This window comes from Schistocerca serialis, chromosome 7 (assembly GCF_023864345.2).
Source record: "Schistocerca serialis cubense isolate TAMUIC-IGC-003099 chromosome 7, iqSchSeri2.2, whole genome shotgun sequence".
NCBI classification, from domain to species: Eukaryota; Metazoa; Arthropoda; class Insecta; order Orthoptera; family Acrididae; genus Schistocerca; species Schistocerca serialis.
In genome coordinates, this window is record NC_064644.1 from 183970657 (window position 1) to 184042745 (window position 72089).

Sequence of the window (72089 nt, forward strand, 5' to 3'; positions counted from 1 at the left end):
CATCATCTGCAAAAAGTCTGAAGTTAGTATAAATATTGTCGGCAAGGTTATTTATACAGGGTTAAAAGTATTTAAACCGACAAACTCTGGGAGGTTGTAGGGGACATCAAAACAAATATTTTTCCCTAATGTCATTTTTTCCTATGAGGATTATTTAAACCGGTTGAGGCCGTATTACGCTCGTCAATTGTTAGAGGCCGTATTACGATCTTCAGTTGTTTTAGGGAGTATTACGCTCTTCAGTTGTAGGCAACTGCTGTCCACCAGTGTAGTAGTGCACTGTCTCTGTTTACTAATGGAGCGATACACCTGGAGTGAGTACACTGATATGGCTGGTGCGTACTACGTAGCGTACCACAACTGACGAGCTGAACAGCGGGTTTATCAACAACAATATCCTAATCGCCGTATCCCGCATCATACGACCTTTGCTGCTGTGTACTAACGTCTGCGTGAGACCGGGTTATTTAGCAGATTATCTGGACAGGGACGCTGTCGCACGGTAAGAACGCTGCAATTTGAGGAAGCTGTCTTGCAGCATGTGGAGCGGGATCCTTCAATCAGTGCAGTTCTTCGTTAATGTGTGGGTCGGTGTTGTTGGGGACTGTTTAATTGGGCCGTATCTGCTACCTAGGCCATTAAATGGCAGGCACTATTACAATTTTCTCGCCAGAGCATTGCCAAAATTGCTGGAAGACGTCCCGCTCTCTACAAGGCAACGTATGTGGTTCCAACATGACGGGGCGCCAGCACATTTCGGTCGTCGTGTGCGTCGATTCCTGGACCGACGGTTCCCAGAAACGTGGATTGGCAGAGGTGGTCCCGTACCATGGCCTGCTCGATCCCCAGATATGTCCCCTCTGGACTTTTTTGTGCGGGGCTAGATGCGCAATCCTGTTTACGCAACTCCTGTTGCATCAAAAGAGGATCTGTTTGCCCGGATACTAGCAGCAGCAGGAACAATTCAGGATGATCCTGGGGTTTTTGCCCGTGTCAGACAGAACATGATCCGACGGTGTAACCTTTGTTTACGTGTCAATGGAGGCATTTTTGAAAATCTAGTGAAATTGAAATTGGGTTGTGTTAATGTGCTGTCTCTTGGTCATAAAAAAATGGAATAGTGTTTGTTGGTTTAATTAATTTGCGACCAGAGAAATCTTCCTCTACCGGGTGAAATACTCCTCATAGGTAAATATGACATTAGGGAAAAATATTTGTTTTGATGTGCCCTGCAATCTCCCAGAGTTTGACGGCTTAAATACTTTTCACCCTGTATACAACATGAACAGCACCGGTCCCAACATACTTCCTTGGGGCATACCCGCAGTTACTTCTACATATGGCTATGACTCTTCATCCAAGATAACATGCTGTGTCTTCTCTACTAAAAGTCCTCAATCCAGTCATAAATTTCACTTGATACTTTGTACGACAGAAGTTTTGACCATAAGCATATGTGTGCTTATTGGGTTGTTTTACTCCGTTTTGATGGCTTAGTATAGGTATTTGTATTATTGTTGCTGTCGTGTGGTGGAAATGTCATAGTAATTACCATTACACTGTGGTGGTTTGACTGTTTTATTGGAGTTAGGTGTGTTAGATAGAAACTACGGCGTGTTGCACCACCACCTTCCCTAGGGGACGTCACGTGCTGTGGCCAGGCGGGCTAGTATGTTACGTGGGAAATTCAGCTGCCACGGCCAGAATACTGTTGCGGTGGCGTTGTACAAGTGGGGCATTGTCATAACAGAACCGAGCCAAGCAAATACAAATACTACCCACTACAGCCTAGCAGTACCTATCGTCGTCTGCTCTTTATGCCAAATACTATTCCACACCAACATTTCACCCAATATGGGTCACCTAGCCTCGTCTACAACTAGCCACCCCCTCCACCAGGTGTTGGTCTGTGGACCGCTCCCATATCTGATGCTGCCGGTGCCTGAATGGGTTCCATCAAGCTGGGGTCTCCTCCTGGCTTGTCAACTGACTGCAAGGCGTCCTAAGTCTGCAGTCCGTGGCTGGTTGGATCCTGTACCTGACCTACTGCTGTGGGCTGCTGCCCGCGCGGCTCTTCCTCGCCTTGCTGTTGACGACATGTTCACTGAGGCCGCCTTGCTGCCTACTGGAACCCGTGCAGAGCCAGCACGTTGCCCCGTGTTATGCTGACACGGGCTCTGCCACCTGGAGTCCACGCATATTGTAAGTGGGCTGCTTCTGTATTGGCAGCGCTGTGTAGCGCTTTGCATTGGATCTCTGACTGCGCTCTTTGTAAGAGACTCTGTGACTGGTCGGACTCATTGCTGGAAGTTGATCGCCGGTACTGTTGGGCAGTTAGTCGCCAGCAGTGATGGAAGTACTGTTGGGCAGTTGGAAGTTAGTCGCCAGCAGTGATGGAAGTACTGTTGGGCAGTTGGAGGTGAACAGCCAGCAGTGATGGATGTTAAACGTGAAAAGTTAGCATTGATGGAGGGTAGAGGTCTGAAGTGTTAGTGTAGGCTAACGATCTGGAGGTATCCGACTTGGAGACTGAAAATTATTCATGATTATATGTCTTTGTACTGGATGTCAATGGCGATTTATATTCGTGTTTGAACTGGATATCGCATTATGAAGGTAAAAAATACATTATTTGGTTTGTAACAAAATCTTTCCTTTGCTAGCCACATGCCTATTAGTAGTCAGTGGCTTTAGTAGATAGAATCTTTTATTTAGCTGGCAGTATTGATGCTCGCTGTATTGCAGTAGTTCGCGTAATGAAGATATTTGTGAGGTAAGTGCTTAATGAAATGTATAGGTTATTGTTAAGATTTCTTTTTAGTTAGGGCCATTCTTTTGAATTAATTATTTGAAATCAGGTTGTAATTTTTTTGATCAGTCAGATTGCGTTGCGCTAGAATATTGTGGGTCAGCTTTGACATGATAAGAATAAGTAAAGTGAAAGTAAGTTCACTTGCATTCAATTTCACTCACCAGTTTAAGTAAAACATTTTAATAACGAAGTTTCAGTATCGATGAGATGCCGTCAGGTGCTGCAATATGAGCTCTTGCCATGTAAAGAATGCTATTTTTTTATATCACTGCATTTCTGATTTCATGGCCGGAGAACTGGTGCGTCGCCTTGCTCACCATCCCGAGACATCATCCTGGCATTTTTACAGTGTCAGTAAATATTGGACCACCCTGACACTTCCGAGGCTGACTATCGAATTTAAATGATAACAAGTGCACATACAGGACACGGTATTGGTTAGGAATGCAATACAGAATTAACTACTTACTGTGAGGTACAGAAGTCATTATCCTAACTAACTTACACGGGAACACTTCCCACAACATACAGATAACAGTGTACAGAAATCACCACGTTAATGAGAATACTGCCAGTGAGTGGTTTAAACATAAAGTAGGAGGGTCCTTCAATGAATAATGCCCACAGCTGTTATTCTTAGCACGTTTTTATTCGTAATGGTTAGAATTTGCTGATAATATCAATCCACTGGCGTCAAACTGCTCCAACAGTTAAAATGAAGTGAAATACCTTTGAAACTTGTGATCTGTTGTCGAATTTCATGAAACCCATCTACAGCAAGTTTTTGAGTGTAAAAGAGTTTGTCATTGCACGCGAACACGAACGTCCAATGGTCACTGACAGCTGTAGATATAACTGTCGAGTTGTGATACGCCGCGATTCATCGCCTCGGGAACAGTGGCTGTGACAGGACGTCCCGAATGGCTCCGAACATGGAGCTCAATTTCAGCACTTCGTGACACTTTATCCATTGCCTAATAGTACTGTGAACTGCATCGTCACCATCCACTACATACAAACTTTTATCGATATTCACCACTGCTTTTTTTTCGCAACCAAGATTTCAACTGCATCACGTTGTTAGTAATGAGTGTCTAGGCGTCATTTTTTTGGTTCAGCGTCGCTCTTCCATCTGTCGGAATTGTTCACAACTTCACACACGTGTTAAAGTAGCATGAAATTTAAAACATGCAGTAGAACATTTTCCAGTATTTTCTCATGAATTTAAAACATACAATAGAACGTTTTCCTTTATTTACTAACTGCTGTAAAAATGGGGCATTATTTATTGAGAGAACCTTGTAGTTAATCAGTCCTTCTCCATTACAATATCTACAATAATTTTAGTGCGTTGCAGACATTCAAAGAATGCGCCAGATTATGTGTGAAGCTTTGAGGTTAGAAAGGATCCTTTTATGTCAATGAGTATTGATTAAAGCTCTACAGTCGTCCTTATGATCGTATACTTCTTGGGGTAACCTTCTGAAAAATAAAGCGGGAACTTGCACTGCTTTTAGGATAGACAGAAACTTGCGTGTCAGTGCCCAGTGGAGAGACATACCGTTAGAAAAAGGTGCTCGAGGTCTCTTCTCGGTAGATAACGACGGAGCTCGAGAAGAAGCCTGAATACGAGAGTGGAGTCCACCCTGTTATTCGATGCGAGTTTGTAATGTAAGTCGTAGGCTAGGTGACTATGATAGCCAACGTAAAATTATTGCAAGAAAATGATTGAAATGGCTCATCTGCAACTAATAACAACAGAAACACACCTTGGAACAAGTTTTCAAGAGATAAAAGTTGCTTGGAAACGATATTTTCACAACTGTATTGAAAAATTAGTTCATTATATGGCTGAATCCAACGCACACAATTATTCAACAATCGACCACATTGTCAACACAATGTGCAGCAGTAAACTTAATGCCGTTGAGTGAGCATGGGATTTATCTGCATATTCACAGATTTTATTGCAATCGATCCATTCATTTCATTCCGTGCAAAATCAGATTAAGTATAATTCAACAGGAACATCTCGGAAGGAGAGGTTGAGACTACATCTCTAAATTTCGTTGTCTTTGGTTAGAATAACTGTCTTCGCCAAAGAAAGAACAAAACGAAAGAAAGCTACTTCTTACATGTTCATTTTGTAGCGCACGTCTTTCTGAAGAGTTTGATATGCAAAAAAAACATGTTTGAGGAAATTTAAAACGTGTAATTTGGTCTTAAATGTGCCGAAGTGCACTGTATTTCGCTCTGTGGAAGTCAAACGTGTATATTTTGCAGTGTAAACCATCAAACCTATATTTTGGACAGTGGACATAAAAATGTCTTTTGGTGCCTCTCCTGCACCCAGTCAGCCAGTCTAACATACTACTACCCCTTTCTTTTTTTTTAAAAAAAAAAAAAAAAAGCCTCATAATTAGTAATGGATGGGATTATTTGTGACCGGGAGAATAAAACTCTTCAGAAAATTTGCACTCTTGACTGTCTATCAAGAGTCTATTACCGCATCAAAGTTCGTCAAACGTTTTCGTGCATCAAAACTCAAAATGTTGTCTAATACTGAAAAAGCTGTTAATACGGATAGTACCCAAGACGTGTGGTTTCTCGATTTGATTACATTTTGTCACTGTGAAAGGTGGCTTTCATTAGTGACATTCATTTCGCAGATTATTCTGCATATTTGAGATAAATAAACTCATATAATGGTTAATTAGTCTTATTTGGTGGATTAGAAAGAGAGATACGTGACGATTAAACACATGTCTGAAATAATACAGGCTTTGGTAATAATAATATTTAGTTGCATGCTGTAGGTGTAAGCAAAGTAAATTTGCCAGTGGAGACGAGGAGTGGTCGGACACAGCCGGGGAGGCGAAGGCCGGCGAGCTCCGGAAGAGCGTTGTGCAGGGGCCGGGGTCCCAGGGGATCGGGCCAGTGACCGGCAAGCATCAGAAAGGAACGCCGCCGAGTGCCAGGTGAGAGAGAGAGGGGAAATGTCGAGCAGACAGACAGCGTCCAACGTATGCGCTGGCGCCGCCCGGTCGCGCGCTGTTTTAGCGGCAAATGGGCTGAGCTCTGATTGGGCAGTTCATAACCAAGATTGTCGCAAGAGCATCGTGCAGAGAGCGATAGGTGTGAGAGCGTCTTGTGCCGTGAAAGCAGACAGTCGCGAAGTTCGGTAGCTCTGAGATAGGGACTTCGATTCTGAATACTGTGCTGTGTATGATCTAGAGTCTGCAGCTACAGTAGGACATCAGCGTCCACGATAGGCATTGCATTGACTACTAGTATAATTGTAGCTGATTCCGCCTTATAGGCTGGCAGTCACCATTGAACGAAGTCAACCAGTGCACAGAGCTATCATACTAGTATCGCAGGTTAGTACAAGACACACTAGGCTGGACCTCAAAGGTTGTTGAGCCAGTCTTGAAAGCGTTGTATACCATTTAGAGGAAATATAGGGCTTGTGGTATTAGCAGTTTCTGAGTAGTTTATTCTGCTCAAAGATATTTGAGAGACTTATCCTAATTCAGCGACTTCGCAGCTGCAGTCGTCGCCCCAGCAGTATCAACGGAGCCAGCACGCTGGTAGACGGTATTGTAAAGCTTGCAGCAGCGGCAGTAAAGTTCATAAATAGTTGTTGGATCGCGTTCTTGCCATCCACTGAGCATCCGTGCAGTTTTGCTTACGATTCGTTATTGGTTATTTGTCTTTTTGCATGTTGTTTGGTTTGTTTTTTTGGTGGTGGTGTCCGGAGTACGTATTATTTCAGACACAAAAGAGATTATAGCAACGCAGTCAGATCGCATTTACCATTTGCTTATCCAGGGGCATAATTAAATCTAACTTCGCATCAACTTAACATTAAGAGCTGAGAGCCAATCTTACCAGTGTAGGATATCTAAGAACAGTGTACAATTTGTTTAATTTGTTTTCGTTCATGATTTGTTCAATATGATCTAATTTTTATCGTGAGATAATTTACAATAAATACAAGTTATTTACAATATAGCTTTTGATTCAGTAGTTGGTGGTAGTTGGCTGTCACTGACACATTAATATATTTGATTCTTGTTTAATAACGGCCACTATCCCAACTGGAATCCTTGCAACTGTCTGTTATATAAAATGAAGTAGGCCTTCCTAATACTGCAGCAATTGTAACACACGCGAAATAAGCGAGACTGTTTAGGCACAAATGGTCATTTTTATCTACCACATTTACATAACAAACACTACAGAATATAATTCACAAAGTACCAGTATTAAATGCCTATTACGACTACTAAAAGCAAAAAGTTTTGTTAGAAAATAGTTTTACATTTCATTCATATGATCCAGTTTCTGAAGCATGAGATTGAAAAGTAGTAGTATTACGAAATTTTTGTACAAATTTGGAATCGTCATATTCAGCCGTATAATTTGTATGATGTCTCCGTTTCCTCTCCTTCCTCATTCTAGCAAACAATCTTGTCATCACTAATTCTGTAACTCTTCCTGCGACTGTCAAAACTTATTCTCCGGTTAACTTTACAAACCATGCCGGAATCACAGGTTTAGTTACACCGCGTTTATTCTGCGGTTAGGCGTTATTACGTGTTCGCACAACGCGTTTTCCGGGCTATTCCGAGAAAAGAATTAAGCGGCCGCTAACCGGATACTATGCCACTGCTCCTTAGTAGTGTAGCGATCTGGCAAAAATTTTCTGCCAAAATTTCATTTTCTTGGATACACGGAGAAGAAAATACGTAATTTTTCTTGGCCATTATTCCTGTTAGTCGCTTATTTCCACTCTGGTAGTCTGAATCTATGATTTTCGTCACTAATTATAACAGAGCTTATCATTCGCACATCCAGTCAACCACATAAACAAACAGCGATTTGCATTCACCCGTTAGGTTTATTCAACTCAGACAGTATAGCCCCGCCCCCTTTTCTCTGTGGGAAAGTTTTTTATTTCTAGATGTGTTGGAGCTTCCCCTGGCAGAGACATCATGTACACCACGCGCGCATTCAAAAATCAACTTATGATTCCTTTAGAAATCAGCTTAGAGTGTGTTCAAAAATGTTCAAAAACTAACAGGGATGCGTTTCAAAATCATTTTAAGAATCGACAGACCAAAGCGCGATGGATGCTAGGCGCTCTGTGGAACAAAGTTTTCTTTTTCTTCAAGAATACGAATTTGCGCCCGTTGAAATTGAATTGCGCCCCCCCCCCCCCCCCCCCGCCTCCTCCTAAATCCGTTGTAGTGTATCTGCAATGTGGTCACATAAAAATCGCTTGTTTCATATATTCCTGAGAAGTGATCCATATAGCAGAAAGATAAAAAGATAATACATTTTAAGGAAAGGACAAATTATTTGAAGAATGTGAGAATAAGATATTCGTAACTAGGACGCTTCTGTAAATCTGGACGTTTCTTCCTCTCCTCGTCGACAGGTTAACAAAGAGGCAATTGAAATATGTTCAAAATATTGCCCACACCAAAGGTTTCATCACGTATGCATTCGTAAATGTAGCTGTCCCGTGTCCTCGCTGTCTAGATAATAAATATTGAAGGAAACAACAGCGTTAAAAAGAACCAAGAAAACATCTCTGTCATAATGTGTTCCTCAAACATCAACAAAAATGTCTCCAACAATAGCACAGACTGCTTTGTTTGTACGAGTGCCGGCTCCCAACACAGGAGGATCCGTGACGTTAAGCCTTCGCGGAACGTTTGTCACACGAGTCCTTTGTGTTTCTCGGCGGAAAGCCTCCTTCCTTTCCTCCCTGTGCGGCGACCTGTTTTTCCTCGCCGCCCATGATACGCATCTCGCGTGGTTCCCACGCCTCCTCAGCCCACGAACGCTATCGACCAGGCCCAGCGACTTGTGACAACACGTGTTCCATCTGCGGCCTAGAAAAGCTCCTCTGTGTTATAGAAACAGGCTGCATCGCCCTGTGAGGACCAAAGGGGAAAACATGTTACAGAGATAAGTACCACTGCTAGTGGACCTGAGAAAATATTTGCTGCGATCAACTCTTTTTTTCTGTCACAACATAAAAGATTATACAACGAGAAATTGATTCTAAAACACACTGTACGAACTAAATCTCTTAAAATATCGGTAAGTAAGTTTGAGGTAAAAGTCAAATTAAAATAAGAAGCCAGTTTGCTAGCTGTGCCATAGGTTGCAATAATGACCCTGGCGAGACGTCAATTCAAATGTGCATCTCTAGATAAATTTCACTTAGGTCCCTTTGCTGCAATTCAGGTGACTTATATATGACAACCATAATGGTTTAAGAAGAAAATAATGACAGAGCAACAAATGAACGTCATCTTTGAACAATCATAGGGAAGTGTTTCTCTGATACCTTAGCGGTATTTTCATGGCACATCCATCACCCACGACTAGAATAATTTAGGTCGTCTTAAGATAAGAAAGGAGGAGGGTCTCCGCAGAATCAGCGACGAGAGGGATACGTGAAACACAATGACAAGAAGGAAGGATAAAGTCGTAGGAAATGCGGTAAGACATCGGGGAGTAACCCACGTCAGGCGAAGGAGCTACGGAGGGTAGAAACTGCGCGGGACAACAGAGATAGGGATACAGCTAGCAAATAGTTGTGCACACTGAGAACAAGTGCTGTTCTATGACAAAGAGGTCGACACTGGATAGGGTTTCTTGGTGGCCCACATAAAATCCGTCAGAAGACTGTCGAAAATAGCTACAGCAATTGGCTGAAAGTCGTCTTTTACGATTTGCCAACTTCCAAATATTACGAGGGCAGTTCAATAAGTAATGCAACACATTTTTTTTCTGAAACAGGGGTTGTTTTATTCAGCATTGAAATACACCAGGTTATTCCCCAATCTTTTAGCTACACAACACTATTTTTCAACGTAATCTCCATTCAATGCTACGGCCTTACGCCACCTTGAAATGAGGGCCTGTATGCCTGCACGGTACCATTCCACTGGTCGATGTCGGAGCCAACGTCGTACTGCATCAATAACATCATCTGCGTAGTGCCACCCACGGATTGCGTCCTTCATTGGGCCAAACATATGAAATCCGACGGTGCGAGATCGGGGCTGTAGGGTGCATGAGGAAGAACAGTCCACTGAAGTTTTGTGAGCTCCTCTCGGGTGCGAAGACTTGTGTGAGGTCTTGCGTTGTCATGAAGAAGGAGAAGTTCGTTCAGATTTTTGTGCCTACGAACACGCTGAAGTCGTTTCTTCAATTTCTGAAGAGTAGCACAATACACTTCAGAGTTGATCGTTTGACCATGTGGAAGGACATAGAACAGAATAACCCCTTCAGCGTCCAGAAGACTGTAACCATGACTTTACCGGCTGAGGGGGTGGCTTTAAACTTTTTCTTGGTAAGGGAGTGGGTGTGGCGCCACTCCATTGATTGCCGTTTTGTTTCAGGTTCGAAGTGATGAACCCATGTTTCATCGCCTGTAACAATCTTTGACAAGAAATTGTCACCCTCAGCCACATGACGAGCAAGCAATTCCGCACAGATGGTTCTCCTTTGCTCTTTATGGTGTTCGGTTAGACAACAAGGGACCCAGCGGGAACAAACCTTTGAATATCCCAACTGGTGAACAATTGTGACAGCACTACCAACAGAGATGTCAAGTTGAGCACTGAGTTGTTTGATGGTGATCCGTCGATCATCTCGAACGAGTGTGTTCGCACGCTCCGCCATTGCAGGAGTCACAGCTGTGCACGGCCGGCCCGCACGCGGGAGATCAGACAGTCTTGCTTGACCTTGAGGCGATGATGACACACGCTTTGCCCAACGACTCACCGTGCTTTTGTCCACTGCCAGATCACCGTAGACATTCTGCAAGCGCCTATGAATATCTGAGATGCCCTGGTTTTCCGCCAAAAGAAACTCGATCACTGCCCGTTGTTTGCAACGCACATCCGTTACAGACGCCATTTTAACAGCTCCGTACAGCGCTGCCACCTGTCGGAAGTCAATGAAACTATACGAGACGAAGCGGGAATGTTTGAAAATATTCCACAAGAAATTTCCGGTTTTTTCAACCAAAATTGGCCGAGAAAAAAAATGTGTTGCATTACTTATTGAACTGCCCTCGTATGTTCTTATGTGTCTATTACTTACTAGCAATGTTTCCTTTCGTATCTGCACCAACTAATCGACTTTCCGTATATTCGCTCCTGTGTCTGCCTTGGGGCAAGGGCGGCCTTGGCCAAGGACAACTGTGGGCGCTTAGAAGCCCCACAAAGCTTGCAAGCTTCAAAGAGGACAATGCCTTCCTCTTCGGTCAATTCCGCTTGATCTGTTCTTTAGTAAAGGTGTGGTTTTGAATGTGTTTGATACTATACGCTTTGTATTATACTGAGAAAGTTGGAGGGTGATATCTGAAAGCAGTTTAGAGTTTGTATTGATGAAATGAAAGTCAGAATCGTATACAACATTTCTCTACACGTCCCCTCTGGTATACGAAGTAATGCGTTCTCTTATTTATGATTTGGTTAGCCATACTGGAAAGGTAATAATCCATAGTTACGATTAATATGGGATAACTTCTGTTTCGTTTACAGCCGTATTTGTTCGTAACTAAGTTTAAGAGTGTGGTGTTTCTTTCACCAAAAGATTTCTTATCCTTTTTGGTATTTTCACGTCTGACTTATGGAGCAAGTCTTTGTATGATAATGCTCAGTGAACCGTGTGATTCATATAATATTAATGTTATTGTTCTGTGTAAAACACATGTGTTCTTTGGACATTAATAATTACGAATGCAATGAAAATCTAATTTTTTATTTACATTTCAATCCATCACCGATTACTTTTCATGATGGAGACAGTAAGTAACCCAAGCTCAATCATTAGTTCGACAGAAAGTATTTCTATTACTTTAGTAACTTGTTCCCAGACTCCAGAAGGTAAGCTTGACTCTAGAATTCCAGACCATCAGTTATTTCATCGTATTAATATAACGTTTTGTGGGAACGATGTATTACTAAACACGAACAGTCAAGTGTTATAGGACATAACTGAATCCACCACATTATGCGTGTCTTTCCTACTAGAAGTAATCTCGATGAGGCTTATGGGAGCAAAGATTAGATTCAATGATGAGAAATTTGCTCATTTAGCAACAGTAAATCATTTCAGATGCCAACAATATCCGTTGCGCCAAATCTGACTGTCTCTATCGAATCATACCTGAAGGGCAGTCAGATCGCGTTATTATATTATCCGTTTGGGCTTTATGCACGTAATAAAGAGAGCAAGCAGGACAAGTCATCGACGTAACCGGGTCGCCGGTGTGTGCTTCTTCTTGCTTAATGTACACTGAGGAACACATATTTGTGTGTGAAAAAGTAAAGGACATCTCTCAAACAATTAGGCAGAAGTTAGCTACTGTATCCAGGGCAGCTCCAAACAGTATGACATCAGCAGACCTTTTGCATCCGGAAAGAGTTGCTTACGCCAAAACGAAAAAATAGGCCGTCGATTGGTGTTAAGAATACATGGTCCATTACATCTTGACAGCAGATAAGCAATGCAAGGAAGACTTTTCCCTGTATACTACTACACAGTATCACAATCTAACCATGAAAAAGAAATATAATTAGAACTATAGTTATGTTTTAAAATAGCAATTGCGCTACACTCTAGTGACAAAGGCTACTTTAGGGATAGTGTTTTATTTTTTTATTTTCTTAGTTATTTAGGGTTCATTATAATGTCTAGAAATAACACAGAGTGAACAATAGCAGAAAGGAAATACTGAAGTTTAGGTGTTACATCAAATATGAAAAAAAAATCTGTAGATACCATAAAAAGGTAGTTCTAGTCATCTCACTACGTGGATTTCGTTTTCACAATTTTCTAGTCAAGAAGATGACCTTTATTTGTTTTCTGTGAAGAATTTTAAATTATAATTAGTATATATTTCAGATTTGTTTTTAAATTTTTGATTTGAGGACTACATGAAAATCAACGAAAAACACAAAGCTTAATGGATGGCGACGAGAACAGTATTTGGCAAGAGAATATCGAGAAAATTATTTGCAAGGTAGCTGAATCAGTAAAAATAATTTGCAACAAAGTTCAAATCTACACACACTCCACAGCAGTTTGAATACTCAACCACAGTCTGTGACTAAACCGTGTCTTTACGAGACGCAAGATATGCAGGACTACTACTGTGAAAGATGGAATGTAGGAGATGAGGTACTGCCGTTAGAAATGCTAATGTTATGAAGGTGAGTCGTTAATCGGGCTTAGATAGCTCAGTCAGCGGAGCACTTGCCTGTGGCTGGTGAAGATCCCAAGTTTGAGTCACAGTCCAGTACACAGTTTTAACCTGTCAGAAAGTTTCACTCTTTTGTTCTGGATATCCATTCAAACTGACCACTAAAGTAGAGTACCTGTGCGGATATAGAATCACAAAGGAGATCATTTGCATAATAAAAACAAAAAAAGGAGTTCCTACCCTTTCCCACCACTGCTGTTATGTAACGGGCGTTCAGGTTTATGAAGATCGTTGGCAGTGAATCCAAGGTGTCGGATTTTTGCAGATGTCGCAACGGTCGTGTGTTGCCTGGCACCGGCATCCTGAAGGAAAGGGTGCTCCCTCAGTGGACGAATTCTTTGAATTCCAAACTCGATTACAGTACCTGTTTCTCACACACCGACGAAGATACTTTACACACCGCCATGTTACACGCTACAATTCAGAGCCCTCTAGTGGAAGAGGGCTGCAAATATGTAGGCATGAGAAATGAAGATGTAGAATATCAGTAAAATTTATTTTGTTTAAAAAGCTTTAAGAATTTCACATAAAAGGTTTGGAGGTACTACTTTTCAGTACGCCCTCGTATTCTTTGATGATTCTGTTTTTGATACACGTTTTGTGAACTGTTTGAGTTCACAACGGTCACGCGTCGAAAGGACTCCTGAGAGAGTTGCAAAGGTCAGATGGGACGAGAGAGTGGAACCAATTACTATGCGCTGTGGCTCAGCTGTAGTCAGAGACACACATGGCAGAAGAAACTAGGCCAACAGGTTGGCTAGTTCAGATGCGCTACGGCGGTCGCTCCCCATCAACCGCGATAATCCACCATGAACGAGCACGGTGGTGGGTATTCTGAGGCATCACTACAGCGAGACGGACATGCTCCATCCACCCCGTTTACATACGCAAATGATAATGCCATTTGTGGATTACATGTATGTATCTCGTCAACGAACCACTATGTGCTGCTCGCGTGGTAGGTACATTGTATCTTCACCCCAAATGAGCAGTGAGACATTTTTGTTTGGTGAGAGGAGGGCGCTGGCCGCTTCTCAATAGCAGGATAGTCGCAGTTCACAATGTTGAGCTATTGAAAGGGCACTAACCACTCAATTTTGATGGATCTTGCGGCGCTAACCAAGATGGAAGAGACATTGTTCGACTCTGTTCCCACATCTGTTATTAGAAACTAATGTGAACAGCTGTGATCAGATCAGAGGCCTGAACATTCTGTGTAAAATCGATAAGTGGGTCTAAGGCTTACATTCACTTCCTTGTTGGCCAGTCTGGTGTGGCAGTTGAAGACAGCAAAAGTAGACCCGAAGTTTTAAATTTTGCATTTAAGAAATCGTACAAACATGCCATTATTTGACCATTGGACAGACTCCCGTATGGACGACATAGTAATAAACATGCCTGACTTAGAGAACCAATTGAAAGATTTTAAAGCCAATAAATCACAAGGTTCGTATGGAATCCCAATTCGGTTTTACAAAGTGCGCACTATGGCATTGGCCTCTTACCTAGCCTCCATTTATCATGAATATCTCGTCCAGCACGAAGTCCCAAGTGACTGGGAAAAGGAGCAGGTGACTCCAGAATGTAAGAAGGGAACAAGAACGGACCTGCAAAATTACAGACCAATATTCCTAACTTAGGGGTGCTGCGGAATCCTTGAACATATTCTCAGTTCCAATGTTTTAAGCCTTCCTGGGACTGGGCAGCTTATGTCCACCTATCAGCATGATTTTAGAAAGCATCACTCGTGCGGAACTCAGCTTGCCCTTTTGTCACATGGTATACGGCAAACTATGGATGAAGAGCAACAGGCAGATCAATATTTCTAGATTTTCGGAAAGCATTTGTCACGGTGTCCTACTGCAGACTGTCAACGAAGGTACGAGCACACGGAATGATTTCGTACATGTGTGAGTCGCTCGAAAACTTCTTAAATAATACAAATCACTATGTTGTTCTTGGCGGCGAGTGTTTCTCAGATAGAAGGGTATCGTCAGGAGTGTCCCAGGGAAGTGTGATAGGACCGCAGGTTTTCTCTATACACATAAATGATTTGCCGACAGCGTGGGTAGCAGCCTTCGGTTGCATGCCATGGTATACGGTAACGTGTCGCAGTTGAGTGATTGGAGGAAGATACAAGACGACTTAGGTAAAACTTGTGGTAAGGTCTTATGGGGCCAAACTGCTAAGGTCATCGGTCCCTAAGCTTACGCACTACTTAATCTATGGACAACACACACACCCATGCCCGAGGGAGGACCCGAACCTCCGACGCAGGGACCCGCCGGGGGCGTGACAAGACGCCCTAGACCGCGCGGCTACCCCGCGCGGCGGACTTACATAGAATTTCTAGTTGGTTGGATGAATGGCAGCTATGTGGAAAAATGTAAGTCAGTGCGGATGAGTACCAAAAACAAACCTTTAATGTTCGGATACAGTATTACTAGTGTCCAGCTTGACGCAGTCTGGGTGAAACGTTGCAAAGCGATATGAAATTGAAAGAACTGTGGTAGGGAAGGCGAATGGTCGACTTCGGTTTATTGAACGAGTTGTTCACCTGGAGGGGGCCGTATATAAGACGCTGGTGCGATCCTTTCTTGAGTATTGTCGAGTGTTTGGGATCCGTACCAGGTCGTATTGAAGGGAGACAGAAGAAATTCAGAGCGTGGTTGCTAGATTTGTTACCGGTAGGTTCGAACGACACGTAAGTGTTACGGAGTTGCTTCGGGAACTCAAATGGGAATCTCTGGAGGGATGGCGACGTTCTTTCCGAGAAACACTATTGGTATTAGGTCTACAACATTGCTTCCGCCGTTTTTTCTCAAAATCCGAAGCTTTATTGTAAAAAACTTAGCGAACATCTGCGAGGCAGGGTATTAGCCATCACTGGCTACTAGTTTCTCCCATCTTTCGGGCAGCATACGAAAATCCCGCTCCGGAGGAGGTGGTCGTTTTTTGACGAGATCAACGAATCGTTCCAATTTTGCACTTGCTCATGTTACCAGAAGTGCTAGTAGCCAAGTCGTGTGCCACTGATCTAAAAATGGTGGTAGTCAGAGGGAGCAATGTCTGAAGAATACGGCGGATGGGGTATGAATTCCCATTTGAACGCTTCCATTTTTTTCCACTGCTTTTATGGCATATGGTCGGGTATTGTAATGCTGCAAAATTACCTTTTCATGTCTATCGCTGTATTGTGGCCGTTTGTCTTCCAATGCTAGGCTCAAATGCATCAACTGCGTTCGACAACGTTCTCTTGCTATTGGTTCCGTCGGTTTCAGTGTCTTTGAGAAACTTCTTTCTTCCACCGCCATGCCGATCTTCAACGTCAAAATCACCGTTGTTGAAGCGTTGGAACCATTCTCTGGGCGTTCTTTCACTAATAGGCGCCTCACCATGGATCTCATCCAGCATTTTATGAGTCACAGCCGCAGATTTCTTCGTGTTAAAGCAGAAAATTAAAATTTCCAGCAAATGACGAGAAATGGGCTCGTAAGGTGACACATTCAATAGAGAATAACTATATGATGCAATCACAAATCGAATAATGTTTTGATGGCGTTATCTTTACAAATATCTAAGCTTATTCTATGACATTTAGGACCTACCGCCTGCATCACCATCTGGCGCTACTGATATCCATAGCGAAACGGTGGAAGCAAAGCTGTAAACAATATAAAATCTAGAGAACCAGGATTTGAAACTGACTGCCAAATGATTCTACTGCCGGCAACATACACTGTGCAGAAGGACAACGAAGATGAGATTCGAGAAATTAGGACTAATACGGAGGCACATAGACTTTTTTTTTCCTCGCTCTATTTGCTATTGGGAGAAGGAGGGAAATGCCTAGTAGTGGTGCAGGGTACCCTCCGCCACCCACTGTACGGTGGCTTGCGGGGTAACTATGTAGGTGTAGATGTAGATGTAAATGGTCATCAGTGCTACAAACAACTGCCCTTCTGATTTCACGTGTGTGTGTGTGTGTGTGTGTGTGTGTGTGTGTGTGTGTTTGTGTGTGTGTGCCGCGAAGATGACAGGGAGGAACTTTTTGCTGAGAACGATCTTGCATCGCGAACAGTTAACTGTCTTGACAAACTAGGTTCATTGTGCCACAAAAAATTGGAATTGCTTCCATGAATCTTGAGCACAAAAACTACTCATGAACCCCTTGCACCAAGACATTGACTTTTCCCCTTTCGTGTGACAAACTTGTTGTGTGCCTTAAACAGACTACTATTTTGTATGCCTTTCTTTTCCAGGAACTATATAATGTACTTCTGCTTGTCCTATGTGTTGGTCTTCATATAAACTTTACATTGAGGTGAAAAAAGTCGTGGGATAGTGACATGAACATATACAAATGGTGGCAGTATCGCGCACAGAAGGTAGAAAGGGCAGAGAATAGCTGGAGCTGTCATTCGTACAAAGGTGATTCATGTGAGAAGCTCTCCGATGTAATTGTAGCCGGACGACGGGAATTATTAGATTTTGAAAGCGGAATGATACCTGGAGCTAGACGCTTGGGACATTTCCTTAGCCGTCTAGAGGGCCGAGCGGTTCTAGGCGCTTCAGTCTGGAACCGTGCTACCGCTATGGTCCCAGGTTCGAATCCTGCCTCGGACATGGATGTGTGTGATGTCCTTAGGTTAGTTACGTTTAAGTAGTTCTAAGTTCTAGGTGACTGATGATCTCAGAGGTTAAGTCCCATAATGCTCAGAGCCATTTGAACCATTTCCTTGCGGAAACAGTTAGGAAACTCAATATTCCGAGGACAGAATCAAGAGTGTGCCGAGAATATATCAAATTTAAGGCATCACCCCTCACAACAGACAATGCAATCGCTAACGGCCGTCGCTTAACGACCAAGAGCAGCCACGTTAGCGTAGAGTTGCCAGTGTTAACAGTCAAGCATCAATGCGTGAAATAACTGCAGAAATCAATGTGGGACGTACGACGAAAGAATCCTTTATGATAGTATGGCGAAATTTGGCTTTAATGCGATCAACGCGAGCGCCTTTGTTACCAGCACTACATCTCCTGGGTTCGTGACCATGTCGGTGGGACCCTCGACGACTAGAAAACCATGTTGTGGTCAAATGACTGCACATTACCGCTTGTAATAGCTGACGGCGGAATTAATGTGTGGCGCAGACCATACGAAGCCATGAACCCAAGTTGTCCTCAAGGCAGTATGCAAGCTGGCGGTGGTTCGATTATGGTATAGACTGTGTTTGTATGGTCCAACAGAACTATCGCTGATTGAAAATGTTTATGTTCGGCTACCTGGAGACCATTTACAGCTATTCGTGTAATTCATGTTCCCAAACAACGATGGAATTCTTGTGGATGACAATGCGCTTTTCCACTGAGTCATCATTGTTCGCAATTGGTTTAGAGAACATTCTGAATAGTTTCAGCGAATAATTTCGTCACCTAGATCGCCTGACATGAATTGCATCGAATAATAGAGAGTTCAGTTCGTGCTCAAAATCCTGCACCGGCAACGTTTTAGCAATTGTGGACGGCTATAGGTGCAGCTCTGCTCAGTATTTCTGCAGGGGACTTCCAGCGATCTGTTGAGCTCATGCCGCGTCGAGTTTTTACTATGTTTCTATCTCTTAACGCTTACATTTTGAGCTAAATTTTGAAAATTGTTTCAGCTGAGAATGAGCAATTAATCGATATTAAATGGATGAAAGGTATGAGTGTGACTAAGCCATTAGCGAATGGCTGGAATTTAATGTTACATTGTTTCACAAAGACATTAAGTGTGAACTTATGTCAAGCTAAGAAAAAAAATGGCTCTGAGCACTATGGGACTTAACATCTGAGGTCATCAGTCCCCTAGAACTTAGAACAACTACTTAAACCTAACTAACCGAATGACATCACACACATCCATGCCCGAAGCAGGATTCGAACCTACGACCGTAGCGGTCGCCGGTCGCGCAGTTCCAGACTGTAGCGCCTAGAACCGGCCGGCCAAGCTAAGGAAAGTTTTTTAAAAAGTATAGCGAATTAATTACGAGCTGGTACATCAAATACTGTAAATATGTAATGTTTGGTGAATGAAGTTAACTTTATACCAGCAAAGTAAAAGAGCAAGTGTGTAACAGCTTATTAGATTAGTGAGAAATGTAATAAAATTTTGATGTGGTTATTTGACAAAATACTAATCCAGACAAACAGTGCTTCAATCATTTCCATTTCCTTTGGGCTTTCGTCCCACTTTAACGAGGGGTCGGCCAGTTTGCTGCGTTTTGGCAGTGTTAGTTGCAAAGGGTGGCCGGATTCCCTTCCTGCCACCACCCAGAACCTTCCAGGACGGAATTAATGTACCCCAGATGTCTGCGTCTAGTGTAAGCCATGAAATAGTGCAAATGTGTTTCAAATGTCTGCGAGTCGTGTAACTGAGGCGGAACGTAGGGACCAACCCGGTAGTCACCTAGTGGGATGTGGAAAACCGCGTGAAAACCTTATCCAGGCTGGCTGGCGTACCGGCCCTTGTCGTTAATCCGTCAGGCGGATTCGATCCGTGGCCGGCGCGCCTAACCGGGTCCAGCAAGCAGCGCATTAGCGTTCTCAGCTACCCTGGCCGGTTGTACCTAAAATGATCACATACTTTCAAAGCCTCATTAGGTCAAAATTTCTTTGCTGCAATTATGTTGTAACAAGTTGTGAGTGCAGCTGCGTCTGCATAAATTTAAAAACAGCCGGGAAGGGCGATGTTACACAACCATTTTCCAAAACAGTCCCATGTATGATGTAAAACCAGAGTTAGAAAGATAAATCATATCGGAATATGTAATCCCCATCGATAAATGAAATGTTTATTAGTACCAGTGATTCCCAGTAATTAACTAACGTAGATTATATTTTCATGCTGTACTGCATGTTCACCTAAGTAAGAGGCCTCTATAAAAGCATCATTGAGCCAGCGGACATGCACCTTTCCGTAAAAACCGACAGCGGGATCGCTCAGGAATTCACGGAAGGAATTCAGGGACTCGAACACCTGCAAAATCCGGAAGCCATTAGATCAGACCGGCTCGTGTTTTGAGGAAGCCAACTCTTGACGCTGGACGCTAAAAGTCAAAAAACAACTTTGTATTGTAGGGGGGGGGGGGGGGGGATATGCGGTTTTTGGCAGAGTCCCCGAAGAACGCTTTTGCGGACAGAATGGTAGAAAGCAGGACTTCTTCGAAATACACGACTGTTAAAGACCTGAGAGTGGAACACGGAAAAGCACAGTTTATGATGCCTCTGGAGTTATGGGACACCACCTCCGAGCTCACACCCTTTTAAAAACAATGTGTTTAGCACAATGTAGAAATAACTGAGGTTTGACAACACCAATAATCTTGATATGGGAGGGAGGAATCGCGGCTATGTTAACCGTCCACAGATAGAGACAGAGAATAGGACACAGTTTTTCAGTGCCAAGTGTTAGCGTGTTATTGGTTAACAGCCTGAAATGACAGTAAGGGAAGGAGGCTAATGTCTTTTAAGACAATTTTTCACTGGTCGGCACTCAGAGTATCTATCCTTCATCCAATCAAAGTTACATGATGAAAGATAAACCCTCAGACACGAGTCTTCCTTGCAGGAAGCAGAAGGCCTAGAATCACTCTTCAGCGAAGCCACCACCGCCGAGTGTCTCTTCAGCAGCCAAACATTTCTGCAACCAGGACCGTCTTTGAGTAGACCTGGTGAGCTACGGACTAGGCAATTACTCTAACTGATCTGAACGTAGGCGCACATGCAAGTCGTAGGTACGAAATGAACGACAGATTTTTCATCGACTTCAGCCTCCACCTGCAGATTAACATGGTGAGATATAGCCGCTGCATCGAGACGAAATGCACGGAAAGGAAAGTCATTTTTAAGAAGTCTAAATAATTTAATATTCTGAAAACTTGCTTGCAGTTTAAGGACCAGTATGCTTACAATTCTGGGAGTAGACGCAAAAGCATACCCTTCTATAGCACGTTCTGTCTTTAAACACTAAGTCTTCAGCATTCACAGTACGACTTCAGTGAATGTAACTGTTTTATCTAGATATGCGTTCACTGAAATCCCATTCCAGATCTCTTGTCTAGGCTTGCCAACGCATTAGCTTATCATTGTCAATGTTTGTAAAACAATTTTTCATGCACCTTAATGTAATAAACTGAGTTAATTATGATTCTTATTTAACTTAGTAGGTAAAGAATTCCTTGATAATTATTTGGGACGACAACGATAAAATTTTGCCAGACAAACTGGGCCACTTTTCACGCATACAATGAAGAATCTACCCCCTCAGTGAACTCAAAAGACTTGTTTGTACTGCAGGACCACCATTTAAATAAGTCATGGTTGCGAAATAGTGGCTCACATTGACTGTGGAACGGAAATAGTGGTGGAGCCCACATTAGGTTAGATCAAGTTGAATTATGGAGAAACTTTGGAACATGCAAGTCAGTACTGACCCTACGAATTTTCTGGGAACACAGACAGAAAAAAATGAGAAAGCCACATTTAGAGAATTTGCACGATTAGAGAAATGTTGACTGGAACACAATCCACGAACTCGGAAGGACTTTGTGAAAAAAAAAAAAACTTCCCACGCCCGGGTTCCCGGGTTCGATTCCCGGTGGGGTCAGCGATTTTCTCTGCCTCGTGATGACTGGGTGTTGTGTGATGTCCTTAGGTTAGTTAGGATTAAGTAGTTCTAAGTTGTAGGGGACTGCTGACCATAGCTGTTAAGTCCCATAGTGCTCAGAGCCATTTGAACCATTTTTGTGAAAAAATACTAAGAGCGAAAAGTCATCTAAAACTTTTACAAAAGTCAGTTTTAGGTCTGTACTGGAATCAGTAATTGAGAAGGGAGTAAGAAAGGATTGATACCTATCGCAATTGTTGTTTAGTCCATTCGGAGAGTAGTACTAAAGGAAAATACAAAGAAATTTGGAAATGGGATTAAAATCCAGGGACGAGAAATATTGACTGAGTACATCAACGATATTGTAGCTAAGGACTTTGATTATCAGTCGAATGGAACAAATGTCTTGAAAAGAGATTATGTGATGAATTTCAACGAAAGTGAATCGAGAATAACAGAATCTAATGGACATGAATTAGGCGATGGCTCTGAGCACTATGGGACTTAACATCTATGGTCGTCAGTCCCCTAGAACTTAGAACTACTTTAACCTAACTAACCTAAGGACATCACACAACACCCAGCCATCACGAGGCAGAGAAAATCCCCGACCCCGCCGGGAATCGAACCCGGGAACCCGGGCAATTAGGCGATGCTGAGGGAATTAATAGATAGAATTTCCTGTTTGGGCAGCAAAATAATTGTTGATGGCTGGAGTAGGGAGGATGTTTCTCTGGAGATATTTGTATGGGTAGCAGCCTTGTACCAAATTAAACGCAACCTATTAGCATTTCAGACAGAATGAGAATGGCAGCTTTCAACATGCTCTGCTGCAAAAGGAACCTGAAGATTAGATCGGTAGGTCGATTGGTGGGGAGGTATATGATCGAAGTAAGGAAAAAAGAAATCTGTGGCACAACTTGCCTAAAAGAACAGATCAGTTGATAGGAGACATACTCTGACGCCAAGGAATCGTTAATTTGGTAATGGAAGAGAAAGAGGGGTAAAAATTGTGGAGGGAGACAAAGAATTGATTACAGCATGCAGGTTCAAACGGGTGGGGCGCAGATGTTATTTGGAGATGAAGAGGTTTGCACGGGTTAGACTAGCATGGAGAACTGTATAAAACCAGTCTTCGGGCTAAAGATAATAAAATATGCTCTCTCTTTTGTGCAGCTTTTCCACGTACCGTTACTTTTTTTTTGTCATTCACGTTTAGTACTGGCAATCCCTCTTAGCTCTTAAGCAGTAACCCTAGACCAACCCACCCCTCCCCAACGATTCTTTAGAGTCATGTATGTAAATGTTTACGATGTGATATTTCCTGAACTGTGTATCGTACAAAGATATAATTTTGTATGTACATGCAGTGGCATACAAGAAATATGTCTGCTAAATCTCTTGCGAACGAAGTATGTAGTAAAGAATCAATAACTTAAAAAGTCATGCTAAATGAACACCGAATATATAATAATCCAGAAAGTAGGGGCAAAGAGGGCATTCCCGGCCAAGAGACATCTGTTGGTATCAAACAAAAGTTTTAATTAGAGAAAGATATCGCCGAGAAAGGGCACAGCATTTTATGGTAGTTAATCGTGGACGGTGGGAAAACCAGAACAGAAGACAATCGAAGCCAATGAGTTCAGAGAATGTTGAAAATTTGATGTACTGGTAAGGTAAGGAATGAAAAGGTTTTCTGCAGAATCTGTGAAGAAAGGAACATATACAATACGCTGACAGTAAAAAGGGACAGGTTGATAATATATGTGTTAAGGTATCAGGAAATAACCTCCACATTACTAGAGGGAGCTGCACAGGGTAAAAACTGAAGGGAAAGACATAGATTTGAATGCATTCAACAATTATTTGAAGACGTAGAGTGCAAGAGCTACTAAAGAGGTTTACGAAGGGGAGGAGTTTGTGGTGGGCAGAGTCAAACCAGTCAATAGACTGATTATTCAAAAACAGTTATATGATTGTAGAACAATCATTAGAAGCAGTTTCTTCGGTAAAATATTTAGGTATGTGGGTACGGAGCAATTTAAAACGGAACGCCCATGTAGAACAAATTGCAGGTAAGGTACATACTAGACCAAAATTCATTCGAAGAATCCTCAGGAAATGTAGTCCATCAACAACGGAAGTCGTTTATAAAACCCTCGTTCGACCAATAAATGAATGTTGCTCGTCAGTCTGGGGTCCATACGACGTGGGGTTGCTAGAGGAACTAGAGAAGATCCAAAGATCTAAGGAAGAGCAGCACGTTTCGTTACAGGGTCGTTTAATAAGCACGACAGCTTCACTAATTCTGAGCCAACTGCAGTGGCAGACACTGCAAGAGATGTGTTCTGCTCCACGGTGTGGTTTGGTGTTAAAACTCCAAGAGCTACGTTCCTAGAAGAGTCAAGCAATATACTGTGTCGAAAAGACCATGAATATGAAATTAAGGAGATTAGAGCCCACACAGAGACTTAATGCAATCGTCCTTCTCTCGATCCATTCGTGACTGGAGCGGAAAATGGAGAAAACAAGTGACACACAAGGTACCCTCCACCACACACCCCAAGGTGCTTTGGGCAGTACAGATGTTGATGTAGATGTAGGTACAGATATACCCGCAGGAAACGCCAGTCCTGCAGGGCAGCTGAGATGACTGGTGTAGCCAACCTTTTCACTTCCAAACTCAAAGGACAGACGGACTAGAAAGCGAGTTAATATTGCACTGTCTGCCAGTTCTGAGCAACGTTTGAAGCACTGGAAGCTTGGAAGTTAGTGTAAAAGCAATTGCAAAATTTGTCCTAAACAGACAGAGAGACAGGCAGCCAGAGAACAAATCGACCAAATGGAAATGGCGTGCGGCTAGGGCCTCCCGTCGGGTAGACCGTTCGCCTGGTGCAAGTCTTACGAGTTGACGCCACTTCGGCGACCTGCGTGTCGATGGGGATGACAACACAACACCCAGTCCCTGAGCGGGGGAAATCTACGATCCAGCCGGAAATCGAACCCGGGCCGTTAGGCATGACATTCCGTCGCGCTGACCACTCAGCTACCAGGGGCGAACATCGACTAAATAAAAAAGTGTTAATATTAAAAGCAGATATTCATCATTTGTATTTGCTGTTTTTGCGTTTGCTGTGTTTGCATCCGATAGTAATAAAAGCAAAGTAAGTGTTTCAGAGTATATGTAATTTATGTAAGGTACACTTAACGTAAAAAGGAAAATAACCGCCTCAAAAGGTATTGTGGGCCGCTTTATATTTGACATCAACATTAAGAGGTCTTAGAGTGAAGAAATGAAGGAAATTTGGAAACAAAAAACATGTGGATATGGAAAGAGATATTAAAAGATATAAGAATATGGTAATGCAGAAACAAAAGATTAAGTAAGTGGAAAGAAACTAGTGTAATGACAAGCCCAGGAAAATGAGTGGAACCGGAATAGTAATATACAAATTGACTTACCGTTAATGTAATGAACGTGTCTTTTGCTTCCAAAATTTACTGACCTATTGCGGTAAAGTAAGGCTGTACATGTACAAGCAGTACTTCCTTAACTTATTACTGGACACGCACATAAATATTTTTAAAAAAGTGATGCTCAAATTACGTACAGGGGAAGAAGTGCACAATGTAAAATGAATTTAAATGTGTACACCACTAATTTTCGGAAAACAAAACTTGTAAAAGAACCTCACTTTATAGCCATAAAAACGGCCGTACTTGTTATTTCACGTGTAAGGTTCATAATAATTCCTTAGTTCATAATTTCTCGTAGACATGGAAAGAAACTATCAATATTACCAGCTTTAAGCTATACAGCGTCATTAAATTTGGCGTGATTTACGAGGGCGGGCTGAAAAATAGTCTCAGAATTTCTTATGTGAAACCTCTCAAAGCTTTTTAAATAAAGCAGACGTTATTACCATTCTGCATCTTTATTCGTCATGTCTACATATTTGTTTCTCAGTATAGTCGCCCAGGTGACGAGCAGGTTTCTTCCAGTTTGCTGATATCGTCATTACAATGTAGAATGTCTGACTCTGCTGCCGGAGCCACAACCTCACCTCTGCGTGCACCGCGTCGTCTGTGTCAATGCGTAGTCCTGGAAGACGTTCAGGCCGAGTCGGGACTGTGTGGAGGGTGATCGGTGATAGTGAACCCAAGGCGTCGGATTGTTGCAAATGTCGCAGCGCTCGTGTGTGGTCTCGCATTGTTACCCGGAAGGACGGGTTGCTCCACGTGTGGAAAAACTCTTCTAATTCAAAACGCGATTACAACACACTGTTTCTCATACACCAGCATAGTTACGTTGCCTATCGCCAAGTTTCAGCTGCAGTTCAGAACCCTCTTGTGGGAGAGGGCTGTAAATATGTAGACATGGGGAATAAAAACGTAGAACGGTAACGTCTGTTTTATTTGAAAAGCCTTAAGAGCTTTCATATTTAAAATTCGGAGGCATTACTTTTCAACACGACGCCGTACACGGAAATGTGGAATAACTAGTACAACCTTCGGGCTATATTCGGTATCATCGTAACTATGTTCAGAAAACCTACCCTTCCAAGTGTCCAGAAACCACGACCTTAAGATGAAAAATGGCTCTGAGCACTATGGGACTTAACATCTGAGGTCATCAGTCCCCTAGAACTTAGAACTACTTAAACCTAACTAACCTAAGGACATCACACACATGCATGCCCGAGGCAGGATTCGAACCAGCGACCGTAGCAGTCATGCGGTTCCGGACTGAAGCGCCTAGAATCGCTCGGCCACCGCGGCCGGCCTTAAGATGAAGAAATGTCTCTTGCAATCACAGCAGCATAAACACATTTTTCCGATATAGTTTGCCTTAAATCTTTCATACTCCAAACTAAATCAATGAGTTCAACAATTCACATTAGGAAATTTTGAATTTAAGTAGTTGTACAGTGTTTTTGCGCTCCATTGGGTGCATATTTGCCTAAGAGATCCTTGCTCTCGAATGTTGTTCTTGGTGTCTTCACTGGTGATCGAAACCGACAGGTCATTCGGTAACGTGTGAGTTCACGTTGTGGGCCAACTATTGACGGCGAAACGATCTGCAGTCCCCCGATCGCTGTCCCTGGAGCCCGTCTCCCCTTTCCTCGTTGCGGCGCCCGACCGTGAATTGTTTCCACCTCGAGGACAGCCTCCTCTCACAGTAGCCGCGCTGACGACACCGGAATCCAGTTAACATAACTTTCCAGAATGTCGTTGATGGAAACTTGTTTCTTCGCGAGGGGTCGACTCGCCGGCCAAACTTCGTTACCCTGTGTGCTACTCGCGTCCCGCTCCTGGCGGCCGCCCCTGGAAGTGCTCCTGCGGCCATCAGACCCAAACTGCTCTCCACTTTGCTGTCGCCTGCCGCTTCACCAAGACCTCTGCTTGTCCGTCTTATCTATTTATGAATTCCCTCGCACACAGTAGCGTCGCAATAGCTTCTAGTATCGCTAGTAAAATATCCCGACATCTTCCCATTCAACAGAATTGCTTTATAACATCATTTTTCTGGGCGAGAAGAAATTATTTCTTTCATTTTACGTAAGGATGTATCTTCATTTAACAGAAATTAAATAAGAAAATTTTTTATAAGCAAGGTACGGAACTATGAAATATTACAAATTGTACCTTGTAGTATCAGAAAACTCACTGATTGTAACATGCGGACCAAATGTACACTACTGCTCTTTAATTTCAATAAAAGTAATAACTGACGTCTAATTCTCTAAAGATTTCATCTAATACAATGGTTATTGTTGAGTAAGCAAGGAGCAGTACAGAATTGGTAAACATGTCAGGTTTAGGTGTTTCTTTCCATCTTCATGCAATATTGTCTAGAAGAGAGCTATGTACATACAAAATAGTTACCTGAAATGGAATGTTAATTTGGCTGTCTGACGAAAGAATGCCCATTCAATTCTGCCCTGTTGTCCTGTGTAGTGTTGCGTTCTCTGCATTGTACTTCATGCAGTGCTACGATGCAGACTATATGGTTAATAACTGCATTTCCTTAATGACATTTGAAAGTGAACAAATCGTTATTACTGCTCCAAAAGTGGAGCTATCTGTAGAGAAACGTGCTGCAGTTGTGGCACTCAGACATGTAGGATTATCTACGCCTCACATTACGAAACGCTGTGGCATGTTATAGGAAGAGCACAATACATCCTTTACCATTAGGAGACAACAGGTAACGATAAGGATCTACTACGACCAGGACGACCTCGTAAAACAATTTAAAGTGATGAAAAGTTCATCAGAATTACTAGTCAGAGATATAGGTTCAAAATAGCAACAAAAATTGGTAGAAGTGAGCTAGAAAAATTCGTCAGTTGCAACAGTATAAAGGCGACTGGTACATGCCGGCTTCAAAGGAAGTGTGACAGCGGGGAAGCCCCATCTGCAACCCTTAAATAAAACGAAAGATATAAAGAAATCTTCAGATATGAAGTTGTTGATATGTTATTGATGTTGTTGATAGCATGTGGGAACAATGGATTACTATTTCCGGCAAGGCTAAGCTACCATCTTCAGATCTGGAAGGTTACAAAAACTAAAAAAAAAAATTACACTGTTTTAGCTGTAATCGTAAAGTAACGATTCGACATAAGTTTTTTTGAATATATCCAGAAGGCACAGGTTATGATATCATGCTGTACGATAAACCCCACGTTTGGTTTCGTACAAGAGTAATGGACTGTGAATTTGAAATAAAAATTACATTTTCTAAGTTAGTACAATAAATATATAAATTCCAATATATGTCTAAGACAAAATTACCTCATGACGAAAAGAGAGTGCAATATTAAAAAATGTAACTCCATCCTCATGGCAACACTCTCTCATACAGGTGTGGCATCAAGAAGTGCTGCGTGTGTTTGAGTTGACTGCCGGCTACATACTACCGGAAGGAAGTTAGGCTAATAGAGAAATACAGACGACTACTAACAGATGGCAGCAGTTTACCGAATAATAATATATTTTCTAGGTCTTTTTTTTAACAAGATATGCGTGCAACAGTATTTGATAGAATACAATGTGAATCATTTGTAATGGAAAACAGTACAATGCCAATTATGTAAAATGGAAAATACGATGGTAATAACAATCCGTCAATTTTTTAAGATTAGATAAATTACTTCTAATAAGGGAGTTAATATTCAGCATCTGCTAATGGCTGAACGAATGGCGTCAAGTGGAACACACTGTAGATAAGAGTATGAGAGTAGCTCATTTTATAGGACTTTGCCACAACGCCTACTTTAAAAATTGTAGTATCATGTAGTATACCTTTCGTCCCACAGTAGACGTCATACTGAAATTTCCAATCAGTTAGGACGCCAGTTTACACGCTTGTACAACTGTAATCTATACAGTGATACACAAAAGTGGGCATTAGAGTGACAGCATCTTGTCATATTACAATAATGGATGTATACATTTCAGAAGAACATGTCATAACCCGAGGTCTAGGTTACTTGCATATTTCACAATGAGTGCACATATGTACATTTTTTTATGCTGTGATAATAATATGAGCTCTAGAGCAAGGAAATAATGGAAGATAAATTTCATTTGGTAAAGTTTAGGTTTATCAATGACTACTACGTGGCTCGATATCCAGGCAACAACTGAACAGTGTAATAATCGAGTATATCCTACATTAATTTACAGAAATATACCATGACATATGTCGGGTGTATAGAGCAATACACAGATTAAGTACATAGCGATACAAGAGAGAAGAACGGCAGGTATAGAACTACAGTGTTATGACGAAACCACAACATTATCATCAACATTTTGGTAAAACACAAGGGCATTGTCCAACATAGAGTACAGTTTTCTGTGGATTTAGTTATAGAAAGGCACTTAAGGCACTGGGCCTTGTAGTTACAGCATTATTATTATACACTGCACTAAAACAGCAGAATTATATCAGTTAGACTAACTGTTCTATTTGCAGTCACCGAAAAACAGGTCTTGAGAAATATGTAAGATCTAGTTCATTTTGTAGGACTATGTGCACAATAAAATGAGGGTACACATGGATTTAATGAAATATATTTATGCGAAAACAGGTAAAAGTAAGTAGATATGTACGAATTATTGTAGCTCGATGTCCATTTTGAGCATCTGAACGTAGTTGTGAGGTACACTTTAAATGAGTAGGCATCAACGAAGCATACAGAACCAAAGCTCAAGAAATGATAAAAGTGTCTATAATGTAAAGGAAATAGGGACTAGCGCTGGATTATTAACTCGTCAAAAAAATTTACAAAATGTTTCACTGAGATTCTAATTGATCGTAGAATTTTCTATGCGGTAAACTTATATTCGCGATTTATAGCTGTAAATTCTCTAAAAGGTCCAACTTCTCTCCTCTCGGCACTACATATATCGCGTTAATTTTCTGTCGAATGTGTGTTATTTTATGTTTCGTTTCTCGTTTGTTTGTAGCAAATGCAATTTTGTTTTGTGTATTGATGTGTTCACGAACTCTACTGGAAAATACCGTGATTGTAATCCGGTTGAAATAATTGAGGATGATGTAAGCAAGAGACATTTTTGGAATGTTGTTAAGGACATGTGAAATAACATATACTCGCAATGGCTGCAAAAACTTACCTTCCTCATGCCTCGAGGTTGTAAGGCAGTAATTAAATCCATGATTTGACGAAAGAAAAATACAATTCTTCTGTGAATAATACATACGTTTAAGTGTATATAAGTCTAATTAGATTTTTGGAGAAATAATGTTTTGTTTCTGATCATACCAGATAGCATACATGGTTTATTGAATTTAATGAACAGCACAGTATTTACTAAGTATTTTATAAGTTTTTTAAGTGTTGTAATATATATTTGCCATGTGTCTGTAGACATTGTGCTTTTATTTATTTATTTACTTATTTTCTATTGTCAGGTAACGGCCAATGACTGGGAGGATGTGTGACAGCCGGAAGACAGAGCGGTGCTGTCAAGTGCATGTTAACTATCCATAGTGAGACGCAGGCAGTTGCATCTCAGAGAAACGCTTGCGTTTTGCCCCTGTAACCTCTGATTAATATCGCAGCACCAGAACAGTGAGCTCAGTACTGAGCTGGAGAGGCTACTCCACGGATTCAGACCGAGACGAAAGACGTCACAGCAGCTATGATTGACGAGCGCAACAGTCAAACCGTCCTGCAAAATATGAGAAATGAAATTACTCTTTATGGATATGTGTTTAGATTTAGTCTGTAATTCAATGAAAGAATCGCTCGAAAGTCGCAAGCAATACTAACAACCCCGAATTCCCTCTGCCAATATGGTGGACCTGCCATACAACGTCACGGTTTCCTATGCGAGGCCGAGTTTAGAGTAGTTTCTCCAGTTTAGTATTCAGTTCACTGCACCAGAATAACGATTATAGTAATGACCTTGCATGATGTCTTGTTTAGTTTGGTTCTCTGAAATGGCACTTTCATGCTGATATTGTCTCTTTAACTTCTGAGAAGATGGTGCATAGGTTTAATGTTGAGTAGAAATCGAAGATATTATTTTACCTGGAGTTGAAGGCTATTATCTGAGAGTATTTAACTGATTTACTGAAAATACGAAGTTATTTCTCATCAAATGGCATGCTTGTACAAATCGAATAAGTCATTAGAGGTATATAGAGCACATTTTAAACAGGCAATACGTGGTAGTGAAGGGTCTGAACATACGAATGAAGAATTTTAAACACTGCTTCTTGCAGCTACATTTACAATCAATTTGCTGCTCAGCAGTGGCAGATACCTGAATTAAGTGACGGCTGTTGTAATTGAAACAACTAATGACTGCCGTTATCCCTGCTATTCTTCTGACGTATTTTCTCTTCACGTTATCAACAGGATAACAGTCTTCTAACTGGATTGATGCGGCCCGCCAGGAACTCCTTTCCTGTGTTAACCTTTTCATCTCAGAGTCCTCAGTTATTTTCTATATTTAATCAAATCTCTGTCTTCATCTACATGTTTACCCTCTACAGCACCCTGCAGTACCAACGACGTTATGCCTTGACGCCTTAAAAGATGTGTTATCATTCTGTCCCTCCTCGTGCCAGTGCTTTCCCTTCCTCCCCGATCCTGCGCAGAGCCTTCTCATGCCTCACCTTATTACTCCACTTAATTTTCAACATTAGTCTGTAGCACTGCATCTCAAATGCTTCGATTCTCATCTGTTCTGGTTTTCTAACAGTCCATATTTCACATCCATACAATTCTGTGCTCAAAAACGTACATTCTCAGAAATTTCTTCCTCAAATCGAAGCCCATGCTTGATACTAGTAGACTTCTCTTGGCCAGGAATGCCCTTTTCGTCAGTGCTAGTGTTCTTTTGATGTCCTCTTTGCTCCATCTGCCATTGCTTATTTTGCGGGTTAGGTAGCAGAATTTCGAAACTTCATCTACTTCGTGATCATCAACCCTGATGTTAAGTTTCTCGATGTTCTTATTTCTGCTGTTTCTCATTACGTTCGTCTTTCTTCGATTTACTCTCAATTCATATCACATACTCATCAGTGCGTTCATTCCCTTCAGCAGATCCTCTAATTCTTCTTCACTTTCACTAATGATAGCAATATCTTCAGTAAATCGTATCAGTGATATCCTTCCATCTTGAATTTTAATTCCACTCCTGAACCGTTCTTTTATTTCTAACATTGCTTCTTCGATGTACAGATTGAACAGTAGTAGCGAAAGACTACATGCCTGTTTCACACCATTTTTAATCCGAGCACTTCGTTCTCGGTCGTCCTCCTTGGCTCCTGTAAACGTTGTACATTACCCGTCCCTCTCTATAACTTATCTTTATTTTCCTCAGAATTTCGAATATCTTGCATCGCCTTACATTGTCGATCGTTTTCTCCAGATCGACAGATACTATTAAAGTGTCTTGATTTTTCTTCAGTCTAGCTTCTCTTATCAACCACAACGTCAGAATTGCCTCTCTGATGTTTATCTTTCCTAAAGCCAAACTGGTCGTCATCTAACACATCCTCAGTTTTCTTTTCGATTCTTCTGTGTATTACGCTTGCCATCAGTTTGGCTGCATAAGCTGTTAAGTTGATTGTACGGTAATTCTCGCACTTGTCAGCTCTTGCAGTCTTTGGTGAATAGTCTGTTTGTTTCCACTTCCCCCGATGACTTTCATCTATATATCTTCTGCGTTATTTGATCTCAGATCCTCCAAAGCTCCCTTAAATTCTGATTCTAATAGTGGATACCCTATCTTTTCTAAATCGACTCCTGGTTCTTCTATCAGACAAATCTTCCCGTTCATAGAGGCCTTCAGTGTACTCTTTCCACCTATCCGCTCTCTCATCTGCCTTTATCAGCGAAATTCCCGTTGTACTGTTAATGTCACCAATCTTGCTTTTAATTTCACAGAAGGTTGTTTCGACTTTCCTTCCGAAATTCATTTCTTTTTCGATTTCTTCAAATTTTTCATGCAGCTTACCTGCACTTCCTATTTATTTCATTCCTCAGAGGCTTGTATTTCTGTATTGCTGAATTTCCCTGAACATTTTCGTACGTCCTCATTTCATCGAGCAGGTGGAGTATTTCTTCTGTTAACCATGGTTTCTTCGCAGTTACCTTCTTTGTACCTATGTTTTTCGTTCCAGCTTCTGTGATTGTCCTTTTGAGAGGTGTCCATTCCTCTTCAACTGTACTGGCTACTGCATTATTCGTTACTGCTGCATTTATAGCCTTAGAGAACTTCAAGCGTATCTCACCATTCCTTAGTACTTCCGTATCCCACTTCTTTCCGTATTAATTCTTCCTGACTAAACTCCTGGAGTTCAGCCTACTCTTCATCACTACTTCAATGTGATCTGAATCTGTACCTGCTCCTGGGTATGCCTTTCAATCCAGTATCTGATTTTGGAATCTCTGGCTGACCACATCGTAATCTAACGGAAATCTTCCCGTATCGCCCGGCCTTTTCCAGGTACACCTCCTCCTCTTGCGATTTTTAAACAGAGTATTCGCTGTTATTAATAGAAATTTGTTACAGAACTCAATTAGTCTTTCTTTTCTCTCATTTCTTGCCCCAAGCCCATATGATCCTATAACATTTTCTTCTACTGCTTCCCCTTTAACTGCATTCCAGTCCCCCATGACTATTAGATTTTCATCTCCGTTTAAGTAATATATTATCCTTTCAATAACCTCATGTTATTGCTCTGTTTCTTCATCTTCGGTATACCTGGACTGTTGTTGTCGGTGTCGGTTCGCTGTGGATTCTGATAAGTACAACCATATCACTGAACTGTTCATAGAAACACACAGTCTGCCCTACCTTCCTATTCATAAAGAGCTCTACTCCAGTTATACCATTTCTGTTGCTGTTGGTAGTACCCTATTCTCATCTGACCAGAAATTCTTGTCTTCTTTCCATTTCACCTCACTGCTCCATACTATATCTAGTCTGAGATTTTGCATTTCCCTTTTCCGATTTTCTAGCTTCTCTACCACATTCAAGCTTCTGACATTCCACGCTCCGACTCGTAGAACGTTGCCCTTTCTTTGATTATTCGATCTTTTTCTCGTGGTCACCTCCCGCTTGGCATTTTAATAGTACAGGGAAAGTAGTGGCTGTAATTTCATTTATAATTCTTACGTGAAATGGTACGGAAGTTTTTTTTTCTCTATAATTGGTGTCACATCGGTGCTGAAATTCAGTGCCGGTGACCGTACTGTTGCTACATGAATATCCAAAACTAATTCTTTTTATGTTTCTTATTGTGTGCAGGCCTGTGTGTGCAAGTGTTGGGGTCTGTGTGCACGAATGTGCGCGACCGAGCTTGTATGTGAGCACGCGCGAACGAGAGTAGAGAAATTCATAAGTGTTTAATTTTGTTACTACAAGAAACACAACATTTTTCATCGAGTTTAGTTGTTATTTACAATTCATACCTTGTCATAGGTAAAATTTCAAAAATTTACCGCTGCTGTTGTTGCTATGGTGTGCAGTCCGAATACTGGTTTGATGAGTTTACCATGCTATCCTATCCTGGACAATTCTGTTCGTATCCGAATAATTTCTACAACCTACATCCATTTCAACCTGCTTACTGTATTCTTCCCTTGCTCATCCTCTACGATATTTATGTTCACACTTCCCTCCAGTACTAAACTGGTGATCTCTTGATATAATGTGGCCCATCATCCGATCCCTTTTTCTTATCAAGTTATGCCCCAAATTTCTTAACTCCGCAGTTCAGTGCTCCATTAGATACGCTGTCAACTCATCTAATCTTCAGCATTATTCTGTAGCACCACATTTCAACAACTTCTATTCTCTTCTTGCCTGAACTGTTTATCGTCCGGGTTCCACTTCAATTCGCGGATACACTTCACACCAATACCTTCAGAAAAAAAACCTGCTAACTTAATTCTATATTTCATGGTAACATTTTCCTCTTCTTCAGAAGCATTTTTCTTGCCATCGCTGGTCCACATTGAATATCCTCCCTGATTCGCCCATAATCAGTTATTTTACTGCCCAAATAGCAAAAATCGTCTACTACTTCCAGTGTCTTGTTTTTTAAACTAATTCACTCAGCGTCGCCCTATCTACTTTACATCTACGTGGATACTCTACAAATCATTTAAAGGCCTGACAGAGGGTTCATCGAACCACCTTCACAATGCTCAAATATTCCAATCGCGTATTGGGCGTGGAAAGAATGAACACCTACATCATTCCGTACGAGCTTTAATTTCTGTTATTTTATCATGGTGATCGTTTCTGACCTATTTAGGTCGATGTAAACAAAATATTTTCGCATTAGGAGGAGAAATTTGGTGATTCGAATTTCTTGAGAAGATTCCGCCGCAACGAAAAAAGCCCTGGTTTTGGTGATGTCCACTCCAAATCCTGTATTATTTCAGTGACACTCTCTCCCTTTTTCACGATAATACAAAACGTGCTGCTCTTCTTTGAATTTTTTCGTTGTACTCCGTCAATCTGGTAAGGATCCCATACCGCGCAGCAGTATTCTAAAAGAGGACGGATAAGCATAGTGTAGGCATTCTCCTTAGTAGATCTGTTACATTTTCTGAGTGTCCGACCAATGAAACACAGTCTTTGGTTAGCCTTCCCCACAACATTTTTGTGTGTTCCTTCCAGTTTAAGATGTTCGTAATTGTAATTCCTAGGTATTTAGTTGAGTTTACAGCTTTTAGATTTGACTGATTTATCGTGTAACCGACGTTTAAAGAATTCCTTTTAGCACTCGTGCGGATGACCTCACACGTTTCGTTATTTAGGGTCAATTGGCAGTTTTCCACCATACAGATATCTTTTCTAAATCGTTTTGCAATTTGTTGTGATCTTCTGATGACTTTATTAGACGATAAATGAGAATGTCATCTGCAAAAAGCCTAAGACGGCTGCTCAGAGAGTCGCCTAAATCGTTTATACAGATAAGGAACCGCAAAGGGCCTCTAACACTACCTTGGGGGACGCCAGAAACCACTTTCCGTCAGTTACTACGAACTGTGACCACTCTGACAGGAACTCACGAATCCAGTCACATAACTGAGACGATATTCCATAAGCATGCAATTTCACCACAAGCCGCTTGTGTGATACAATGTCAAAAGCCTTCCCAAAATCCAGAAATACTGAACCAATCTTAAATCCCTTGTCAGTAACACTCAACACAATTCGAATAAGAGCTAGTTGTGTTTTACAAGAACGATGTTTTCTAAATCCGTATTGACTGTGTGTCAATAGACAGTTTTCTTCGAGGTAATTCATAATGTTCGAACACAGTATATGATCCAAAATCCGGCTGCATATCGACGTTAATAATATGGGCCTGTAGTAGTAGTAGTAGAGGGGTTTTGTGGGCGCACGACATCAAGGTCTTCAGCACCCGTTCAGTATCATAGTGAGACGGGTGTCAAGAAAAAAACCTCAGAACATTGACATAAAACGGAACATAAAACAAGGGGAACAATCATTGAAAAAAATGTGCTCGCCCACACCGAATCGTGGGATGAAGCAGGGCGTCAGCAGTAAAACAAGGACAACACAGGAAGAAAATGGTAGAGGGAGTTAAAACAATGTAGCAGATGGAAGTGGCTGGCTGACCGCAAGGAAAAAAGGGAGGAGTCAGCCACTCTGCAACACACTAAAACCTCCAGCCTAAAAGTTTAGGCCAGAGTCCAGACACATCACAAAACTTAAAAACCTTAGACACACACGCCTCATCGTTAGCTAAAACACAAGGTAGATCCCCATCAACTTGTGCTTCTGCCCGTGCATCACGGTATAAAATGCAGTCTGTTAAAATGTGCCGGACAGAGATGTGCACACCACAAGCATCACATAACGGAGGATCCTCCCGCCGTAATAAATAGCTATGCGTCAGAGGACAGTGCCCGATCCGAAGACGTGTGAGGACCACCTCTTCCCGCCTAAGCAGCCGGCAGGAGGAACGCCACGGCCGAGTGGTTGACTTTACCGACCGCAGTTTATTGGCCGTCACCGCCAGCCATTCGTCCTCCCACAACTCCATGCACTTCCTGTGAAGTGCAGCGATGACTGCCTCCGAGGGGATAGAACACTGGACCACATCCTGCTCTTTGCAGGCCTCCTTGGCAGCCCGATCAGCCTGTTCATTGCCCCAAATGCCGACATGACCAGGCACCCAGCAGAAGGATACCTCTTTACCCCGCTGTTGGAGCAAGTACAGTTGGTCATGTATCAGCTGGACCATCTCTTCAGTCGGGTATAGGTTCGGCAGTGATTGTAAGGCACTAAGAGAATCGGAGCAGAGAAGAAATCGATCGCCCCGAACACGATGCATCCGCTCCATTGCCTTCAGGATCGCGTGGAGCTCCGCTGCGAAAACGGTATATTCAGCAGGGAGGCGAATCCGGGTAACATGATCAGGGAACACCACAGAACAGCCAAGGAAATTCTCCTGTTTGGAGCCATCAGTGTAAACGACAGTGAAACCGTGATGCACATCTAAAATGTTAAAAAACAGTGACTGGAATGTAAAATCTGGCGTGCCATCCTTCTTAAAACGAGTCATATCTAAAATAAGTTTGGGACGCCGGAGGAGCCAAGGTGGAGATCTGCTCCAACCGCGACGTAAAACACGAAGACCAGCCACAGACATCGCAGCGAGGCAATCCTGTGCGCGAATCCCAAAGGGCTGCGTCGCACGCTGCCGGTTATGAAATAACCGTGCCAGAGGAGGCTGAGCAACGGTATGGTATGCAGGTGTATATGGTGTGGACAAAGTTTTATACGTCTGGCGTACCGTAAGTAGCCGTCGCCGCATATGACGTGGCGGTTCACCTGCCTCTGCACAGAGGCTTGGTATGGGGCTAGTTCAGAATGCCCCAGTGGCCAACGGAAGCCCTTCATGGTGGACAACGTCCAAAATCTTTAAGTACGAAGGCCTCGCAGACCCGTGCACCCATAATCGAGCCGAGATCGCACAAACGCCCTGTAAAACTGGAGCAGACAAGTTCTGTCAGCTCCCCATGTACTGTGGCTAAGACATTTTAAAATACTGAAAGCCTGAAGCGACCGCCGTTTCAGGTCTTTAAGATGAGGTAACCACGTGAGCCTCGAGTCAAAAATGAGCCCCAGAAATCTCACCGTGTCTTTAAAAGTAAGAATAGTGTCCTTCAAGCGCAACTCAGGAAAGGTTAAAATCGAACGAGAACGGTTAAAAAGAACACATACAGACTTCTCGGTGGAAAACTTAAATCCACTCTTCTGCGCCCAGTCATCCAAACGCCTAATCGTAAGTTGCAACTGACGAGTTGTCGTTGCAAGGCTTGAAGAAGAGCAGAACAAAGAGAAATCATCCACAAACAAAGAACACTGGACAGGACTTTCCACTATGGACGTAATGCTATTAATAGCGATGGCAAACAGAGTCACACTTAAAACGCTACCCTGAGGGACACCATTCTCCTGCTCAAAGCGATCAGACAGGACGTCACCAATTCGGTATCTAAAATATCGTGGCGAGAGGAAAGACTGAATAAAAAGAGGAAGACAACCACGAAAACCCCATTCGTGAAGCTGCGCCAGGATGAGACACCTCCAAGTGGTATCGTAGGCCTTCTCGATGTCGAAAAATACACCTAGAAGGTGATGACGGCGGAGGAAAGCTTGTTGTATAGCCGCCTCCAGGAGGGCAAGGTATCGAAGGTGGAACGAAACCTCCTGAACCCACACTGAAAGCGACTAAGGAGTTGCCGGGATTCTAACATCCAGACAAGGCGGCGGTTGACCATCCGCTCCAAAGTCTTCCCTATGCAACTAGTGAGGGTAATACTACGGTAGCTACTTGGGCTCGTGCGGTCTTTCCCAGGTTTTAAAAAAGGGATTAAAAGTGCCTCACGCCACGCGTCAGGAAAGTTACCCGACGCCCAAATGTCATTAAAAAGTGCGAGGAGGAGTTCTCTGTTGCGCATTGTGAGGTGCCATAGCATACTGTAATGGATCCTGTCGTGACCAGGGGATGTGACACGAGCTCCAGACAATGCAGAATCCAGCTCCCACATAGAGAATGGGCAGTTGTAAACTTCATGAGAGGTGGACTGGAAGTTCAGACTACATCACTCAGCAACCGCTCTACGGCGCTGGAAACCTGGATCCTGACTGGTTGTTGCAGTAACTGTGGCAAAATACGCTGCTATAGTCTGGGCAATGTCTCGCGGATCCGTGTGGAGAGTATCGTTAGTCATTACAGCAGCTATGGGGCACCTCTCTCCTCTGCCAGAAATTCTCCTGATGGTCTCCCACACAATGGAACTTTTGGTGGAACGATTAATGGTGTTCAGGAACGTTTGCCACGACCTCTTCTTGCTCTCACGAATAATGCGGCGACATCTTGCTCTCGCCACCCGAAAGGCTGCAAGATTCTCAGCAGTCGGCCGACACTTGAACCGACGCAGAGCCGCACGCCTGGTCCTGATTGCAGAGCGGCATTCGGCACTCCACCAAGGCACAGGTGGCCTCTTCCGGTGGCCTGTGGACTGTGGAATCGATGCTGCAGCGGCGTGGTGGACCGTTTTGGTAATATGATCCACCCACACCTCAACATTCGCACAGAGTTCGAATTGGGCCAACTGGCTATAAAGTGTCCAGTCGGCTCCACTGAGCACCCATCGTGGTGGTCTCCTTTCGGGGCCCACGCCATCTGGCAGGTGAATCCAGATTGGGAAATGATCACTGCCGTGCAAGTCAGCCACCACTTCCCAGTGAGGAGCACTGGCGGCAAGAGCTGGAGAGCAAAGCGAGAGATCAATGGCAGAGAACGACCCAGTCGCCGTGCAGAAATGAGTACTCTGTCCTCCATTGAGCAAGTAGGCACAGGATGACAGGAGAAGCCTCTCAATTGCTCTATCCTTGGGGCAGATAATTGCAGAGCCCCAAAGCACATTGTGGGCATTAAAATCACCACAAATAATGAATGGCTGGAGGAGCTGTGTAAGAAGGTCGGTGAGGGCCGCTTCATCAAGAGCATCATGTGGGGGCAAGTAAAGTGAACATACAGTCAATGGATGACGCACGTGCACGGACACAGCGACGGCCTGTAGAATCGTCGTAAGTGAGAGAGGCGAGGAGATAGTCCGTCCTGACGAAAATACCTACGCCTCCTCTAGCTCTCTCCACGCAGGTCGTCCTTTTTGTGGAGTGTATAGCCTCGTATCTCAGGGGAGTATGATGGATGGAAATACGTCTCCTGGAGACAGAGACGCAGTGGTCTACCCTGAGAAAGTAGACGAAGTTCCTCCACATGCGTCCTGAACCCTTGCAAGCTCCACTGGAGTATGGGAGCCATCTATGTTGGGGGTAGCACCTTCATCTTGTCTCTCCGACGGGGTGGGGAGACCGCAGCAGGTGGAGGGGCAGGCGTGGGACGAGATGAGTGCCCCACACATACATCGTATTCCATCAACTCTGGGGACGAGTCAGATGAAGCCTCGCGTAAAACAACATCCACATGATCAGATGGTTTACCACGGGATTTGACCCGCTGTTGCTGCTGTACAGTAGCTTTCTGTGGTTTGGTGGACTTTGAGGAGCTGATGTGGGAGTGGTAACTGGCGCACTGGGCTTGGGGACAACCTCAGCTGTTGGAGGCGCGAGGGGCTGGACGAAGTTCGCCACTGTACCTTTGTCTGCCGTTCGAGTAGGGGCTAGTGGCTCTGAAACACCGGCTGTGGTGCAAGTGCACTGACAGCTGCAGGTGTTAGTGCCAACACTCACCACCTCAGTCTGCGTCGAGGCATCGACGTTTGGAGTAGGCTTCTGTATCAGGGATGCAAAAGATGTAGCAAATGTGGGAGGTTGCATCGACTTATAAATCTTCTTGGCTTCACCATAGGGGATACGCTTGGTCGTTTTTATTTCCTGGACCTTGCGTTCCTTTAAAAATATGCGGCGTTCCCGACTCCAAACAGGGTGGTTCCCAGAGCAATTAATACATTTAGCCGGAGACGAGCAACCAACTCCTTCATGAGCAGCCTGACCACAGTTTCCACAAGTCGCTTCGCCTTTACAGCCGAGGGTGGTATGCCTAAAACGCTGGCATTTAAAACAGCGCATTCGAGTCGGGAAATGAGGCCTCACACTAAGGCGAAGGAAGCCAGCTTTAACATGTTCAGGAAGTTTTGTGCTACTGAAGGTTAGAATAAAGGAGTCGGATTTGACAAGAGTGCCATCAACCCTCCTCATGATGTGTTGTACATCAACGATACCTTCTGGAGCCCACTCACGTTGCAGTTCTTCCTTGGGAATATCAACTAGATCCCGGCATGTCACAACACCTTTGCTGTAGTTCAAGGTGCTGTGCAGTTCAGTGTCTATGGCATACTCTCCAAGGCATTTAGCAGATTGGAGGTTAGTTGCTTGCTGGGAAGTGGAAGTTTCCACTAGAAAGGTCCCATTACGTAAGCGCTTCACCGATTTTAAGGAGCCACAGATTCCCTCCAATCCCTTTTGTATATAGAAGGGCGAAACCTTCTCAAAACTACCCTCCTTCCGTTTCACAATGAGAAACACATTCGGATTACCAGAATGCATTCTGTTACCTAAGACTGGACTTGTTAAAGAAGCGCCGGAGTCAGGGGGACTGACTGTACGGGCCCTCTTAAGAGACTGGGTGTTAGAACCTTCCAGCGGCCCACCCTTTCCGCTGGGAGGAAGAAAAGAGGATTTCGAAGGATCCATCGCGGTCCCACGAGCAGCTAGGGAACTACAAGTCCACCTAGACAGAGCCCCGCGTGCCTAGGTAAGCCTTATACAACTGAGGTGCGGCAGGTTCCCCAGAGGTTGCCCGCTATCGACTGTTCCACCTCAACAGCCATGCATCTCATCAGCGCGCAGCACACCTTGAGATTGAGGGTTTTTTTATAGAGGTTTATTCCATCCTCGCGATCCGGGCGGTCGAGCCAGGATCCCCATTCCCTGAGACACACAACGTTCCACCGCCGCGCCGCACGGTGGTCGCTGAAGTATGCTAAGAGGTTACGGTGACAGGGGACGGGCGGCGCTTACCAGTCCCCAGCTCAGGAACCCCGTGGTCGCCAAACCCGTACCCAGCAAATGAATGCTGAGACCCTGGGGGCTATGGGCCTGCAGTTTGATTGATTACTCCTACTACCTTTCTTGAATATTGGTGTGACTTGTGCAACTTACCAATCTTTGCGTACGGATCTTTCGTTGAACGAACAGTTGTATTTGATTTTTAAGTATGGAGCTATTGCATCAGCCTACTTTGAAAGGAGCCTAATTGGTATACTCTGTTGACCAGAAGACTTGCTTTTAATAAGTCATTTAAATGGTGTCATTACTCAAAGGATGTTTACTTCTACGTTACTCATGTTGGCAGATCTTCTTGATTCGAATTCTGGAATATCTGCATCGTCTTCTATTGTGAAGGCATTTCGGAAGGCTGTGTTTAGTAACCGTGCTTTAGCATCACTGTCTTCGGTAGTATCTCTATTGCTATCGCGCAGAGAAGGCATTGATTCTGTCTTGCCTCTAGCATACTTTACATACGACCAGAATATCTTTGGATTTTCTGCCATTTTTCGAGACAGTTTCGTTGTGGAAACTATTATAAGCACATAGCAAATTTCGAGCTTCTCTAAAAGATCACCTAACTTGGGGATTTTGCGACTGTTTAAATTTGGCATGTTTGTTTCATTGTTTCTGCAACAGTGTTCTGACAAGTTTCGTGTACCAAGGAGGATCAGCTCTGTCGTTTGTTAATGCATTTGGTATAAATATCTCAATTTCTGCCGACACTACTTCTTCGAATTCAAGCCACATCTGGTCTACACTTATATTGTCATTTTGGAAGGAGTGGAGATTGTCTTTCAGGAAGGCGTCAAGTGAACATTTATTTGATTTTTTGAATAGGTATGTTTTTGTTTATTTTCGGAGGGTTTGGGGGCTACAATATTCAATCTCGCTACGACAACTCTGAGATTACTAATCCCTGTCGTTATTAACTTAGGATTATTTGTTGCTAACATTACAAGTGTGTTTTCACAACAGTTTACTATCCGTGTGGGCTTATCAACTATCTACTCGAAATAATTTTCTGAGAATACGTTTAGCACAATTTCGGGTGATATTTTATGCGTAGCTCCTGAACTGAACATGTATTTTCGCCAACATATCGAGGGTAAATTAAAGTCACCAACAACTACAATCGTATGAGTCAGGTACGTATTTGAAATCAAACTCAAGTTTTCTTTGAACTTTTCAGCAATTGTATCATCTGAATTGGGAGGTTGGCAAAAGGATCCAATTATTATTTTATTCCAGTTGCCAACAATGACCTCTGCCCATACTAATTCACAGGAGGTATCTACTTCAATTTCCAGACAAGATAAACCACTTCTGACAGCAACAAACACGCTACGCCAACCGCGTTTAGCCTATCCTTTCGGAACACAATTAGGTTATTCTCAGAAATTTCGGCTGAGCTTACCCCCGGCTTCAGCCAGCTTTCAGTACCTATAACGATTTGAGTATCAGTGCTTTCTATTAGCGCTTGGAGCTCTGGTGAGCTATGTGATCAGAAGTACCCGGACATCCCCAAAAACATACATTTTTCATATTAGGTGCACTGTGCTGCCACCTCCTGCCAGGTACTCCATATCAGCGACCTCAGTGGTAATTAGACATTGTGGGAGAGCACAATGGGGCGCACCGCAGAACTCACGGACTTCGAACCTGGTAAGGTGATTGAGTGTCACTTGTGTCATACGTCTGTAAGCGATTTCCACGCTCTTAAACAGCGCTAGGTCCACTGTTTCCGATGTGATAGTGAAGTGGAAACGTGGACACGTACAGCACAAAAGCGTACAGGTCGACCTCGTCTGTTGACTGACAGAGACCGCCGACAGTTGAAGAGAGTCGTAATATGCAATAGGCAGACTTCTATCCAGACGATCACACAGGAATTCCAAACTGCATCAGGATCCACTCCAAGTACTATGGCAGTTCAGCGGGAGGTGAGAAAACCTGGATATCATTGTCGAGGGGCTGCTCACAAGTCACACGTCATGTCAGTAAATGAAATACGACGCCTCGTTTGGTGTAAGGAGCGTAAACATTGGACGATTGAACAGTGGGAAAACGTTGTGTGGAGTGGCGAATCACGGTACACAAAGTGGCGATCCGATGGCAGGGTGTGGGTATGGCAAATGCCCGGTGAACGTCATTTGCCAACGTGTTTAGTGCCAACAGTAAAATTCGGAGGAAGTGGTGTTATGGTGAGGTCGTGTTTATCATGGAGAGGGCTTGCACCCCTTGTTGTTTTGCATAGCACTATCATAGCACAGGCCTGCACTGATGTCTTATGCAACAATTTTGCTTCATACTGCTGAAGAGCGATTCGGGGATGGCGATTGCATCTTTCAACATAATCGAGCACCTGTTCATAATGCACGGCCTGTGGCGGAGTGGTTTCACGACAATAACATCACTGTAACGGGCTGGCCTGCGTAGAGTCCTGAGCTGAATCCTACAGAACACCTTGGGGATATTTTGGAAGGCTGACATCGTGCCAGGCCTCACCGACCGACATTGATACCTCTCCTCAGTGCAACAATCCGTGAATAATAGTGTGCTATTTCTCAAGAAACCTTCCAGCCCCTGATTGAACGTATGCCTGCGAGAGTGGAAGCTGTCATCAAGGCTAAGGGTGCGACAGCACCATATTGAATTCCAGCATTATCGATGAAGGACGCCACAAACTTGTAAGTCATTTTCAGCCAGGTGTCCGGATACCTTTTATCATGTAGTGTACTTTCCCAACACAGCCACGACAATTTGCAACTGTTATACCGATGGTTCTTGTATCTATGTTCTTCCTGTGTTAGGCCTGCATCCTTTGTGTTTTCCCGAGGTCCTCTAACCTAAAAAACAGCCCAGTCCATGCCACATAGGCCCTGCTACCCGTATAGCCGCCTCCTGGGTGTATTGGACTCCCGACCTATTCATCGGAACCCGAAACCCAATCACACTTTGGCGCAAGTCGAGGAATATGCAGCCCACACGGTCGCAGAACCGTCTGAGCCTCTGATTCAGACCCTCCACTCGGTTCTGTACCAGAGGTCCGCAGTGGGTCCTGTCGATTATGCTGCAAAAGGTCAGCTCTGCTTTCATCTCGCAAGCAAGACTGGCAGCCTTTACCACTTCCGTTAGCTGCTCGAAATCAGAGAGAATCTCTTCTGACCCGAAGTGACACACATTATTGGTACGATGAGAGCCACCACCTGCAGCTGCTCTTCGATTGCATTCCGTTATCCTTCCTTCGATTTTGTTGATATTTATCTTATATCATCCGCCCAGGATATTGACCATTACAACGTCATTTGAAAACCGCAAAGTTTTTGTTTTTTCTCCCTGAACTTTAATTTCTTCTCCAAATTTTTCGTTGGTTCCCTTTACTGCTTGCTTAGTGTTCAGATTGAATAACATTGGTGATCAACTACAGCTCTGTCTCACTCCATTCTATCGTCTGCTTCTCTTTCTCGTCGGCTTCTACCAGTTTCTGCACTCCCCTTTAAACAATTCGAGTTAGCATTTCGCAATCGTGACTTATCAAACTGATGGTTCAGTAACATTCACACCTGTGAGGGTCTGCGTTTCCTGGAACTGGAGTAATTACATTCTTCTTCAAGTCTAGTGATATTTCATCTATCACATACATCTTACTAGGCTCGTATGCTTCATATTCAACAATCCAGAGCAAGAGTTAACAAATGTACATTTAGAAACATTGACTACATTTTATGCATACTGACAATGCACCTAACACACCATCTATTTTGAAGAAAAACTAAGGTTAGAAACAACTGCTGGAATTTTTTTTACATGTGCATAACACCACTGCTTTCCTCATAATGTTCCGCATAGAATTGGAGATTATGTATCCCATCACTTAAAAAAAATTCAAAGCCGATAAACTCTTCTCTTTTCTCAGTGCCATAACTGCCATTTCAACTGTTTCGTTCTCGATTAATTCTCTCATTTAATTGCCATCGATTTTAGAACAATTACATATATTTCAAGTCCACATATCATCGCAACAGTTACTGAATGATACTGTAGTTTGAGATTTAAATATGTGTGATTCTGAAAGCTTCAGGGATGTTGGAGTCTAACGTTGCATTGGCTATAAATTTGTAAGTGAGATTAGTTTAAACGGAAAAGGGTTGTTTTTGGGTTTGGAGGGGAATGTGTCAAACGAACTCGTCAGACGTACGACAGATTAATAGGTAACGGCAGAATATCAAAGCATGAGTATCACATTGCCAGGAGAGTGCTCCTCTTCCTGAAAACCATTAGTACGTCAAGACAATATATAACCTTGCTCTGGGCGACAATACATAACCATGCCCTTTATGAATTTAAAATAAAGAATTACGGGATTTGAGGAATCATGCTCAACACTGTATTGTTCGCAGCATGATCGGAAAATAGCTTACTTCAACATTATCGCTGCAGTGCCAAAGAGAACGCCGAAAGCTAGTGTAAAACATATATTATCATCCCATTACCAGTTTTACCTTCCTGCACTGTTCAAGAAATTGATTTGGCTTTAGTGTTGGGTGAAGTGGCGCAATGGATAAGACGTCTCGAATTTGTGTTATTCAGATCGTTGTCTTTGTCTGTTGCTTTCGCGAGTCATTTTAATGGAATGTCGGCATGGTATCGTCTTAAAACTAAAAGTGATCGCAGATGATTCGTATCACCATCCAGTTACCCTCCCTGATACCAACACCTCAATCCCCATATCTACAGCTACATATACTTCCATACTACGCAAGCCACCGAATGGTGCGTTGTGTAGGGTACCCCGTATCACTAGTAGAAATTTCCGCCGGCTGGAGTGGCCGAGCGGTTCTAGGCGCTACAGTCTGGAATTGCGCGACCGCTACGATCGCAGGTTCGAATCCTGCCTCGGGCATGGATGTGTGTGATGTAATTAGGTTAGTTAAATTTAAGTAGTTCTAAGTTCTAGGGGACTCATGACCTCAGAACTTAAGTTCCATAGTGTTCAGAGCCATTTGAACCATTTTAGAAATTTCCTTTCCTGTTATCCTCGCAAATAGAGTGAGGAATAAATAACTCACTGTGTGCCTCTGTACGAACCCTAAACTCTTTCATCTTATCTTCATGGTCCTTACGTGAAACGTACATTGGCAGCAGTAGAGTCGTTCTGCCTTCAACCTAAAATGCCGGTTCTGAGCTCCTCGAAAAGAAAGTCGCCTTCCCCCCAGTGATTCCCATTTGAGTTCCTGAAGCATTTCTGTATACTTGCTTGTTATTCGAACATACCAGTAATATACCAGTACCAAATGTAGCAGTCCGCCTCTGAATTGCTTCGATATCTTCCTTTAATGCTACCCGGTGCGGATCCAAAACAGTCGAAGAGTACACAACAATGAGTTTCACTAGTGTCCTACATGCAGTCTCGTTTACAGATGAACCGTACTTTCCTAAAATTCTTCCAATTAACCGAAGTCAACCACTCGCCTTTCCCGATACAATCTTTAATTGCCATTCGCAACGTTACGTCTAGATATTTAATCGACGTGACTCTCATGCAGCATACTACTAATGCTTTACTCGAACGTTATGGGTTTGTTTTCTCTACTCATCTGAATTAACTTACATTTCTCTACGTTTAGAGCTAGCTACCATTTATCACACCAACTATCGTCTAAGTCATCTTGTATCCTCCTACAGCAGTGTTTCCCAACCTTATTAGATCATACCCCTGAGTAGAATCAGGCATTTGCTAGTATTCTTGCCCTCCTCCCCTTCCTCAGCCGCCATCTGTTACCACCCCTCTGCCCCCATACTAACATCAACTTTAATATCCAACTAAAATGTAGAATGAAAGGCCTTGCCTTGAACACTTTTATTTTTAAAATAATGAGCTATGAATGATATTTAGCTTTCGTGTGTGTGTGTGGGGGGGGGGGGGGGGTGGGAGGAGGGGCGGGGGGGGGGGGATATTAGAATGAATGACCAAGGAATTCGTGGTGCATCGCAAGTGCCACAACTTCCTCTCAGATATGAGGGTAGACATTTTCTAAGAAACATCTCCCAATTGCGGCACTTGCTTGACCTGGTCACTGCAACCTCTGTTTGTTCGTGAATCGATAGACTGTTGGTCTCCTTACTCCAGAACTGGCGCAGATTTTTACTTCATGGTATTAATGCTTCGTGTCTAATCAGTCTAATAATAAAAATAATAATAATAATACTGTGAACAGTCTTATGTAGTTAATGCCGTGTCGTCTATTACTTCATTTATCTTTTCGAAGCTGTGTTACTTCGGGTACTATATTCAACTTCGAGAAGACATATTTTTGAGATATTTAGCGTTTGTTACGCACATGTCTCACTTTTATCACCAACGATGCACGGGACAAAGCTCATCGTATGAGAGTAGTAAGTGGACTTTGTGATGAACCTATATTATCCACCGGATTAATGCTACTAATTGAGAAAAAGGAATTATTGATAACTTATATAATCGGTATTAGAGTCTTACAAAATTCCTATTATACTAAAGATCTTATAAAAATGATTTAGCTTAGTGACCCTTAACAGAATCGCATCGTTTACCTTTTACCCCTCAAAAAATTTCATTTTACCCCTCAGGGTAATTACTTTAGGTTGTAAACCGCTGTCCTAGTCACTCAACGACGAGACCTCCCATCATCACACTATCATTGTACTATTTCTGTTTTACAGCGATCATATTAGGTACTAGAAGCACTTCTGAGAGCAGTTGAGAAGGCAGCAGTGCGAATATGACGTAATGTGGCGTGAGGTACCGATGACAGATGGTTTGTTCGGTACGCGTATCGTGATGAAGACCATCAAAATTGTGGTCCTTCTCCGTGATTGGCTGATGCATTCGGAATTTGCACGCCAAAACGATTGTCTTCTGTTACTAATATCTGCAAAACTAAAAAGCATATTTACTTGCATTTCAAAGCATCTCTCAATAGTGTGCTGTCATTCCATTGGTTCACAAGTATTAGCAACCAGCAGAATAATAAACAACTGCTAAGCGAAAAGGCAGACGAAGCACTTCGGATGTCTTCGGATCACGCCTAAGTTGGATGGCGGGCGAAGTGATTCGGCTGTGAGATCATAGCTAGTTCGGCAGTATCGGAGGACAGACATGTTGTCTGCCGCGGTCGGTGTCGGTTTAAGACTTTATTAGCAGTGTATGGTTATTTGAACATGTAGTTGAAAATTTTGGAAATTTGTGCTAAGGTCTTATGGGACCAAACTGCTGAGATCATCGGTTCCTAAGCTTACACACTATTTAATCTAACTTAAACTAACCTACGCTAAGAACGACACACACACCCATGCCCGAGGGAGGACTCGAACCTCGGAGAGGGGCAGCCGCGCGTACCGTGACGAGAGGCCCTAGACCGCGCGGCTACAACACGCGGTTCATGTAGTTGAGAACAGTGTGATATTAATTACGGAAATACGCAGTTCATTAATTTGTTGAAGAATAGAAATTATTTGTGACTCTAAAGTGAAATGTAATAGTGCAGTTTGTCGTATTCTGCAAATAAAAAGCGAGTAGCATCCCGTATAAGATGTAAGTAGGCTGTTTAGGTTTTTTTATTGGTAACGCCACCTCTGTATGAAAATCACTGGCTGTGCTGTGTGCAGTCTGTGGCTAGTTTGCATTGTTGTCTGCCATTGTAGTGTTGGGCAGCGGCAGCTGGATGTGAACAGCGCGTAGCGTTGCGCAGTTGGAGGTGAGCCGCCAGCAGTGGTGGATGTGGGGAGAGAGATGGCGGAGATTTGTAATTTGTCATGAACTGATATATATATTATGACTTGTGATGATATTAAGGTAAATACATTGTTTGTTCTCTATTAATATCTTTCATTTGCTAACTATCCCTATCAGTAGTTAGTGCCTTCCATAGTTTGAATCTTTTATTTAGCTGGCAGTAGTGGCGCTCGCTGTATTGCAGTAGCTTGAGCAGCGAAGATTTTTGTGAGGTAAGTGATTTGTGAAAGGTATAGTTTAATGTTAGTCAGGGCCATTCTTTTGTAGGGAATTTTGAAAGTCAGATTGCGTTGCGCTAACAAAATATTGTGTGTCAGGTTAAGCACAGTCATGTATAATTGCTAAAAAGGGGACGTTTCATATGTCGACCCTTAGCCGAGGATACCTCACTGGAATCTTCTGATTTTTTTCTTGTAGTTTGTGTAATTGGTGTAGCTATTGTTTATTGATAGCGCGTAATGATACAGAGAATTTCCTTTGTAGTTGTAGTTTTTCATTGTTGTACAGTAAAACAGTTGTGGCATGCATGTAGATTTGCACCAAGTATTTCGCAGCTGCGCTGGCAATTAAGTAGACATTATTTCCATTGCTATGTTATTTTATTTTGCTCTTCAAATTGTGCTTTTCTGTGTTATCGTGTGAAATATTGTGACAATTATGGCGTGTGAAAAACGTAATGCTAGGCTCCAAAGTAAACTGAGAAATGACAGTGAAGACGAAGGCAGTGTGTTAGCGCCGCAGAGTAATGAATTAACTAATGTTCAAAGTAGTAATTTGGTAATTGCGCATAGGGAAATGGAGCGGGCGGCAAACAATGGTGTAGACAGTGAAACAGGTAGTGAACAGGGAAGCGTTATCGATCGATTGGTCGGCAACAGCTCGCCTCAGGAATCGGGAATGACAGAACACAATATTGCAAATACTGCAGACTCAGGTTTTGGGTTCTCACCGTTTTCTCAAATGAGTCAAGACACATTTTCCGCTTGTCAAAATGTGAATGTTGCCGGTGCAACTTCACTGCCGAAAAGCACTGAGGAACATGTTTCAGACACCAGTGCATTGTTATTACAATTAATGCAACAAATGGGACAAAAGCTTGAAAAGTTAGACGCAATGGAACAACACCAGAGACAAACACAGCAACAGTTAGACACAATGGAACAAAATCTCAAAAAGTTAGACACAATGGAACAAAATCAGAGACAAACACAGCAACAGCTTCAAAAGTTAGACTCATTGGAACAAACTCTTGAACAAACGCGTGAAGATTTAACTACTGAGTTACATCACATTGAATCGAAATGTCAAAAAGTCTGTAATGACGTAAAAACTCAAATTTGTGAGCATTTTCAACCTATTTTTTCGCGGCATGAAAAGGCATTACAGAATCACGAAGCAGCCATAAAAGAACTGCAAATTATTGTTCATGAAAATCATGAGACCTTGCAAGCTAAATTTGACTCAGTTGCATCTACCGATTCGGTTACGCAACTTGCAAAAACTCAGGAAAACTTAAAGAACACAGTAGATTCGATTTCAACACAAATGGACACTCTGAAACTTGGTTCAGAAAAACACATTGAGGAAATGTGTTCACTATCGGAGAAAGTAGCCGAACTTTCGGGTCAGTTCACTAACTTATCTACGAAGGTAGATGATAATCTGAACGACACAAAACCGGTAGTCTTTAATGACACAGAAGAGTGCGAACAAATTAGGAAATCCAAACAAAATCAGAATCAAATTAATACGCAACACCAAAGAGAAATCCGGGAAGTACAAGATCAGCTGACTCAGGTAATACAAGAATTACGTATTTCAGAGGCCACTCGCGCTCCAATACGGGAAGAGGGCCTTAGAAATACGGAACAACCACAAAATAATAACACAGGACACTTCGGAAGTTATGAAAGAAATTGGCAAGGTGCACCGAATTTTGAAATGGAACCGCCGAAACGACGTAACAATGACCGATATGCGACTCGCCGACATGATGACTTTGACTATAAGCTGTTCATTACTACACGTAAATTCAAAACATTTAAGAATTCTGGCAACGACATTCATCCACAAGCATGGCTCCATCAATTCTCTCATTGTTTTCCTCCCAACTGGTCATTAGAGCACAGATTAGAATTTATGTGTGGCTACTTAGAGAATGAACCAGCTGTAAGAATGCGGTCGGTCATTCACGATTGCCACAGTGAAGGAGAGTTTTACCATGCCTTCCTCTCAGCATATTGGTCTCAGGCCACACAAGACCGAGTAAAACAAAGCATCATAATGATGAAACGTTTCGAACAATCTGAATTTTCCAGTCTTATGAAATATTTTGAAGACATGTTGCACAAGAATCAGTACCTGTCAAACCCATACAGCCCCTCAGAACTTATCCGCATTTGCTTAATCAAATTGCCTGAACATTTACGACACATTATTTTGGCAGGACGTTGCAAAGACGACATTGAAGCTTTTCAGGGACTGTTACAAGAATTGGAAATTGACACTGACAATCGCGGAATGCGGAAACAGGAACACAACAATTACAGGTCACATCCGTCACAATTCCTCGATAATAACTGGACGCGACAAGGCTATTATCACAACACAAATCGTGACCAAAACAGACACCACCCGTATGACAACCGTTGGCAGAGTAGTAATAATTACAGGGAAAGATCACCTCTCCGCGGTAATGACTATCACAGAGACAATCAGAGAAACAGACAATATGGGAACCAAAACAATTATTATTACGGGAGACAGAATAACTTGAGACGCAACGGTCCAGTGCGCAGTTACGATTCAGGGAGAAATTCTCCACCACTTAACCGACAAGAAAGAAACTACAGGAACTACCGACATGACGACAGACGATGTGATCGTAACGACAGACCTGAATTGCATCAGAACTGGCGGGATTCAAACAGAGCAGGGCCCTCTCGTCACGGTGAATTTGTAGAAGTTAGGTCTCCAAACCCCAATAACGATGCGCGCCAACAAAGAGACAATAGGCAATGACTCACACCGCTGGCAGCCACAAAACATACTTATGAAACTGACGACGCAGCTGCCGTAGCTAGTAATTACGTAAAAATGGAAGACATTAGGGACATCTTACTCCAGGAACACGACATAAAACATAACAACATTGCATATCCTGTGATTCACATTACAGTAAATGATGTAAAATTTACGGCAGTACTTGACTCTGGCAGTCCCATTTCAGTAATTAGTGAAACAGCCTTTAGCAAATGAAACAAATCGAACGATTGTCCCACACTTCCGTTACGTAAGATTAAATTACAAGGTGCAATCTTTGGAAAAAGTGTAGATGTACGCCAACAAACCAACTTAGAATTCTTTTGTCAAAGCCACAGCTTCTCTATGAGCTTTCTTATTGTTCCATTATTGTCGACGGAAATTATACTGGGAGTAGACTTTTTGAATGAATACAAAGCAATCTTAAGCTTTCACGATGCTGAAATAAGTTTAGAAAAAGAAGATAAGTCAGTAGCTTTGAAATTTGAAGATTGGCTCTCAAACCATGACGAAGAAATTAATCGGCTTTACCTCCTGTTAGACAACAGTTCGGAATTTTCAACGGAACTTGACACTAACAATCACTCTGCAAGTACTGAAAGGGATGATGTTGACGGCATATTTGAAACTAATAAGTTAATTCAGAATAAAATTCAAACAATTGAGAATTGTAATGACACTGATAGGCAGGACCTCTTTGAGATTTTACAAGCACATTCCACAGTTTTTACTCACAAAACAGGAACAATCAAGGGATTTCAATACCAATTTCGTGTTCGTGAGCATACTAAATTTTGTGTTAGACCATACGTAATTCCGGCGCATTATAGGGACCGTGTTAGAACAGAAGTACAATCTATGCTTGATGAGGGCATTATTGAGCCTGCAGTAAGCTCATACAACAATCCATTACATGTTGTTGAGAAGAAAAATGGATCGATCAGACTTGTCTTAGATTTGAGACAAATCAATACTATCATTATTCCTGAAACAGACAGGCCGCAAACGTTGGAAGAACTTCTTCAAAATTTTAATGGTGTAAAAGTGTTGTCTTCCATTGATCTCAGATCCAGCTTTTATCAGATCGAACTTCATCCAGAATGTAGAAAATACACAGCTTTCCTTTGTTTCGGCGTTTGTTATCAGTTTCAGAAACTTCCTTTTGGTTTGAACATTTCTTCAGCAGCATTCATTCGCGGGCTAAATTCCATATTACCTGAGTTCTTAAAACGTCACATCACCTTATATGTGGACGATATTCTAATAGCAGAAGCTTCATGGGAACTACATAATCGCATCCTCAACAGTTTGTTATGTATTTTTGCAGAATCTGGAATGACAGTTAACTTGGAAAAGTCTGAATTCGGTAGGTCAAAGGTGAGGTTTTTGGGACATATTATTTCTTCTGAAGGCATTCAGCCGGATCCTGAAAAGTTAGAAGCAATCAGAGCCATTCCAGTTCCATCCACAAAAAGACAAGTCCACAGTTTTCTAGGTCTCGTAAATTTTTACCGTCGTTTTCTGAATATGCAAATTCTTGTTACACCAAAACTTTGTTCTGTCACTGGAAAAAATACTATTTGGAACTGGGACGAACAAGCACAGTTGGAATTCAATTCTTTGAAAGAAGCGTTACTTCACGCGCCAATCTTAGCTCATCCAGATCTGTCACAAGATTTCTGCCTTAGCACGGATTCTTCTAAAGTCGGTCTTGGTGCCCATTTATTTCAAAAAGCCATAGAAAATGACACTACCATTCAGAAAACCATTGCTTTTGCTAGCCGAGTGCTAACAAAATCTGAAAAAAATTATTCCGTTACTGAATTAGAAGCTTTAGCTATCGTTTGGGCATTTAACAAATTCCGTTTCTTTCTTTCTGGTAAGCACGTAAAAGTGTACAGTGATCATCGTGCATTACAATTTCTTATGTCTTCAAAATTAAATCATGACAGGTTAAAACGTTGGGCATTGTTTGTGCAAGAATTCCGCTTCACAATAGTCTACATTCCCGGCAAGGAGAACATTGTTGCGGACGCACTGTCACGCGCACCGGCTGGGCTTGAGAAAAGTAACACAGAAGGCAACATTGAGAAAAATTTCAGTATTCTTTACATTCAGAAAGTCGCCTTTGAAAACTTCATCACCACATCTTTAAAGGACATTGCTCATGAACAAGATAAAGATCCGATTTGGAAAGACATCAAGAGCAAATGGCATGAAAAGACACACACACAGATTCGGCATTATTACCTGGTTAGAAACAACATACTCTTCAAACGCTGCACTGGTGATGACAAGCTATGGGTACTTTGCATTCCAGACGATTTTGTTAATAAGCTCATTTGGTACATTCATTTCAGCTACGCACATTTTGGTCCACGAAAATGTTATCATATTCTTCGAACGACTTGTTATTTTAACAATATGGAAAAAAGAATTCGAAGAGTCTTGTCTATTTGTAAACTTTGTCAAAAGGCGAAACCATCTACTGTCTCACATCGTGCTCCGTTGTTTCCTATCATTCCTTCTAAATTAAAAGAATTTGCTGCTGTTGATCTCTTGGGACCGCTTGTCAGAACATCTAATGGATTTTCGTACGTTCTAGTCACTGTTGAACTTACTTCAAAATTTGTTTCTTTCACACCGTTACGTAAAGCCACTGGACGGTCTGTATCCAACGCCTTTGTTAAAAATTTCTTACGTGAAGTTGGACACGTTAGTAAAGTCATTTCAGATAACGGACCGCAATTCAGATCTGCTGTTTGGTCACGCATGCTTCGCAACCATAAAATCAAACCTGTTTTTATTTCATTGTACTCACCACATTGCAACCTGTCTGAACGGTCATGAAAGAAATCAATAAGCTTTGCAGACTTTATTGTCACAGGAAGCATCAGCATTGGGACAGATATTTACACTTATTTCAAAACGTGCTGAATGAAATGCCTCACGACTCCACTGCTTTACCACCTACTCTTGTACTGAAGAATGAAGAACCACCAAACAGAATCAGAGAGCTTGTACCTTTCCCGAATACACGTAAACTTCGACACAAAGACATAATTGATTTGGCTCTTAAAAATATAAAATCTGCAGCAGACAAAAGGAGAGAACTACACGGTAAAGCAAATGCAAAAAAGTTGTATATTGGTCAGAAAGTTCTCATTAAAGCTCATTCATTGTCACATAAGAAGAAACACTTGAGTCACAAATTCTTTCTAGTTTACAATGGACCTTACAGAATCCGACGTATACCACATGATAATTGCGCTGAAGTTGAAACTCTGCGTACTAGGAAGAGTAAAGGTTTACACCACATTTCACATGTAAAACCGTTTATTGAAAGATAATCTGCTTTTTAACTTAGTCTTTGTCATAAAATTTTTCACTTCACATTACTAAAATGCTTTGTCAGACTTAGAATCCGTTAACATACAACAATGTTTGAAGTTAAATATCCAATCAAGAACCAAGAGAACTTATTTAAACAGAAATGACGAATGCATTGTTATAGTGAACAGACGTCACAGTGTTATTGTGTGTGTACATTCTTGCTTGTTTGTTGCACGATTACGTAATGACTATAAGGCTCACATACTTAGAACATTTACCAGTACTGCTAATGAGATTTTAATGCAACATTTTGGTTTTCTTGAAAATATATTCTGGATTTAAAGTACTTTCAGTGAGATACCAGATGGCACAGTGGTTAGTTTATGTGACAGCTACACGATTTTATCACGACGTTACTAATGAGTGACAATTTACAATGTTGCTTTTGCGGTGTATCTGTTTTATATCTGCACAGTTTTCTGAAGTCTTTTGGAAAGAAAAACATGTTTTAGTAGTAACTTTTGTGGTATAGCAACAATGAGACAGCCTTTTTCGTGGTACAACAATACATTACTGTACAGTACTTTCTTCATCACGCCAATAAGCATAATAACTACGATATCTATACGCAAAGCATTTCACTTTTGTTTATCATGAGGTAAGTACATTGACTTCTGCAGAACTTAGCTTTCGGAGGACAATAACTATGACACTTCCACAGAGATTATGTTACAAGACGCACAGTTTAGCGCTACAGTACACGTATTTGAGTGATCAATTTTATACTTAAAACATTTATTTTTAAAGATTTATGAATTACAAAGAAAGTTTTCCGTGATATATTTCATTCCATTGGTGTAATCTGTAACACCTGAGGGTATAATTACATTAATCCTCAGGGGGGTACATGCTTACTTTGTGTACCATGTGTGTGGCAACCACAAGGAACCCTAGCTAATATGGTATTTGCTTATACAACTTTACACATCGGTACCATATTTCTCTAACACACAAATTACACAGCTATGTGATCATTTAACTGAGAGATAAACATGTTTTTTACTACGTCAGTGACACATGTTTACGTTATTACACCGTTGGATAACTTCACACTTACGAAATTGTATTTTGTCTGTACTGTGTGAACTCTTCATATTTTTTTGGAACCATTGTGATACTATGAGAGCTTTGAATGATGTATTTGGTATGGATTCATGATTTTTAAAGTACGTTTGAGGCAGATGACACTTTTGACATGAGCAGAGAATTTTTTTAATTATTGGAGGAAGCTACGACGATTTTGAGATTTGACCGAGGTGTTATGATGTTATTTTTACGACGACGATGTGTATTATGCTGCTGAGGTATGTTTATGATTAATAGGCTGAGGCTATGTGAGTTATTTGATTATGCTTCATATTTATAATGACGAAATATTGACGAGTGTCGATGGATACGTATATGTGTAATAAGGTAAGAAGTAATGAATAGTGGGTAGGGACTCTTGACTTGTGAAACAGGATGTTGGAAACCAAGAATCGTACTTTAAGAGTTATGAAATGTGTGTAAATGCGTGAATGTATCACAATGCCGGCGAAAATTTTTTTGGACACTTATATTTATAGGATTTTGTTTCTACAGATTTGCAACGCTAATTCTTGACCTGTGAAATATTTTTATGTGAGACTGTTACTGTAGCGGAAACTGCTGTCGTAAATATTTCCGTAAGAAAGTTAAGTGACCACCTGCACGTAATGCATCGCGGGCACCCACCTGGGCGACAGCCGCCCGAAAAAAAAAAAAAAAAAAAGCCATTAGCCTTTAAGCGGCACAGGTAGAAAAAAAAAGGGAGGCCATTTTCCTGGCTATTGACGTTCCTTTGTAGAAAGCATCGCAAATATTACACGCTCATTACCTGAAAACATATGGTTACTCGTACTTTGTGCTAATTACTGAAATGCTTATGAATTGATGGGAAATATTCGTACATCTGCACACCTGATTATGACAAGTGTCTTTCTACGAGAGTTGAGAGCTACTGACTTACGAAATGCCACATGACTATTGAATGATATTTTGATGCTTTGGTTTGCGTAATTGCTTATTTCATTTGACATCTGTTTTCCAGCTGTGTTGCAGCATTGGTTTCATAAAATAAAATATAATGCATTTGCTAATGTGAACACTTTCTGTCAACAGATCTATTAAATAATAATTTTGTGATCCACATTCTTCAAAAAAGGAGCACTTGGAAAGGAAAGAACAATAAGAAGGGACTAGTAACAGTAACTGCATACATAATATTCTTTTCAAGTACATGGTAATATTTCTTTTACAAGAAGTTGTTGTGGTGCACCACTTTAATTACATAGACATTAAGATGTGAATATACATTTTCCTTTTCTGCATTGTTGTTTTTAGTGTAATATTCTTTCTGCTTGAGCTTTGTCATGTTTAGGTTTATAGCACTTGCTGCTGCTGCTTCCCAGGCATAATGTTACTGAATTTGACTTTGTATTACTGGGTTAAGCCAGTTTTACTATTGATTTATTTTTATTGTTTGCTGCACATTGCCTTATATTAGTTGTAATTTATGCTGCTTGCTTCGCCATTTGTATTTTTTATCATTACTGTTTGTGTTAATAGTTTTGTGCTGCTGCATTGCCTCGTCCCTTAGTTTAGCATCTGAGCTCAGTAGATTTAAGTTAGCTTAAGAGGGGGTAGCCTCTAAGAGAATGAGTTGCTATGAATTGGAAGAAATGCATTGAGAAAACAGGTTTAGGTAGAATTTTCTTGGAAATAAATGTTGAGGTAAGAAATGTGTGAACATATAAATACAGAAAGCATGCTTAGATAGAATTTTTTTGGTGGAAACAAAGGATGAAATAAGAGGAAAGATATATGAAGTTTTGGGTTGGACTGCAGTACCAAATGTTACACTGAAAACGAACCCTGTCCTTTCCCTTTTGTGTTATCCCACTATATGTTTGTGTACCCTTGTGTATTTGTTTTCTTCCTGTCTCTGTGTACTGTTTCATAGAATTTTTTCTTCTTCTAATACTAAGCTACATTCACTATGATGAGGAATACAGTTATCCTCATATATAATTGGCATTAATAACATGTTATTTACCTTGTAAATATGCTTAGACATTATTTATTCTGTTTTGTTTTAATGCTCATGTGTAAAGTTGATGTTTCAAAAGTTATTCTGATCTTTTATATATGTACTCATGTTATAATTCCTGTAACACTGATGTATATGTTTATTTCTATTCTTTTGTAAAGCTCCTATTACTACAAACGTTATCTGTATTATTATGTTTTTAATGATGTGTTTTGTACCTTTGTAACTGTATTCTTATGTTATAAAATTGTAATGTCACCAGTTCATGATATTATTAACTTGTTAGCTACATTTCACTGCACACGTTTCTGTTGGTCATAGTATATGGACAATATGTGAGAAGTAGGGACTGATAGTGTTTGCACGTGTGTTAATGATTCAGCAAGGGACTGGATAACAGCATTGCTGGTTCTAAGGACAATTTCAAAAACTTTGTGAGTGCACAAGTGGTGGTTTATGGACTTGCTATATTATCCGCAAGACTCTTCAACGGTGATTGTGCACCTGCACAGTCACAACAGATGGCTGCTGGCTATCTCTCCAAGGACTACAGTGGGTCTGCATCTTTGATGACCCAGCAGTACCATTATCTCTACAAGGACTACAGTGGGTCTGCATCTATGATGACCCACCATGCCATTATTTCTACAAGGACTGCAGTGGGTCTGCACCTCTGGTGGCCCACCAATACCGTAATCTCTACCAGGACTACAGTGGGTCTGCTCTGTGATGACCTACCTACCAATATTCTTCAAAATTTCGACTGACTCTGCTGTGGGTTTGCTCTGTTGTGGCCCATTACCTGTCTGCATATCGAGAGTCAGCACTGTCTTTCCATTGGAAGGACAACACTACTTCTTCAAGACTGCATGGAAATCCACTACTTCTGTGTGCATTTTCTTTTACTGCTCAGACTTTGAGAAAAACACTGCTATTCTCCTGTTATGTACGATTAGGACTGTCTTTATGGACTGTGAGACAATTTTAGCTTTTGACCAACATTGTATCAATAAGTGTGTGCATTTGATTTCTTTGTTATTGTAATTATGAAAAATTTTTTTCAAATCTGTATTGGCCACTGCCCAATCCAATTTGTAAAAATTTTTTGTGGGGAGCATGGGGGCTATGTAAGTAGGCTGTTTAGGTTTTTTTATTGGTAACGCCACCTCTGTATGAAAATCACTGGATGTGCTGTGTGCAGTCTGTGGCTAGTTTGCATTGTTATCTGCCATTGTAGTGTTGGGCAGCGGCAGCTGGATGTGAACAGCGCGTAGCGTTGCGCAGTTGGAGGTGAGCCGCCAGCAGTGGTGGATGTGGGGAGAGAGATGGCGGAGATTTGTAATTTGTCATGAACTGATATATATATTATGACTTGTGATGATATTAAGGTAAATACATTGTTTGTTCTCTATTAATATCTTTCATTTGCTAACTATCCCTATCAGTAGTTAGTGCCTTCCATAGTTTGAATCTTTTATTTAGCTGGCAGTAGTGGCGCTCGCTGTATTGCAGTAGCTCGAGCAGCGAAGATTTTTGTGAGGTAAGTGATTTGTGAAAGGTATAGTTTAATGTTAGTCAGGGCCATTCTTTTGTAGGGAATTTTGAAAGTCAGATTGCGTTGCGCTAACAAAATATTGTGTGTCAGGTTAAGCACAGTCATGTATAATTGCTAAAAAGGGGACGTTTCAAAGAAAAATATCACATAATAACAATTTCTCGCTAAGAGTTTCTTACAGCCTCAAGATGAGGGATTGACGACCTGTGTGCTGTTTTCTGCAGTGATCAACAACTATAGAAAACTATAGGTGGGTGAGCATTAATTAGAATTTAAGCATTCCACTCAGGGCGGTGGAAGGAAATAGGCACCACGCGTGTACTGAGATCCTAATACAGATGAGATCAGTGACATGTCATGTGTGGTAACACAGAGGATGTATGAAGGAGAGAAATTTTCGAAGGAAGCCGTTTATCATACGCACGTACCAACATCTCCCTCTCAGCCTCTCCCTCTCTTTTTCAACTTGCCGTATCATCGACGAACAGCCGAAGACTGCTGCTTACCTGTCCACCACATCATTTATGTGTTTACAAAATAACTGTGCTCCTATCGCGCTTCCATGAGGTACTCCCGACGAAAACCTTGTCTGTGATGAACACTCGCCGTCTACGACAACATACTGTGTTCTGTTACTCATGAAGTCTTTCCAGTCACTCACATATCTCGCAACCAAATTCGTATGCTTCTACACTCGTTACCAGTCGGCAGTGTGGCACAGTTTCGAACGCATTAAGGAAATGTAGAAATATGGAAGCCTCCTGTTGCCCTTGATCCATGGTTCGCAGGATCTCATGGGAGGAAAGGGCTGAGTTTCGCACGAACGATGCCTTCCAAAACTAGTCTACACATGCACAACTGTGTTAGTTGATCAACAGCGTAGCGGGCGCGTCCCTTCTGTGCTGTGTTTGCGCTGCAGCGGAGCTGCAATAGAGATTAGGATGACGGAGTGGCCGATTGATACCTGTGGAATCGTTCGAGCGTTGTCCGTCGACTACGTGATTTCCATGCAAGCACCTCGATCAGGGCGATTACAGCCCGTCATCAGCTGTAGTGCTTGGACGGCCGCTGGCTTACGCCGGGTGCGTGGCTGATTGATCCGCTAATTGTCAACGACATGAATCCCTCGCGGCCCCGGAGCAAATGGAGTGTCCTCGAGCTCGGCAGACATTAGAGATATGACAAAGCTGCATCTAGAGTCTGACGTTCATAGTAGCTCTAGAATCCTTATATAGCTTACAACATGATACTTCATAGGTTTGTAGTTGATACGTAACCAAAGTAATATGCATACGTATTGGTATTTTAAATTAATTATAAGTGCTCCGCCGTACATTTCTATCTATACCTATGTGAAAACTAATCTGAGGACTTTGACATATTTTTACTAATAAACAGCCTGAATTGATGAGGAAGGTTCCTGCATATAATTTATTGGCCTACGCCAGATAAATCCTCCAGTCATAGATACTTAGTGTTACCTGTGCGATGCTTGGGCGCGTTCCTAGTTATGAAATTGCTCTAAGATACCAAAATTCTTCGATAAGTAGCACGCACCACTTATTCATAATTCAGGCTTTTACTACATTCGCGTACCCACTCTGATAAAGGCATGATGCTAGGTGTTACTTCTCATTTAACTATTAAATGCTGCTTCTTCCCGTTTCCTTCGCATATGGTGCTTGGAAAGAATTTATTTAAGCCGCCGAGTGCAACTGTAACAAGCCTAATCTTTTCTTCACCGTCGATAAGGGAGCGTTACTGAGGAGTTCGTGATATATTCTTGATTTCGTCACTGAATTATGGTTTTGTAATACTGTAACCTGGCTTTTGTTGGGATTGTTAACGTGCATCTTCAAGCATCTGCCCGTTCAGGGTTTACAACATCCCCGTGACGCTCAGCAGTGTATCAAACAGACCTGTGCCCATTCGTTTGCCTTTCTTTGTCTACTTTGTACTGATATGTGTGCCACACAGCATTATTCAAGTATGGGTGACAACTGAAATTTGTCTCGACTGGAAACTATGTCTTCCCAGTACCCAACAAATCTACCGTAGAAGATACACCCTTGCTGGCTGATTGGACAACTTAGTAGGAGCAGGATCTGGGAACTAAACTTTAAAAAGGGATTAGCATCATCTCAAAAATAATAATAGCATAGTTTTATTCCTTTTTTGGTTCCACAAGGCTCGCATAACAACGTCTAATCTCCTAATAACACCTTTATCTTTTACAACTAAATTTATTCCCATAATTAATTTAACCAGTCTGAAGGAATCCCAACTACATCAGCTTCATTGTGCAGTTAGATACATTGGCGAGTGTATACCACTTGCGTGCGCTTGTCTAATATGACGAAATAGAACACACTAAGAAATGGATACACAATGGCTTTCTTTACGGAAGGCAAAACATAAGAAGTGGGACTGAGATGTAAATTTGATGTTATCTGTGACTCTATGTAACTCACTGAATTACTACTTAATACTCTAAAATGTGTGTATGAAAATCCTTACTTTGTTCATTATTAGTTTCGGCTCATTGACGAGTCATCTTGAGATCAAAAAAATTATTAATTAGTTCAGCTCGTATCAGCCGCCAGGCATTACACATCGTCATAATCTGCGTAACGCCTGATGGGTGATACACCCTGAATTAAGTAATTTTTATTAACCTGAATATGGTTCGTCAATGAACTGAAAACAGCATTCAGTAAATAATATTAGCTATCTAGGATTTTTATCCACACGTTTTAACATAACAGATCGCCTGTCTTCCGGTTTTACAATGTCAAATAACGACTTAAGGGGACATTGAATGTCCTATGCCGCCAATGTTAAATTATCAAATTTTGTGACCCATTATCTTGGAAACTTTTTAAGACAACAATTTACGATTTTCCATAATTATTAAATGCATCTTTCTAGATACATTGAACTAAAATTACTACTATGTTATCTTTTTTTCTCACTCAATTTTTTTGACAGAATTTTGTCATAAATGAACATAAAAACAAAACAACTAAGGATATTTCAATGATTCTAGTTCCATATATGTTGAATCTCACACTTGGCATGTTGTGAAAATTTCGTGACTCTATTATCAGTACTTTTTTAGAAAACGGGTCATGTATTGGAAAAAAACGTAGTTCAGAGATATTGAGGTCTAAAACATTTTTTATTACAAATTATTATACAGACATTTCTGCGTCTTTTATGCACTAGAATTGACCTGGTCCATAGTCAGTGTCTTCTTCAGTATCACAACAGCCCAGTGCTTGCCTCCTCCGTTTCGTTCTTGCTTCTTTTGTCATTTGCTGAGCAGCTAATTCTGCTTCACATACACTAATCTCATCCATTTCCGTCAGTCCTTTAGCTGGGTTCTGTCCAAATCTTACCCTTAACTTCTCCAGAACCTTAAGTCTTTCATAGTTCCCACCATTAAAAGTTATTGCAGCTTAGACACTGCTAACTTTAGAGTCATAAGGCCAACAAGTGCATTTTTAGGGACACGGTACCACACAACATTACTGAAGGACTCATTCACATTCTGGGTCTTTCCATCTAAAATTTTCTTTAGTAGCTTAGGATTTGCCAAATCACTGTAAATAGGTTTGACTGCCTCCATTATTGCCAAACGAAGAGAAAGTTTATGTGTAGATTCATGCAGGGTGCCTGACAATTCAGCTTGCCTTTATTTACACCAAGTGTTTGGTGGAGGTGGACACAAAGCATGACATTGCTTCTCATCGGTTGATATTCGATGAAAGAAAGTGCTCCACACAGCTCTTTTCATCTTCTCTAAATTGTCACAGTTATATCGAATGGTTTTCCCATAATATTCCTGTAATTGATCAGTTAATTTTTTCCTTAGTCTTCAAGCATTTCCAGTTGAAACTATTTTTAATGAAAGTATATATCCGGAACACAGTAAGAACTAGATTTGAATGTAGGTTACCTACATTTTATGTCTTGAATGTATGGACTGTTTTACCATACAATCAGTAGGCACAAAACCCAGCAATTCACCGCCTTCTAGGCTGTGTAGTTCCCAAGACATAACTGCTCTATTGTTGCAATATACGCTTAGCTGCGAAATTTGACAGTCACTTTTCAACAATCAAAATATTATTGGTAGGTCTCACAATTGTCTGATTTTAGTGTATTATCTACTAAAATGTTCAGGATGTCCAAAGTACATTAAGGAGTAGAAAACAGAAAATGTCAAATTTCAATGTATTTGACATACAATGTACCCTTAATAATACATTAAAAATTTAAAATTCCTGTTCACGATGGTTTCGGAATATATAAGAGATATTACAAGAGTCTCACCTCCTTTACCTGTGACTGAGTCTGTATGGTAATTCTGTTGTGGACTGGCAAGACAGCCAATCCACAATGACGAATAGCCGAAAGGCACGCGTTTAGCTCACGCAGGCTGGCATGAGGTCTGGAACAGGTCAAGGTCTTATAGTAGCAAAAATAGTACGTGATTTCTGGAATACTTAACTTTAATCCATAATTGGTGAACATCGGTCTGACGGTACATGCATCACAAGATAAATAGCAAATGGTAATGGCGCCTTGCTAGGTCGTAGCAAATGACGTAGCTGAAGGCTATGCTAACTATCGTCTCGGCAAATGAGAGCGTAATTTGTCAGTGAACCATCGCTAGCAAAGTCGGCTGTACAACTGGGGCGAGTGCTAGGACGTCTCTCTAGACCTGCCGTGTGGCGGCGCTCGGTCTGCTATCACTGATGGCGACACGCGGGTCCGACGTATACTACCGGACCGCGGCCGATTTAAAGGCTACCACCTAGCAAGTGTGGTGTCTGGCGGTGACACCACAAATTCTATTTCATATCGCTGCAACTTGTTGCGCTTAGGTATTAGGCAATCGTATAAACAGAGTGGTTCTACTTCTGACTCGTGAAGTAGTTAATTTTACGTGAGAATGTATTTCAACTTCAGAAATTAGGTCTCTATGGGTTCTACGTTATGTGACATACATTTTTTATCTTCACTTGGAATGTCCTTACGTTATATGACTGTGAATCCACGGTTATTCAGAAGCAATCGATCTCTAAGATCTCACCAGTGCGAGTGGCGGACAATCGTCATCGTCCACCGCTTATAGGAACTAAATGGATCGATGATGGGAGACTGTATGTGGCTTCAGTCAAATCCCACAGTTTTGTTTATGATTACATAGGCATGAAGTGGACTGTTGGAAGATAATGGTCATAATGGAAAGAAAAGATCCGATTCTATTCGATTAGAAGATGAAAGATGCAGTTCAGAAGCCTTTCGCGGGTTTTCAGTACGTTGAACCATGGAGGCTCACAATCGATTTCGTGTGCCTTGATTTTAGGCATTATTCACTGACGCTACTATTGTCGGAGCCATCGATTGTAGGTTGTCGCTGATTATCTCTGGCAGAGCGAGAGCTACAGTGCGCCTTGGACGATGTTGGTGGGGCAGTAAAAACGAGGCAACGAGTGACAGCGGGTTAGAGGGCGTTATGGGCTCAGTTCCAGACATGGTGGGTCAGTGGGGCGTTACATGCCGAGACTTGATGTAACTGGTGAAGCCGGAGTCAATACACTGAGCTGAGTACGGCGTTCTTCTGCCTGCGCCCGCTGATTTGTTTGACTTCGATATTCCATGCTGTGCAGGACCGGGTACTGGAAGCCATACTGGATATTTCGAGGATTATCAAATATCTGCCACATCGTGGTTTTATGAGCAGTATTTTTCATACTGAAGTGCCTGCCTCTGTTGCCTGCGTTTGATGACTTACTGAAATATTTTTTCGAGCGTAATTATCTGTTGCGTCATGTTATTTATGTTTCTGATCAGTTGAATATTTGTCTGTACATGTAACTGTGGCTGTATTGAGGATTTCTGTGTACCACAGAGCTTGATTATAGTACATTTGTGTTGTCTATACGCAGTGTGAAAGACTATATTCAGTGGTTAACCCTAATGTCAGATTTCCCTATTGATATGGCCATCAAATTTCGTGTGCTGTAGTATTACGGGAAAGTGTTTCGGGAATAAGCCGTGGTAAAAATTTTACTAGCTAAATTGCGATCTTAAGTGTTTTAAAGGATTTTGCATTTAGTCTTTCATTTTATATTTTGTTGGCCATAACAGAAATTTCCTATATTTAACATACGTGTTAAAATTGTGTTGTAGATTTCCATGTCTAAACACCACGGAAAGAAGCAATGCTTGTAAGATCTAATTATTAAGTACCACCTCGTAGAGGAAAGCTTGTCACCTTCCTTACATAACTGTTTCGTTCGTGCAAGGTTCCTTGTCATGTGGTTTGGCTAAATTACTTTCAGATCTGATTCTCTGGGCATTTATTAAGTTTCCCTGTATCAAATTGTATTCAGCTAAGTGGTTTAAGAGACTTTACCTTCGCCACTATTACGCATTATTAATATTTTGTAAATTTGGTTAATAGGAAAGTTTTGACATTTGTTGACATATTAAGAGGCCTTATGCTGACCATTTCTCAAAAACGTGACTATTAATGTTTGCTTAACTTGTTTTTTTGGCCTATTTTTCACCTACGTGGTGTTTGTTAACATCCCTACTTAGCCTTTTGAGCGTCGCAGCTGGTTTTTCAGCAACTTGCAGCTGCGGAGGTTGTTGCTGCCCCGCACCGCCTTGGTGTTTATCGTCTGCCTCTGAGGTGCGTCTGCGATGCCTTAGCACGCTAATTCACGTGCGTTGCCCTCTAATTAACTGTAATTTGAGCGGAGGTTGTACTATTTATCGTTCTGAGCTACAAAACATTATTTAAAATTTTACTTAAAGCTGTACATCACCTTTGGAATATGTTTGTCCTTAAGCACAACGTACTGTCTTGATTATTATCTTATACAAATATTTCCAAATCATTTAACCGTAATTAATGGTTTGATCCTGAATTAGGATTGTACTTGCCTCACGTATAGACAACCTTAATCCTTTTTGCTGTTTTGGTACTTGATTTAATTTTCTGTAGATTTTATGCTGTGTTAAGAGCGTGTTTTATTATTTTAAGAAAAAGTTAATCAGTTTCCGAAAATCCTTGGAAGCCCTTAAGTAACCTTTTCTTAATTTGTCTTAAAGATATCTTTGCTGTTGTCCTTTGAGCAGCTTCTTTTTTATGAAGAAACTACATTTCTTTAAAAAAGTTATTGTTTTATATTTATTCTGCCACTGTGTTTTGTGGCTTGTTGAGATAAAATCATTTGTTAACGCCGATTATTGCTGTACGCCGTAAGTGATAATAATTTGTGGTTATCGTAATTACTCTTGCTATTATGTGGTGGTTAAATAAATGTAACCATTCAAACGACAAAGAAAGTTGCTATTGTGAGCTCGCCCTTACATGCCTTCCTTGTCCTACCCCGTCCTGTGTTTAGGGATGTGATACATATCTCGTGGCAATGTTGAAAATCGACATGAAATATAATGAATCGATGAAGTCGGCAGTAGTAAAATTGAATGGAAAAGTTCATTAGCTGGGCTCTGGAAAAGTGCACTGCAACAGTCCGAGTTTGGAGTTTTATATTAAAAAAGAATGAACGGGGAAACATTTTGATACAAATCGTTTTAATATTTCTCGAAGTATTGGCAGTTACAATTTGTAAGTTTTTGATTCAGTTCAACATTTTGTGGAAACAGTTGTTCCACTTTAACGTTAGTATCTCAAAACGTGGGTTTACAAGGATTACACTTCTTGATAGTATTGTCGTAATGAAGAACAATGTGAAGTTTCCAGCCACTGATTTGATTTTACCGATGATTTGTGGAAAACAAATTGCTGTACACCACACAGCATTCACCGTTACCTGTACGCTTAAGAAATTGTACTAACGTGTTCACTGTAACCCCCCCCCCCCCCCCCCCCCCCCCCGCCCAACACTCCCTCCCATTTTATACAACTTGATTACTTTAAACTTCTCGTTTAGAAGAGTGTTTCAGTACCTATCTCGTTGTATTAGCGAATGTGCAGCATGGGTGAACATTCCTTCACAAATTGACTCCACAAACCAGCTGAACAGCAAGGAATATATGTTCTATTACAAAAGAATCCGTATCTGAAGATTGATATATCGTTGTCTTTGACTATTTAAATTCTTATACAGGGTTAGCAAAAAGGAAGGATGCATCCATTTAAGGCTGACGGTATTGGTGACTTTGAATAGAAAATTTCATATCGATATATGCCCTATTTCGAATACTTTCCAAGATAGAATACATTTAGTAGCACTTTCATACGTTTTTCTTGAACAATTCTAAAACCGCGCCCACCAGCGAAAATGTATCACTGTACCAAAAAAATTAAACAACATTAAATTTTCTACCAGAAACGTCTAATTCATCTGTTTCCCTAGGACTAAGAGTTTGCTTGAAGAGAGTGTGAGAATACAGTAAATCTCGGGCGACGCGCAGGCGATGTAGTTTACGTTCTTTTTATAATCCGAATGGAAGAAGTTTCCCGACTTTTGATAGACTGCAACTATCCTATGTGAAAGAATTCGTCTTAGCTTGTACTACACTACTGTAGTACACTGTAAATCATGACACAGTGTGAATTAGACAGAAAATAAGTAACAATGTACATTAAATGTGTTCTATGCCGGAAAGTAGTCGGAATATGTGATATGTCCATATGAAGTTTTTTTCGTTCAGAATGTCTACTACTACCACCCCTTGAAGAGCGTACGTTTCCTTCTGACTCAACCTGTATTGATCTTATCTCTTAGATATGCCTGTGGACGAAGTATAAGTGCTAATCTGAATGAAAACCTGTTTTCATTACCATCTTGACTTAATGGAGAAAAAAAGGGAATCCAAAATTGATCACAACGACAGCTACTTATTCGATGGTCACGGTATACTTTCTCATATATTAGAGATTGACATGAGGTATTAATGCGCAGCGCAAACACCACTTCTCACTCTGCGATGCTCAGTCTACTGCGCTGGACGGCGCTCTGAATAGCAACCAGAAACACGACAAAATAATTACACGTATAGGCACACCTTACCAAATAGTTAAAAAATCGTTTCAGCGATGTAGTAAAACTCTTACGCACGACGCAGTAAGTGAATTATCAACTTGTATTGTTCACGAAGGCTGTCATACATAGTGATCTGAAGGTATGATGAATCTCTACCAGACAGGAAATTTCTCCCAGTACAGAACCAATCATCTCTTGAAGCAACATCGCAATCTTAAGTCTGCGCCACTACATTAAACCTGTAGAGCGTCATCCCTCCAAAGTTGGTCGCGGCCGCCATACGGATACACCAACGAGACAACTGATTACGTCGCTCACAAGCAGCACTTAACCCGTTTCTTAACCAGCGGTTCCTCACATGTACATCCTTCTCCGCACTATACCAGTCAAATACTCTCCGCCTATATCCGAAGTCCACTTCCTTGAAACAGTCTCATTCCGTTTCAATAGTGTATTCGGAGCTGGAAGTTGACCTGCAGACAGAACACATCCAGTAGAATCGTACCAGCTCCAATATCAAAATCTTCTGCAGCATAACACCTAACCAAACGCCGTCATTGTCTTCACATTAACATAGACAGATTTAATTAATAAATTCCTTTTTCGTCTTTCTTTAGCTTCCACTGCGTCATACGAAAAATCTGAATGGCTAAACAGAAACAGATTTGAAGCCACTGTCTGTCCACCCAGACAGAAGAATGAAAATCAATAAAAGCCGTTCCCCATAACGTCTCAGAAGCTAGATCATTAGATATTGGCTATCTACACGAGCTCCGTACGAGTAATAGACTCTGCCTAGTTGAAGTGGTATGTGTGCCTCTTCGACATACTGCCGATATCCATACAATACGTACAACCACATAGGAGGGATATCCCTTTTTTCTCACCAATTCTGAGGAGAACCTCCTCATTCCGTAACTTATTAATCCATCAGACTTTCAGCAACACATCGCAAACGCTTCCATTCTCTTCTTTTCCGGTTTTCTCACAGACCATGATTCACTGCAATACAATGTTGTGTCCCAAACGTACATTCTCTAAAATTTCTTCGTCAGCATACTAGGAGACTTTTCTCGGTCACGAATGGCCTCTCCGCCTTTGCCTTTTACGTCCTCCTTGCTTCGTCCGTCATCTATTGTTTTGCTTCCAAGATATCAGAATTCCTTAGCTTTGTCTCCTTCGTGGTCACCAATTTTGATATTAACTTTGTCGCTAATTTCATTTCTGCTTGTTGTTACTCATTAGACCGTTCGTTCCATTCAGCACTTTCCGTACTTCTTTTTCATTTTTACTGCGGATGGCAATGTCATTTGGGAATCTTGTCATTGATGTATTTTCGCTCTAAATTTTCATCCCATTCTCGACACTTTCGTTTTTCCGTCGTCGTTTGTTCGATGTCTAGACTGAGCAGTGGGGACGAAAGTATAAATTACTGCCATACACTCTCTTTTACCCGATCACTTGGTATTCCATTGTTATTGTTCCCACTTGATTCTTGTGCAAACTGTATATTATCGAGTGGCAATCGCAAGAGGGGTGGGAGGGGAATGTGGAGGCAGATGTCCCCAATGAGAATTCATTATTTAATTTACGCAAATGAAGAAGACCTATAGTCGCAGAGCCTAAATTTTAAAACATAAAATGTCTTGAATGTTATCACAAGAATAACCTGATAATATCAATAAAATGTAAAGGCGATAGAAAATACCCGTATACGTAAAGCGAGTTATAAGATGAACTATAGCATTGATAAAATTTGAAGGTTTGAACTGAAATTACAAATTATTTTGAGACATTTCTTTCTTTGAAGATGTACGAAAATTGTCGTGTAACTATCTTAGAACTGTGCAGTGC